The 66,233-nt window shown below is 34.1% G+C and overlaps 7 protein-coding genes across 10 annotated transcripts; 3 read left to right on the top strand and 4 right to left on the bottom strand.

Moving 5' to 3' along the window:
- The first annotated feature begins 8,806 nt into the window (after positions 1-8,806).
- On the top strand, positions 8,807-12,416 carry LOC132266362 (PAP-specific phosphatase HAL2-like). Its single transcript, XM_059767219.1, has 3 exons — positions 8,807-9,307; positions 10,975-11,662; positions 11,895-12,416. Exons 1-3 carry the CDS (start codon positions 8,911-8,913, stop codon positions 12,196-12,198), a joined length of 1,389 nt encoding a protein of 462 aa, XP_059623202.1. The 5' UTR covers positions 8,807-8,910; the 3' UTR covers positions 12,199-12,416.
- Positions 12,417-14,918: 2,502 nt separating this feature from the next.
- Positions 14,919-15,836, top strand: LOC132266357 (putative glycine-rich cell wall structural protein 1). Its single transcript, XM_059767213.1, has one exon. It carries the CDS (start codon positions 14,998-15,000, stop codon positions 15,547-15,549), a length of 552 nt encoding a protein of 183 aa, XP_059623196.1. The 5' UTR covers positions 14,919-14,997; the 3' UTR covers positions 15,550-15,836.
- Positions 15,837-16,646: 810 nt separating this feature from the next.
- On the bottom strand, positions 16,647-24,521 carry LOC132266372 (secretory carrier-associated membrane protein 2-like). Its single transcript, XM_059767226.1, has 12 exons — positions 24,204-24,521; positions 22,759-22,878; positions 22,608-22,670; positions 21,821-21,854; positions 21,195-21,317; positions 18,699-18,761; positions 18,491-18,584; positions 17,891-17,936; positions 17,737-17,804; positions 17,403-17,451; positions 17,120-17,185; positions 16,647-16,994 (listed from the first exon to the last, which is right to left on the bottom strand). Exons 1-12 carry the CDS (start codon positions 24,255-24,257, stop codon positions 16,908-16,910), a joined length of 867 nt encoding a protein of 288 aa, XP_059623209.1. The 5' UTR covers positions 24,258-24,521; the 3' UTR covers positions 16,647-16,907.
- A 1,972-nt stretch (positions 24,522-26,493) lies between these two features.
- LOC132266341 (uncharacterized) lies at positions 26,494-37,607 on the bottom strand. 3 transcript variants are annotated; one of them, XM_059767195.1, is made up of 16 exons: positions 37,323-37,607; positions 36,573-36,667; positions 36,356-36,472; positions 35,861-35,896; positions 35,492-35,599; positions 35,132-35,215; positions 34,909-35,027; positions 34,164-34,265; positions 33,549-33,665; positions 33,387-33,452; positions 33,017-33,083; positions 31,812-31,865; positions 29,165-29,254; positions 27,837-27,863; positions 27,653-27,679; positions 26,494-26,945 (listed from the first exon to the last, which is right to left on the bottom strand). In XM_059767195.1, the coding sequence occupies exons 2-16, from the start codon at positions 36,639-36,641 to the stop codon at positions 26,703-26,705; spliced, it is 1,326 nt and encodes a 441-aa protein (XP_059623178.1). In that variant the 5' UTR covers positions 36,642-36,667; positions 37,323-37,607; the 3' UTR covers positions 26,494-26,702. The 3 variants fall into 3 exon arrangements, with proteins under 3 accessions (XP_059623178.1, XP_059623181.1, XP_059623186.1); XM_059767198.1 differs by having other exon boundaries at positions 37,329-37,607; XM_059767203.1 differs by having other exon boundaries at positions 37,358-37,607.
- A 2,346-nt stretch (positions 37,608-39,953) lies between these two features.
- Positions 39,954-46,483, bottom strand: LOC132266329 (uncharacterized). Of its 2 annotated transcripts, none has more exons than XM_059767186.1 (5): positions 45,585-46,483; positions 42,857-42,906; positions 41,771-41,848; positions 40,682-41,303; positions 39,954-40,570 (listed from the first exon to the last, which is right to left on the bottom strand). In XM_059767186.1, exons 1-5 carry the CDS (start codon positions 45,744-45,746, stop codon positions 40,043-40,045), a joined length of 1,440 nt encoding a protein of 479 aa, XP_059623169.1. In that variant the 5' UTR covers positions 45,747-46,483; the 3' UTR covers positions 39,954-40,042. The 2 variants fall into 2 exon arrangements, with proteins under 2 accessions (XP_059623169.1, XP_059623175.1); XM_059767192.1 differs by having other exon boundaries at positions 40,682-41,288; positions 45,585-46,482.
- A 1,858-nt stretch (positions 46,484-48,341) lies between these two features.
- On the bottom strand, positions 48,342-56,335 carry LOC132266320 (protein STRUBBELIG-RECEPTOR FAMILY 3-like). Its single transcript, XM_059767178.1, has 17 exons — positions 56,241-56,335; positions 55,837-56,031; positions 55,490-55,619; positions 55,334-55,405; positions 54,993-55,058; positions 54,804-54,875; positions 54,628-54,699; positions 54,475-54,546; positions 54,337-54,402; positions 54,133-54,198; positions 52,557-52,948; positions 52,120-52,463; positions 51,342-51,613; positions 50,674-50,812; positions 49,644-49,765; positions 49,336-49,492; positions 48,342-48,814 (listed from the first exon to the last, which is right to left on the bottom strand). Exons 2-17 carry the CDS (start codon positions 55,934-55,936, stop codon positions 48,740-48,742), a joined length of 2,217 nt encoding a protein of 738 aa, XP_059623161.1. The 5' UTR covers positions 55,937-56,031; positions 56,241-56,335; the 3' UTR covers positions 48,342-48,739.
- Positions 56,336-62,999: 6,664 nt separating this feature from the next.
- LOC132266311 (uncharacterized) lies at positions 63,000-64,492 on the top strand. Its single transcript, XM_059767169.1, has one exon. The coding sequence runs from the start codon at positions 63,297-63,299 to the stop codon at positions 64,119-64,121; it is 825 nt and encodes a 274-aa protein (XP_059623152.1). The 5' UTR covers positions 63,000-63,296; the 3' UTR covers positions 64,122-64,492.
- The last annotated feature ends 1,741 nt before the right edge of the window (positions 64,493-66,233 follow it).

Raw genomic sequence — 66,233 nt, 5'->3', positions numbered from 1 at the left:
TTCATATAAAATTGCTAATCTATTGCTTATAGCTTGATTAATATATATATGTATGTATATAATCAGTTGCTTTATTTTATTTGGTAAAATTAATTCTTTTGATATTTTGGTGGGCTATGCAATTGATTATTGTAATTATGTCAATTTATTCCTTTGGTGAGATCAAATGCATAACTCCAAAGAATGAAGAAGTGTGTGTGTGTGTGTATATATATACATATATATATTATAAGTGTGTGTGAATTTGCATGATTAGAAAATGAAGTATACTGCTGCTTGATAGATATGTTAAATACTGCTATTGTGGGATTTTTTTGGCCTTGTTATCCTATGCTTTTGGTTTAGAGGGCTTGTTCTCCCTCTCAAGGATCAGGAATTAAAAATTGATTCATTGGGACAATGTCAGAAAAAGATAGGTAGTTCCTGGACAATAGTTAATTAAATTTAAGGGCAAAAATGTAAATTCATTAGTAAAAAAGTTTTGACAAATATTTTGCCAAATGCACACGAAAAAATTATTTGTCATGGAAAACTCTTCTAAAACATAATTACCAAACAATACGCTTAAGTTAAGTAGAAGTGACCTTTTTCGCTTTTTTTTTTTATATATATAAAAGTAAAAGTAAAAGTTATGCCAAACGAGGTTACAATCTGTCTTGATGGTGGCAGGACTGAAGTATTGTACCAACCAATATGTTTATTTTTCTCTCTTTGTTAACCCTCAACCATTCTTGGTTATTTCTCATGGCCACATTATTCCTCTGCCGGTCTCATCATTGTAATGAACTTGAGACTATTATGTGTATTTATAATGTACTTTAGGTACTTCATGATTTTAGAGCTTCCAACAAACAGCAGTTCAACCTCAAGGGTGGGGCACCTAATATGGCAATGAGAAATAAAGAACCACTACTCTAATTCCTTACTGTACGGTTAAACTAGAGTAGAGTTGTTACTTTCTCTGCAAACAAAACTAAAGAACAGTTTCATAACTCCTCCAATTTGATTTTTATAAAAAAGCTTGGATTCTTTCCCGTATCATTTGGTTCTTAAAGTTCGAAATACTTAACAATTGAATAAGTTATGAAAAAGGCTGTAATTTCAAATCTTTTAAGAATGGATTAACCAAGAGAGAGAAAGAAACAGACTGGTTGATATTAACCAAAAAAAGAAAAAAAGAGAACATGGAGAGAAGAAAGAGAAAAATGATTATTTGTTTCCTTATTACAAAAGATTCTTTCTTAATTAATTCACTCTCCTAAATCTCTAAAAAATGAATCATGTGACTTATAAGCAGGAGCTATTTAGACTTTTTGCGTGCTCTCGCAATAACAATACTCTTTCATATATTAACTAAAACTCAAATTTTATAATATTAGTTCAATTAAAACTCAATCAAAAAGGAAAGAAGAAAGGTTATTAGGTATAAAAAAGAGGAAATAATTTAAAAGGGTAATTTGGTCTTAAAGTTGAGTTTTATAATTCCAAAAAAAATAAGAAAGAGACATTCATTATAACTTCTATAATTGGGTTTTTCAACAATTAAATGTGCGACTGTATTCAATAATATTTGCATTCAATAATATTTGCGCGACTGTGAATATCCTCATTCAGTAATATTAGATTTACAAATTAAATATATAATTTTTGAAAAAGGGAAGTATTATTGGGCTCTCCATAACAAAGTTTTTTTTTATTATTATTATTTTTTTCATTTAAAGGCTCAAAGGTCAAGTCAAAGCTGTAGTACAGAGGCAAAAAACCAAGCTAGAAGAAACATACAAATCTTGAAACATAGATAAAAATAGAGAACATACTCTAAATTTGTAGAAGAAACATAGCCCAAACTCTGTAAACGGAATTACCACAGAAGAACGTAACAAATAAGAGAGATCCAAAGGTCTGACCATCGACAACCGGTCCAAAACTAAGTCACAAGAGGCTCCGACACACAAAACCCCAAACAAGAACAAATTAAGGAGATAAAGATCCAACAAAGTTTAATAACTAGTGTCCTTCCCCTTCGACGAACGTACAGTAATACCAGTGCACAACAGGAGAGAAAGAAACGTACAGTAATACCAGTGCACAACAGGAGAGAAAGAAGGTTATTTCACTCTCTGTGTCTATTTCTTTCTCCATTTTTTTTTTTTTTTTTCTCTTTTTTCTCTTCTCCTAGTTGATCGCTCTACGAACCTAATAATAGTAATCGAAAAAAATTGGATCTTTTGCGGCCTTCAAAACTCAACGTGGAAGCCGCTATGGAGGTACGGTAGTCAGCATCGGCGAACAGCCGGCGACTGTAGCGGCTCCTTCATTCTCTTCACAAAATCAAGATCTGCCTCTACAAATCACAATCCTTATCCCAAATATATATATATATATATATAATTGTCTTTATATTGAGAAAGTTCTGAATTTTCTAGATACATATACTCCGTATAATCCATCAATTGAAATCTCTTGAATCGTATTTTTTTTATTATTTTTTTTTAAAGTTTATGAATCATAGTGAATAATTCTAGGCACCAAATTAATCTGGTCTATTATTCAATTACAAAAATAACAAATTGTAAAAGTTATTGATTTCGATCTATACTTTCTGGGTATATATGCTCTTCTACTGCCTTCTCGGTATGTTCAAGGTTTCCAAGAAAATTTGCAATGATAGGAATCAGAAACTACAAAGGAAAAAAAAAAAAAAAAAACCAGAGCACAAAAATGATCAGATGGCTTGAATAGGGGGAAATTGTTCATATAATTAAGAGAGGGGAGCGTGGAGGTTAAAATTGGAGCGTCAATATCAGCTCTTTTAAAAGATTAATAAATATAAAAATCAATGTAGAAGTGTGTAACAATCAAATTCACAAAAGAAAACGAAAATTATAAAAGTGCACAAAAATTGAAGGGAATAAATACTACTGTATTGATTTATTTTTGTGGTGATTTTGAGGGAAAAAATAATGATTATGTGACTGGGCAAATGAACTTTAGTAAATATGGATATTAATGTAAGGTATGTTCCTAAGAGAAGGAACACATGGACATCTTAGAGCATCTTTAATACAAAATGTTTTTTTTGTTTTTTTATATCAAAATTATATTTTGAAAAGAGTTACATTGTCAAAATGCTAAATGTTATATTTTAATAATTTTGTTCTAATAGTGTGTTTTATTCAAAATCTTTTTTTGAGTGTATTATTTTCATTTACCTGTTATATTTCAAACCGCGGTTTTTTGAGAATCTATTTAGGATTAGTTTAGTATGGTGGAATGAAAAAAGAATGGAAGTGGGAATGGAATGAGAATGGAATGGTTATCCTTTTTGTTTAAAAGTGAAATAATTTTGATGAAATAATCATTTTTTTAATAATAATGGATAACTATAATTTTAATTTTAAAATTAACACTAAGTACGAGGATGAAAAAAAATTCATTCCATTTTATTTTTTTTATTTCATTTTACTATGTCAAACTAGCTTAAAGTGTATTATTTGCATTTGCATCACGTGATAATTTGGTTTCAGGACACATGATTTGACCCGAGCCTAAGTGGAGTGGAAGTGCCCCTCCTCATTTTTCTGGCCAGGTAGGGTAGGTTGGAGTGGACTTGGACTTGACGTTCCTTTTCTCTTTACGCGTCAGGGTCAATTTCTCATTCACCCCCTTTGAATTTTGAAAAATGTTTTTTTAGGAGTCCTACAAATTTACAATGTCTTCTTTATTTATTTCTTTCTTTTCTTATTTTCAAAGAATAATTAATATTAATAATTGCAATGGTTGGACCAGATGTATATTAATTAGTTCTTACTAAAGATTGTAAACCATAGTATATGATTCATAAATTAATTTTTAATAAAAAAATTATATTTTATAAATTAAATAGTATTGGAGAGACTCATGTAATTATTTTTGTAAAATTTAAAACAACTAAAAAAAATTGAATCAAAATTTTTAAACCATATAAGCGGCTTAGAGACCCTACTGCATGTTAAACCATTTTCTCCTCTAGCCCAAAAAAAAAAAACAAAAAAACAAAAAAGAAAAACAATGTCTTTCAAACATCAATTTCAGTTGAAAAGCATTTTAGATTCAAATAAGTCGTTATTCCACTAAATATATATATATAATTGGGTGTGACAATTGACAAATTAAAATTGAATCCAAGATTATGACACGATTGACATCCACCAACTAAAATCCTACCTTTTCAGTTGCTTCTGTTAATGGGACTATAACTTCATTGTATGGCTTATCTCTTATATTATGCTACATTTGCATAATTTTTTGTAGGAAATGATATCATACTTGACGTTTGTCTTATCTAATAACTCTTTTTCTTTTCTTTTCCTTTTTTTTTTTTCTATGAAGAAAAAGGGTTTTATTGAGTTTGCTTCTTCACGAGCTAAATATAAGAGTTGTTCTTTTTTCATAATTTTTTATTAAGAAAAATTGAAAGAAAAAAAAAAATCCTACAACAATCAATTTTTGCTTACTTGTAGTTATAATTTGGCAACAAATCTTTATGAATTAAGAGTATTTTCATTGCTTTAACCTGCAAATAATAAAGGTAAATCTTAAGAGGTGTGAAAGCATTTCACCCTACATAAAATTGAAGGAAGCTTCGCGGAACTTCTCCATTTTGTGTAATGTTTTTAGACTTAAAATTCATTATTCTTATCTTTAATGAAGAATAAATAGTTTATAATTTTAAAATTGTGGGCATAAATATTTGAATAAACTGATGATGAGAGGGGAATACATGGAAAACACCGAAGCAAGGCAAACTAAAATATCCCAAAACAAAAAAGGTGATCATTGATATTTGAAGGAGAACATGAGTTGCTGCAATTCTGAGAAGAGAATAAGTAGAATAAACGAAGCCTAAAAATGCCAAAGTTTCTAATTAATGATCAACATGTGTGAAATATATACAATGAATATTAATTTGGGCATAGCTTTGACCTACTTGTTGAATAGCCTTTGAATCTTAGATTTTTAATAACTAGTTGAATCATTTGAACCAACTTTACAAGTACAGATTTGTCTGATCTAGGTCATTTAGAATTGAATTTTTTTTACATCATGACAGCCCAACCTCAAGCCCATTACTTTTACAGGACTACATATAAGCCCATGGAGCAAAAACGCTCATAAAAAAAAAATAAAAATAAAAATAAAATAAAAATAAAAATAAAGGAATGAATATGTAAGAAAATTTACGTCCTTATATCTTGCCATGAAATTATTAAACGGGACTTGGATGTCATCTTCATTGCAAGAGACAATGTGTGATTAATTAATTAATTAATTAATAATAATAATAATAATAATAAGAGGGGGAGAGAGAAGGGAGAATCCATGATCATCACAAATATTATAAAGATTCTGGAGTATTTTATAATTCACACTCACTATTTCAATTTTTTTTTTCTTCCACCAAAGCAACATAAGCCATTCATTAAGTAAATCAATAATGAAGATTAAGTGAATGAGTTTCATCATTTTGTGGGAGATATTCCTCCCATTATTTTCAAAATCAATGATGAAACTTATCAGTTCTCTTTATTGAAAGTTGAATTGAGAAATTTTTTTAGAAGATTTATTTGACTTTTATTATTTACATCTATATCTATCTATTATAAATTGTTAATACAAATAGTTGACAACTTTGAAATTCCAACACCAGTAACACTTTGAAACTTATTGAAATTGATCTCAACGATAACAAGATGTTAAAAAATTGGTAGAAACATGTATCTTTATCTTTAAAGTATTTATAATATTTAAATAGCACGTATATAATATATAAATTTTTTAATTTTTATATAATTTTTCATCAAATAATATTATAAATTTTTAACACAATAGTACACAATCTTATAAATTTCCATTCGAATCATGTACTGATTGGTTTTACATTGCAGTACGTAGCTTTTGAATTTTTTTTGATAATCATAGTGATAGATACTCTGGAATTAATGTGTATTTATACTGGGTAAAAGATTTTCCCCAGTTTTTTCATAAAGAATAGCATGAGTTTTTACTAATTTTAAAAAATATCAAAAAAAAGGAAAATGCAAAAGAATTTTTATTGAATTTACAAATCAACTATTACCTATTTATAGGCATGCTATTTACCATCTACATAGCTATCTTAGATACAAATCCTAAAAAAAGTTTAGAATCATCTCTCCAATCTACAAATTTCTCCAACTCTCCCTGCAATATATTCCAATTCTCTTTACAATATTTGTTTGTATTTTGTACATAATAAATCAATATTAATCATTTACCTTTCCAAAAAAAATAAAAAAACCTTTCTACAATATTCCACACAAATATCCTTCTCAGCGTAACAAATAGGCATGTGATGGCATGACATTAAGCTCAATAATTTGAAGAAACAACTCCTTACTTAATTGTGATTAATTTACTACAACCTATAAATGAATTTGGGAATTCATGTAACTAAACATTTGCAAAATGATCTATTTCCCTATTCAAGGAAAAAAAAATTAAAAAAATCTATCAAGAGTGTTTTCTATGTTTGACATATATTCCATGCATATAGTTGGAGGTAATCAAAAGCTCACTATTTTTTTAAAAAAAATATTTTAAAAATTGTTTCAATTCAATGATTTAATAAATAGAGAGCACATGAAAAAATTCTCTTAATAGTATTAATTGTATTATATTATTTAGTTTTCAAATTTAGCTTCCCGTTTATTTAGAATTTAAATTCAAAAAACATGATTCCTGATGTTCAAGTGACGGAGGGTGATGACCCTTGGTAGATTGTGGATTAGATCAAAATCTTATTACCTTTTTCGGCTAAAAGATGAAGGACATAAAGAGTAAGTGGGAAGCCTTTGAAACACACCATAAAGCAAGACAGCGGAATTGCTTTATTTTACTATTTATTGTGATTGATTAAGTCAATCATTTAAATTTGAATTTACTTCAATGGGAGCGGCAAGGAAGATAATGACCGGATGAAATTAAGTAGTGACGAGATCATGACGGAAGAATTGCATCATGGAACATTTCTTTGCATTACTAGCATGTAAAAAGCAACAACGCGGGTACCAATAATTGCACGGCAGAATTGAGTCCTATTACATGCGGACCTATCATTTGGATTATTTTCAGGTTCGTTTCATCTTGTGTCAGTATCTTTATATCATTAATGAAATAATTCGATTATTTATTGATTTATTTTTTGGTAACGAGAAATGATTCAGATTGCTTATATAATAATTACATTGATTTATTATTTTCATCGTAAGGTTGTTGTATTAATAATACAGGACGTTGCACAACGTATCTCTACGTGAATGAATTTTATTATTTATGTACTTGATATATATACATATATGCACGTATGCCTGTGTATTTGTGGAATAAGATTGACTCTAATTTGTTAAGGGAAGAACATATCAAATTATGTGATCGACACTTACTTCATAGTGTTGCAATAATGCCAGAATTTGGCCACTGATGGATAATCGTGTAGTAGTAGAGAGCATAATAGCATCTAATGCTCGTAACTGCTTGCATAGAAAGCAGGCATGTGGCAGAGGCCAACATGGTGGGTTGTGTTGTGTCATGACCCATTTTTATCCATTAGTTTATTTTATATCCTATCAGATCCAAATAATCATTGATCTTGAATTTTCTCTTGTTGAAAATGAAAGGGCATACATACATAAAGACAATGAAATGAAGTTCATAACTTCATTCAGAAAAAAATGTAATCATTTAGCCCCACAGATAAACATGCGCATGTATAACAACAATGTGAATAGATGACTCCTGTATCCGCACTCCACTGCCTCTGCCCACTTAAGCGATTTATCGAGCGATGATGCAACACCATCGCAATATTAATGTAAACATTCATGCAATATATTTATTTTGAGCATATATCAGCATAAGCGCGGCAACAATTATTAAATTTAGAAAGCAACTATTTTGATAATCGAGACTATGTAAGAATTTATTGTTGCATTCTTAATTTAATTATATTATATTCTCAATTTAATAATGTTGCGTGTTATATTAGATTCTCGATTTATAAGTATAATAAAATATAGATCACAAATGTGAAATAGACAAAATCAAATCAGTACAGAAAATGAAATATAGATGGAGTTGGGGAAATGGATCCGATTTATATGACACTCTAGATTAAACTTACGTTGTGTTTTTCACTGTAGTTTCCATGGGCATCATCATGATGAAATCATGATGTCCACATTAGGAACTCATATTAAAAGGTTTCAACTACAAAAAAACATAAACAAATAATAATAATCATCATCATCACCAAGGAGAATCTTTAACCCTAGAGTGGGCGCAGTTCTTCCTCTTAAAAATTTAATAATAATAATACTAAGAATAATAATAATTTTTTTAAACTTGCTAAACTCCCTGTGTAAGTCAAATGAATTAGTAGACTAATCTAAAAAGATTTCTAATATATTTAAAATATTTTTTTTTGGTACACAGCAGACAACACATTCATCTATTTAGGCGTTAGAACATTAGAAATCTTTAAGTTCATACAATCACAGCTCATTTAGGTGGTATATATTTAAAAATGTAAAAGTACACTTCTTTTGAAATCAGTTGTTCACTTAATTACTTTCACATAATTATATATATATATACATATTATACTTTGGGTCTGCGCAGCGACTATTCAACATCGATGGCCCGAATTAAATAACATCGTGAATTTCCTGGGGCAGCTATAGGGCCAGCCCTAACAATTTCCCTTAAATAGTCTTTGTCACCCCTCCCATCTCCCAAATCAGGACAAGCCCACCAAGTCCAAATAAAAGACTTATAGAAGAACTCTGTTGGGGGAGACTAGAGAGAGAGAGATGCCTTTGTAGAGAGAGAGAGATGCCTTTAATTTGTGCTAGTCATGGAACAAAAGTCCCACATGCGTTGGTCCAGACCGGGAGAAGTAAATTCTTCACACCCAACCATGTAGGAAGCTTCTGCTGTTGCTTCTTTCACAGCAAAATTAGCCGCCAGTCCTCATTAAAACCTTCCATTGTTTCTCTCTCTAGGAGTAATCAAACCCATATTTCTTCTTCTTCAACAATGGAGAGCCAGAACAAGTTGGTGCTTACATCTTCAGAACCTGAACAAGAATACTATGGCAAAGAAATTGAGGTTGCTGTCAGGGCTGTACAGATGGCGTGTTTGCTTTGTCAGAAAGTGCAAGAAAGTCTGCTTTCTAAAACCAGCAACCATGTCCAATCCAAGGATGACAATTCTCCTGTCACAATTGCAGGTAATTCAAATTTTCTTTAGTTGGGTATTGTTTTATGGTTGAATTTGATTCTGATTTTAGAGTAACCTTAAGATATCTGAATACGTTGTTGTTTTTGGGTATAAAATGCCTATACGTTGCTAAAGAATTTACCTTTTTAATGTGTATTCGATTCTGTACAAGTTGCTAAAGAATTTACCTTTTTACTGTGGAGCGAGAATGTGGGGTTGAAAATGATTGTGAACTAGCAAAATATGCACTTTGTGGAGGAGTGACTTTAGGGTTAGGACTTAGGAGGTTAATGTTTCTTAGTTATGCAAGAAAAAGTATAAAAAGACAGTTCTGATTGCAGTGACCCTTAAATTTAAGAGTATATTATAATATTGAATCTTGCAAGATTTCGGGAAAAAAACAAAATTGAATCAATTCAGCTGGAAAATTTGTAATTATGAATTAATTCTGCAGACCGAAGTAAAATTTATCCACTTGTACATCAATCTATGATTTTTGTGACATGGGTAGCAGTTGTTGTGGAATTCTGGAATGGTAATTACATAGTACTATTTCTGTATTACACATCCACAATATATATTTATATATATCTATAGATATATATAAATATAAATATATTATACGATTACACCATGAGTGTTCCTTTAGAAAAGGAAAAGATTGTTCCTTTCCAAATTCATCTGGAAAATAGTTTGTTATGAATTGGAATATTAAAAGATAAGCGCAAGGATCTTTTAGCTTTATGAGTATTGAATAATTCATGTATGAAATGAATGGCTAAATCAAATAAAATATTATGTACTTATCTTTGGTGCAAGTATTTATTTGTTTTGTTCAAGAGGGATGTCATTTATTGTCGCGTATTTACTAGAGGCAAAATTTTTTAATCAAGCTGTATGATTGCAATCTTTTGCTATGGATACTATGTATATAGACTATGGATTTTTATGAAAGAACATTTACTTTTGGTTAACAAAGAAGTGCACTCATACTTAGTAGAGTCATAAAGAGCTTTGATGCCATTTAGACTTATGAAGAACCTTTGTTACTTATATAAAGTAAAGTCAGAGACTTTTTTAATTTGCATCTTTTAGGATTCGCACGTTATGATTTGATTCTGGACAAAAAAAGAAAAGAAAATTCTGGCTGCTTTTCTAGTATCTTCAAGACTTGAACATAATTAGTGCTGTCTAAGTTGGTGCATCTACATGGCTTTTTACTGCTTCAGGGCATGCTTAATTTATTTTCGTGGCTGAACTTGATCTTTGCTGTGTTGAAGTAATAATTTTAGTAGTAATAATTTCGTAATAGGCATCTTGGTTATCTTAACCTTCTTTTACCTCCAAAATTATGTTAGAAGTGTACTACTGGGGATCAATATGAGGTTTTGCAAGAAAAATAGGAAGAATTTATACACTCAACAAGGCTCTAATCGCCTCTCCTCTGGCCTAGGTTAGGTCTCGCTCCGCGTTAACGTGCTAGCCTTTTAGTGATCAGCTAACCATATCCCAACCTTCCAGAAGAAAGACCGAACTCAGTAGACAGTAGAGGATAGAATAAGCTTGTACAGTTGTACTGTCGTTCAGCAGATTCTGTTTGTTATGAGTGAATTTCTATTATATGGCCTATTTTCATGCTAGGTTTTGCTAATTCTCTTGATCATACCATGTAAACAGATTGGAGTGTCCAAGCAACTGTCAACTGGGTACTGTCTGAGACTTTTGGGAGTTCAAATGTATCAATTGTTGCTGAAGAAGATGTCCAAGCACTGTCCAAGGATGATGCAGCAGGTCTACTAGAAGCCGTGGTGGAAACAGTAAATGACTGCCTAGCTGAAGCACCTCGTTTCGGGCTTGAAGGTCCTGCAAAGGCTCTTGGAACTACAGAGGTTCTTGAGGCCATCAGTCGATGCAATTCAACCGGGGGTCCCACAGGAAGATTTTGGGTCCTGGATCCTGTTGATGGGACATTAGGATTTGTACGCGGGGATCAATATGCTATTGCTCTGGCATTAATAGATAATGGAGAACCTGTGCTTGGAGTTCTTGGGTGTCCAAATTACCCAATGAAGAAGGAATTGCTGAGTTATCATAATGGCTACCGTAGAATTATATCTAAGTTGACCCCGCCAACATCGGATTCTTGGAACCAGGGTTGTGTTATTTATGCAAGGAGAGGTAATGGCAAGGCCTGGATGCAGCCGTTGCTCCATGGAGAAAAGAAGTTTGTCTGGCCGAACTCTGCAAGGCAAATCCATGTTTCCACGATTGATGACCCTGCATTGGCAACATTTTGCGAACCAGTTGAGAAGGCAAATACAAGCCATTCCTTCACAGCTGGACTAGCTTACAGTGTTGGGCTCAGGTTAATATTATTTTCTCTCTTTTACAAGAACTAAAACTTTAGCCTATACATTTGTTAACTAACACATTCATTCCGCTTGTACAATCAAAACATATAGATGAAATTAAAACAGTAAGGGAAATTACAAAAGAAAAGAAATAGGAAAGTGAAGTGAAAAAATGATTGTGACAAGTATGCATTTGTTCAATAAAAAGGAGATATTTTCACTAAACATACTATGTTTCAACTGCAGGAACCAACCATTACGTGTATACAGCATGGTGAAGTATGCAGCCATAGCCTGCGGGGATGCTGAGATTTTCATGAAATTTGCTCGGGCTGGCTACAAGGAGAAGATATGGGATCATGCTGCCGGTGTTGTTATCATTCAAGAGGCCGGTGGTGTGGTAACTGATGCCGGAGGTCATCCACTCGACTTCTCAAAGGGTATGCACTTAGAAGGACTTGACCGGGGCATAATTGCTTGTGCTGGAGCAAAACTACATAACAGGATTATTAGAGCTGTTGATGCTAGCTGGAACTCTTCTAGTCTATGACATATTGTTGCATAAAATCAATGATCTCATATTGCAGAATTTTGGCAGGGTAAAGGAACCATAGCTCTCACTGCTTGTCAACATTGGTTTAGCCAACATCATAAATATGAGTATGGTTCAAGGATAACAAGGAATAAAACTCCTCTTACTGAAGCCAATGATTCTTGATGTTTGGACAATATAAGGAAATGAAATGATAATAATTATTTTTTCATTAATACAGCCCAAAGTTACTGTGCATTTGTGTCTTTAACATTCTTGTTTCCGATTTTATTTTCCCTGGTTCATGAGCATATCTTCATCAGCGGTTCTTGGTTCTTTAAAATAGGATGCGATTGTGTTGAAATTTCATTTGTAATAGAAAGCTCTTCAACTTTCAGAGCAATTGGTTGTTCACATTCCATTGGTGTCAAAAGCTCCTAGGTTTGGACCATGACAACTTCTAAGGCCCAGATGAGGGGGCTATGGGGATCTGAAGGTCATATCGGGGCAAGCGGATCATTTATGATGAAGAAGATGAGTTTCAAGAGAATGATTCGGAATTCTTACAGAGTGGAACCATGCAGTACAAACGAGATATCACTTAGAACTATCGGAATTTTTGAAGGTTTTTAGTTAGCTGGGCTTTGAATCATGGTTTTCTTGAGCCTATGGTATGGCCAAGTCTAACGGCTACAAAAAAATTGTGGCGGTCCAAGAGAAAATCCTACTGATTTGAGATTTAAGTAACTAAGGCCAAATTTGTGTGATTAACAAGAAAGTGACTATAGTTTTAGCACATTTATGCTTCACTTGTCACTCACTCAGTAAAGTGTTTTAATGAAGCTAATAAGGGTACTAATCTATAAACCCCCTATTCTCGTCAAAGCTAATGAGGGACAGCTCACATGTTTAGATAAAGTACAAACTGACTTCTTAACTTATTGTCGCTTGAAAAGATTGCATTTCCCTTTGTACCGAATAGCTGTATCAAAATCATGACCATAGTTTCATTAATGAAATAAGTGGTTGGACATGTAAATGACCCATGTTTATGATTGTCATAAAGATTTTGATGTCAATGGTCGACCCTTTCTTTAAATGCTTCAGATTCTCATCCATGAGTTTTTCTAGTGCCTACTCTGCCAGCCAAGCCATAATTCAAGTTTATTATCAACCCTGAAGTGATTTTTTTAACCATATGGTAAATTCTTATGATATCATATCATACTCGAATAATGATTGTAACATACTGGGATTGAGGATGATTAGAGTACTTGGCCGAGATTAAAAGATTTTGATTTAGATCACCATAATAGGAGATATGGTTGTAGAAATTCTTTCTTTGCAGTGATTTTAGCATAACCAATCTTTACATGAACGCTTTAATGTTTTATATATACACTACAACCTATTTAACATACCACAATATTGATCATTTTGTAATTTCTTTATTTACAAATTGTAGTCAGGATGATTTTTATTCCTTTAATATAGTGGATGGAATCCAGACTCAGTATATATATATATTATTAAAGGAATAGTTCGATTACACAAATCGACTAAAAAAATAGGTCCAAATAGAATTATTCTATTATTTATCAATAATCAAGAATAAAATAATAGTAACAATTAATTTCAAGGTTCAAGTTTTAGTATTCTAAAAATCAAAGGCAAAAGAAAAAGGTATTAAGTCAATTTTTATTCACATAATTTTTCCCCAAGTAAATAAAGTGCTATTGATAGATAATAAATTGTAACGGAACAAAAGAAAGCAGCCCAACCAAAAAGCAATGGGCCTACAAAAGATCCAACAAAAAGGCAAGCAGCCCAAGCAAAGCAACAAATAGGGGTCAAAACCAGCCCAACAATAATTTCCAAAACAAAGAGGAAACAAAATCCTAAACTAAGCACGCACTTCAAATTAAATAAGTGACAATAATTCTATATTTTTGTATAATTCAAAGTTCTCTACCATGCAGCATTTTCGTTTTTCTGATATAACTATAGTATCAAATGTTCCTTTATGTAATAATTTATGGGTATGGGAGGACTGTCTGCAACTATTTTATGTAGGAATTATTATTTTTTAATAATATTATGACATAAAATAGTAAACAATATAGCACATTATTATTGAAAGTAATGTGGGTCACATTATGTTGTTTAAGCTTTATTGACTTTAATTAATACCAACAATTGTATTGTAATCACTGCATGACGTATTTGTAAAGGAAAAAAAATTAAAAAAAAAAAATAATCACTGAATTAATGGCAGGAGCAGAGCTGGATTTTCAAAATCGTATTCATTTCACATGTGGCCCATCCCTGCCAAAAAATTTCAAAATTCTATGCATGGGGTTACCATCAATAGTTGTTAACAGTGAATTTGCAAAGAGTCGTGATAGGGCTTGGATCTCTCCTGGAGTGTCCTTTGAAAATTCAATTAAATTAACCTTGAACCACTCAAGTCGATCTGGCCTGTTCATTACCTTTTTCCACAATATTGTGGGTGGTCATCACTCTATAACTTTCCTGTATATCCATGTGTGTAAAAATATATGGAAACTCATAATTAAATTCTACAATGTGCAATAATTACGTCCAACCTACTTGCATGCCTTGTGGATGAGTCCTTATGGAGGTCACCTCAACTGCCATCCACCTTCTCTATCTCTTAAAGTCGCTCCCCCTCTCTCTCTCTCTCTCTTAAATGCTTTTGTCACTCTCCTCACCCACACTATTTAATTGTCCGCAACCTCTCTAAGTCTTCCTTCTCACTTATCACAATCTTCACCTGTCTTTTCAAAATCAAACATCATGAACTTCATAAACATTTTTCTCATAGCCTTCTTGCTCGCCACAGCCTCCCTCTCCTTTGCCACCCGACCCGACCCATCTGGATCCGCCAAAGCTCCGGCCAAGGCCAAAGAGAAAGCCCACAACAACACCAACAACAAAGGTAGTGCCGGAGGAAATGGTGGGAACAGCAACAACAACAAAGGTGGTGATGGCGGAGGAAATGATGGGAACAACAACAAAGGTGGTGGCGGTGGCAGCAGCGGAGGAAATAGTGGTGGGATGGGCGGATTCCCCTTCGGTCCCGGAGGAGGGTTTAACATTCCCGGGTTTGGAAACGTAGGCGGCGGGTACGGATATGGATATGGAGGTCCGAGTGGAGGGCACTCCAAGGGTGGGGTGATTAGGCCCACCGTGGTCTGCAAAGAGAAGGGTCCGTGTAAAGGGAAGAAGCTGACGTGTCCGGCCAAGTGCTTCAGCTCTTACAGCCGATCCGGGAAGAACTACGGTTCCGGCGGAGGTGGTGGTGGTTGCACCATGGACTGCAAGAAGAAATGCGTTGCTTACTGTTGAGAAGAAGAGCAGCAAGTAGAAGGTTCAACCTTCTCTCATATATATAATATTATATATATATATATATAGTAGTATCAACTATATATGCATGTGATGCTGTTGTAGTTTTGGTACTTGCTATTTAGTAAGCGATCTAAACTTAATCAGTACTATTATATGTATATTGGGCGTGATTTTGGTGAATGTTCTTCATTTGGGTGTTTCTCTTCAGTTTTTTTCTTTAATATCATATATATCTATATATATAACTATAATTTTGAATAAGATGAGAGAAGATTTTATGAAAATTAAGTGTGGTATAATTAAGGATGTGGACCGTGTACCTGGTGGTCGTTGTGATGTATTAACTCGTGGGAATAGGAGAATCGTAATTAAAGCCATTAGAAAAAAATTTATTATTTATTTATTTATTAATCATGGCAATAAAGGCACACACCCACTTACTTTTATAGGCAGCTACAGCGCACAGACACCTTTTTTTTTTTACGAAAGTTCTTACATGGTAATAGCTTATAGCTTATTTCGCATAGTTTTTCATAAAACTATTTTTGTTTAAAAAATAAAAATAGATGAAACCACATGTTTTATCACATGACCACATCTCATAGCATGTTATAGAGTCATTATTGAGAGTCTGATGGTTCACAACTCCACTATTGTTTTAGTGAAAGAAGAGTTTATCGTCTCTACTCATATCGAGTTAATTAATGTCATATTCAAAGCATTTCTTGTTACATATTTAACTAACATTTTTTGCAATTTCTAATCATTTTGTGTTTATTGGAAATCGAACACCATAAAAAATGATTTGCTTTTTTTTTTTTTTGTCTTTTAAATTTTCAAACTTTTCATACTCAAATGTACGAAAAAAAAAAAAAAAAAAAAAAAAAATTGGTAAACCCATAGCAAAGATGAAAATGAAAGTAACAACGCGTACTTGCCTCGGTGAATTATTGATAGTCTGCTTTGGTCTGCCTAGCCAGATTGACATTCTGCACCAAACCATTCGCTTAAATGGAACCATAAGTCCTTTTCAAAGAATTTCATGCATATAAAGTTATGCAATAAACTTTTTTCAGACAAAAAACCAAATCAAATGCGCACACAAATCAAAGTGCCAAGGATCAGATTTACAAAGGCAAACATCTCTAGTTCACAGCAGGTATGCTTCTATCTCGTTTTTACATGATAGAATTGCCTCAAAAGTCTTCTAATAAACCCTAATAAAAAGAAATTAAACAACGAAATAATACATAAATGCCCCGTATGAAACAGAAGTAACAAATAGCCAGCTGAAGCAACCACATCCACATGCAAGATGGTTATCTAGCTTCATTCATGTAGCTCAGTGTCAAGTGTCATACAGCTGCTCTCAAAGCTCCTCTAGCCGCCTCACGCTTCATCTCTGCAGCTTTTCCACTTCCTCGGAAATACATGTATACTTGCTGCATTATGAGATATAACACACAATGAACAAACCAGGAGAAATGAGTACTGCAAAGAGCATGCAACAAATTTGCCTCGAGTTTCTTAGAAGGTATTTGACGGAATTGAAAGTAAATAACTAGACCTGAAGAACCCAAACGCTGATCACTGTTTCAACGCAGAACAGTCCAAATCCAATGAAGTAGAATATCTGGCAAAATAAATTCATGAATAAGGTTACAAGCTCAGTACTTCATTTGTGCATCTCATTCGGAGGCACATCTTCTGCCATTCAAGGGCACACCAGGGGAAGAAATGTAAAAAGAACATGGACTCAACTTATCTCAACCAAATAGATAGTAATTGGAACAACCCATGGAATAATAATTATGCCAAACATTAAATGGTGTAGCAGGGATCAAACTTACCCCGACCAAAGCGTGGTTGCTTACGACATCTATAGCAGGCAGGATACCTCTGCTCCAAAAAAAGCATGAAAAACATTAGCAAAGCATGAAAAAACTAATCACTCGTACATGACATGCCATTTCAAGGGAAACATATCACCTCAAAGAACATTAAACACTAATAACCTAATTAACCCCTTAGAAAAATTTACCGTACAGGAAATTACCAATTTAATAAATGAGAACTAACAAAGTAACTAAACGTGTGTGCGCGCGCGTTTGTTTTACCATTCCCCTGCCCCCAAATAAAAAAAGAAAAACTTCAGACTAAAAGGGTTGAAAAGTATGAACTTACGTGAGAGATTTCCCTTTGAAAAATATAGGAGGAGCAACAGCAGCAAAGATGCAGAAGCCAATGTGAATCTGTTGGCAAAGGGCAAAAATGAAGCATCCTCCACGACAAGTCAGAGTAGACAACAGATCCACAACAAAAATACGGGAAGGCTTACCATATAAAAAAGGAAAAACCATCCGAACTTCATTGCACTTTCAGTCCTGCAACAAGGATTTTGATGTTAAAATATATATAGTCAAAGACTCAAACATGTCAACTAAACTAACGGCATTAGCAAAGGTGGTCAGAGAAACTGAATAGGTCTCATTAAGAAGATCTATGAAATGACAGTTACCACCAAGGATTGGCTTGAGTGGTATCTCCTCCACCTCCCAAAGAAGAGGTAAAGGGTTCGAGTCCCAGTTGGGAAGTGGATTTGTTTCTTATCTATCCCAAAAAAATAAAATAAAAAGAAAAAAATCCATGAAACATATAGATCCAATCTAGTAATAATGATAATAAGATTTTTCTACTAAAATTTATCCAAAGATTATCCTGGCAACAAAAAAAAAAAATTTCAGCCATCTTAGAAAACTAATCTGCAGCCAAGATACCAATATAATGGTGCAGTTTCACCCTTACTAGTCCATTACTTGACATTTTTGCCACTTATTGGATCTCCTCATCTCCCACATGGACTACAAAATACAGATAGAAAAAAACTGGTAGCCATACAAGGACAAATTAAATTTGCAAAATATTTAAACACTAGTACCTAAACGCACGATAAAGTGGCCGATACCACAACACATAGGCTCCTGGAACCCCTGCTATGAAGTAGATAACAGCCAGGAACCAAATTTTCACGCCTGCAACAACACAAGTAAAAATATCAAGTGAAAATGAATTAGGAAATCAGATCAATAGTTAAAGAGCAAAAATAATGGAAGTACAGACGAGATCAGAAATCTTTCCATACTAACCTTCCCCTTTAATCCATGCCGTAGTAGTGGCAATAATATTCCACAGAAGACATGATGCCAATCCTGCAAACCATCAGCACTTATACATTGTGAGCGTGGACCATTATCAGTGGCTTTTTAAAGTAGCTTAAGGTATACAAAGGCAAAGATGTTCACGGCATGGATAATACTATTGACTTCAATTTTTAGCGACTATGATACAGTGAGCACAATTTTTGTCCCCTTTTCCAAAAACATTCACTATACCAACACAAAAACAGGAATTCAGAATGTCATGCCACTACCCAGTCATCAAAGATGGGCTTATCCTGGTCATCAGCAGCAGAGATTTTTCATAGTGCTTTGTTGTTCGCAGAACACAACATTAGGTCAAAATTACTACTACAGTGGCAGAATACAGAGCTTTGAGAGATGTAACTGTACAAGCTTGGCAAACATCAGCAAAATTCAAATTGAGGCTGATTATAAAGCCATCATTGACTGTTTATAACAAAGACTATAGATGTTTTGGAAGACTTGGGAGTTTTATCAATGATATTAAGAATATTTTGGTTGAAATTTAAGAAGATTTATCATGTGCATCAGGAAGCCAACAGATTCACTGATTTTTTAGCAAATATGACATTCTATAGATGATTATTAATGTTAGGAGAGGTGGATTCCAGAGCCATGTGGGCAGAATTGTCTATACTGGTAATGCAAGTCCATAAGAGATTGAGATAAGTTTTGGGCTCTTATTATACTTGCTTTCACACATTTCAAACAGAGCAATTGTACCCTATAATGAAAAGTGGTCAATGATGGTGGTGGGATTATGCAAACTCAAGTGGTGGTTAGAGAGGAGGTGAAGGGGATAAAAGGGATGCAAGTTTCTGATAGTGTATATTACATAATGATAGATAGATCGGGGAAAGAAAGTGCATAACAGAAATAGGATACCTCATAGGTTCATACGGTATCTTATAAAGGAGTCCAGCATGTAAAAGAAAACCACGGTTTCTCTCTCATTTCCTTTGTCTTCCACATGTTTTCTTGTTGAGGAGAAATAATTGGAAAGAGAGAGAAATTCTCGTCTACGGTTTATTTCTTATTCAATTATATCCAAAAATAGTTTATTCTCTAATTCAGTTTCTTAGACCAGAACACGATAGAAGTTCACAAATTAACCCAATTTAAGCCTAAAAAAATCTGTTTTCTTACCATATAATTTTGGTTTTAAGCATAAAGTTATTCCTATTTACTTATAAAAAAAAAAAAAAGTTATTCCATCAAGTGGCAGCTGAGAATTCACCGTGGGAAACCTTGTAAAAGTTTGGCATGTTTGATATGATGCATCAAAATGCATAAAAAGTGAAAGTTGCACGCAAAAGGTTTCTTTTGGATTGTGTATTCAATATAAGGACCTAGAAGGAAGTGAACAAATTCTACTCAAACTTTAGATCAAAAAATTCAATGCATCAATCACATATTTTCATAAAGTTTTTATGTGTAACTGCTAACTATACGCTAAGCCAAGAAAACAAAAATTACTTGTGTTCTCTCTTTTCTCTCAAAGCCGCCTTTATATTCACATGCTGCTTCAATGTGATCTCTTCTTAAAACAACCTAGATTCTTGTATTTATGTTTCTGAAGTGTTTTAAACTTTAAATATGTTTTTGACAAGTCCTAAATTGAGTTGGAATAAGAAAACTGTTTTTCACGGGCTCTAGACAAGTAGGATTGATCCAAGCATTTAGAGGATCGATCTCGCCATTTTGGATGAGAGCAATCGATCCCACTTCTGGAGGGCTTGGTCCCTCTATAATGTTTTGTAGGGATCAGCTCCTCAAACTACAGGTACAAATCCTACTTTGTTCCAATCGAATCGATTGACATTTATAATTCCAAATAGTCAAAAACTCACTAATTTAAGTCCACTTAAATATCACTTAAGTTTAGGGTAATCCAATTGTCTAATGAATTACACAGCCTAGACGTCCATCAAGGTTACACTTGCTTTATTCTAATGTAATTCAAACCATATGAGAGAAAATGCTTCCTCTGGTAAGATGACGACTTAGGAGCAAAAGGGACATTTTGTTTAACTCTTTTGTTACAGAATTTGGCAAAACACAAATACAACCTCTAAACAAAGTTTTCAGTAATACAAATATTCATTTAAGATGTTTATGATGTCTTCAACAAGAATAATATAAGACTATATATATATAAATAAAAGAACAGATGCTAGTGAACAAATCAATCAACTACATTCAACCGCCTAAAAGATAAAATAAATAAATAGAAGTTGCAGACGCCATGAGGTAAGAGACGATGGGATAGAAAAGAATCTTCACTCATGACCTAAAAACATGGTATTGCAACATAATTTTCCATTAAAACATATCTTAGCATGTCCGGTAACTTAAATGTATACAACATTCTGCATGCAAGTAGAATTCTAACACTTCATAAAAAAATAAAAAACCTGTACAACCAAGCAGAAGTAGACATACCCAACAATGTTGTAAATGCAACATATTGCAACCTTTGTAGATGAATTGGTATTTCATTTGCAATATCGTGATGTATAATTGGGAAAAATGGCGGCCAATTTTTCTCCTCAAGTACAATTCCAGCTGCAAAGCAAAAGGATGATGTCAACTTGTCAATCACAAGGCAGAATTAATGCGACATTTTGAATGTCAAAGAACCTTAGTATATAAGTAGGCATATTTGTGATTAAAACATAAATAAGAGAGTAAGTGCAGAAATTGAAATCCTGAAAAGCCTTCATATTTCTTTAAATGCTACAGAAAGACAATGGACTCTTCACATGCCACGAAGAATGCAATGGAAAACTAGGGCCCGTTTAGTTCACCCTTGTGTTTTTAGAAAATTGAAAATCAGAAAATAGTACAAAAGTTTCTTTGGTAGACAGTTTCCTAAAAACAGTTTTCTTAAAAAAAGTTCTATTTTCAGAGAATGCAAATAGTCTTCTGTTCTAAATTCTGAGAACTGGTTCAAGAAAACTGAACCATATAGGCCCTAGACTAGTGGTCTAAAAAGCCACAACTACTTAACCATAATATGCGAAGGACAAAAATTAAAAAGAAATAAATATAATAAGAGAGCCAAGCACCTCTTGCTGCAGCATCTTCTCTCCGTTTCACTTCCTGCATAGCATCAAGAATACAAATAAAAAACAACAATAAGGATGTATCTCTCTAATAAGTAAAGTTGCCACAAACATAAATGGTTTTCAAAATAAAAGCCACCCACTGAATTTCTTTTTGATATATTTTTGGTCCCCAACACCCATTTCACGTTTCAATTTATTTTGTTGTGATTTTTGGCCACCTGAGGTCAGTGCCAGGCAACTGCATTAATGTCTACTTTTACATAACAAAAGAACACACAAATTGGTTGGCTGCAAAATATTATTTTATGCAAAAGAGAGAGAGAGGGAGGGAGATGTTTCTAATCATGATATATTGCAAATGAGAATTCCACATCTTTACAGAGAAAAAGGACGTCTTCCATGTAAGATATCCTATAATGCCAAACATTTACATATATTATAAACATCACATGACAGTTAAGATTCTCAATGGGGAAAAAACAAAAAAGAAAAAATGAAATTTCTCGGAAATATATAAAATGATTGCTCATTATTAATGGTTTTCCCACTCTCAAGCGTAATAACTTCATGTATATTTAATCTTTACAGATTCACACCAACAACAAAATACCATCCTTGTAGTGCTAGAAATAGTTATAAACAACAGTCAGGTAAGATGCATGAAACTAAAATTTACTTGCAAGCAAAGTGAGGAAAGGGATGAAAAATAACAATTCAACAAGGTACAACCATACCCCAAAATAAATGTGAACCAATTCATAAAGTTCAGATATCTGTCAGTAAGTACCTGTTCCCTCTTTCTCAATTCAGCCTCCTTAGCTTGCAGGTCCTTCTCTTTCCTTCTTAAATCCTAAATTTGAAAACAGATCTCAATTAGAGAAACTGAGATTTATACATATAGATTAGTCATTTTCGCAATCTCAAAATTTTGCGCAAACCTTGGATGAATTTGTATCAAGAGGAATATCATATGGGGCACCACGGTCATAGTTGAAATCTGCAGGTTCAGGAGGAAGAGGTGAAAGCCTCGAGTTTGTGGCAGAAGGAACGCTCCCAGGCTTCAAGTAATCCCCAAAAATAATAATACAAATAAGTGTTTAGAGAAAGGGGGAGATACGAAAATTGAAATATATAAATATATGATAACATACTGAAGGATGAAAAAATGTATGAAATATCACAATGTATGCAGACGCAACATTGATATAGCATTGAAAAGAATTATGTCAATCAGAAATTTAAAAGATCACATCCAAATAAAACCACCAGCTGTTAGCTCAAGTGGTATCTCCTCCCACCCAGAAGAGGGAGATACAGAGTTTAAATCCCTGACAGACAAATGAAAAAAGAAACTATCCTACTGGACAGATTTCATTTGTTTACCAATATGTATCGACTCGTAACTGCATCCACTATCTCGACATTCCTAGTGAACCATGAATATGTTCCTTTGATCCATTGTTAAACACTCTTATTACGAATGTGTTTGAGGGGTGTCTTGAACATATATCCCCTAACCACACCCGTGTTGTCTTGTATTCAGAACAGTACCTATACTTTTTTAAGTAGTAATGGCACATGAACATAAGCATATTAATTTCGAAACAAAAATCCACAACATGGAGAACCGCCAGCAGAAATGGCATATACTACCCACCTATTTAAAGCAACTTATTTGCAATTATACCCTATAATTCTTATATAATTGAAAGAATTTGAAATCCTTCTCTATATAGTAAATCCCTCATTCTAAATTTATACTCTAATATTATAAATAATTGAGCATAAATCTTTAATTTCACATCCTTCAAGCCAAATGGAGCCTAGAACAATTTCAAATCCTTCTCTACATATCATACAAATAAGAGAATAAGATCCAATTGACTGTAAAAACAATATACTACAAAAGAAGATTCAGTTTCAGTAATAACAGTGAATAAGTAAATTCACTTCATAACCTAACCAACAAGAGAGAGCCAGAACTGCATAGTTAACCCAACAAAAAAGGGAAAAACAATATAATTTGCGAAGAAAAGCAAGACTTACGTTTTCATCATCTACACGGATAAAAATATATATATTAATTAAAAAAAAAAAAAAACACACACACACACACACAAGCCGTCAGATATATCAATTCGAACAACTAAAAAGAATCCACTTGAAAAGCTACATCGATTGTATAATCAAACAAATCAGCTAACTATCCACAAAAAAAAAATTTTACAATTTGAAAATTTTCAGAACCGCGACTATTTATTTTAAATTATTCCGTATATACAGACTCTCATACTACCAATATACATATAAATATATATTTGTGTCTGTGTAGAGAGAGACACACAGAGGAAGAGAGAGTGTGGATGATAGCTAAGGCACTTACAGCAAAGGGATTAACTTCTTCTTCAGCGAAGGGATTGTCATATCGCCCGGCCATGAGTAAGGTTCAGTGTAGGCACCAATTTCACCGGAAAAAACAGAATTCTGAGATCTGAATGTAACTTCTGTGTAAAGATTGAACCTTTGAATGAAAAGATCAGATTTTAGAGAGAGATTTTTTTTTTTCACCAAATTTAGAGAGAGATTGAAGGAGGAGAAATTCAAAAATTTAGGCCGACCTCTAAGGCTCTAACATGTGATGATGTGAAGAAGGAAAAGTAGAAGGTCCAGAGAGAGAAAGTGGACTTGTCTACGGTCAACTAATTATCTTTGAAATGGATGGCTTTTTGTCCGAGAGAGAATATGAGAGGGAGATTGCATTACATGTGACCCCACTGGATCAAAACTCAACAATTTTAATTTTGTAGAATTTCTTTTATTCTATTTCCTGAATTAATTTTAATCTTTTGTCGAATTTCTTTTATTCTATCTATTTTCCTGAATTCTTTGTCAATTTAATTATGGGGAAAAATACTCCCAAGTTATTAATTTTTGACGACTTATTTTCCTTGAAAATGGCAACACACCAATTTTGAGGTATTTTTTTTATTTATTATTATTTTTTACCTCTTATTTTTATTCAAAAATCACTTAGCAGAATACTCTTTTTATGTTTTTTCTATTTAATTCATTTAAATTCTCTTCAATTATTATTTTTTAAAAGTTCCAGTATTTTTAATATTCTAACTTTTTTAAATATGTGGGTAAAGTTTTTCTACAAAAATTTTTTTTTTAGTAATTTTTTTTTTTCGGTATTTAGCAAAATCTTAAGTCAAGATCGAGTACATCGAGTGGGACATATAAAATAATTTATTAAAAATTACTAACTAAGTTATATTTGTTATGTTTTATTTATTTATTTTTTTTTGTAAATATTTATTACAATCAGATAACAAAAAATAAAAATAAAATATTTTACATTCAAACAAACAAAACGGTGAAAAAAAATAATTTATTTTATAATATCTAATAAAGTAGCGTGAATAATATGATTAGAATAATATGATTAGAGTTTAGTTTAGTTTTTTTTTTTTTTTTTTTGGCATTTTGCCCATTTAATTGTACTAATAAATCTTTCGTTACATGTTAAGAACTTGTCATACTCAATTAAGTTTTTATATGAAAATTTCTTTCTTTACATAATAAGAAGTACCTTGAATCACATTCTCAATTAAGTTTTTATATTAAAATTTTATTTTTATATTTCATCAACAAAAATGTAAGAAGTAAAAAAAATATTAAATTAAACAGTAACCCTTTTGATATAGTATTATAGGAGGATATCGTAACTTGTAAAGTGTGTGTACCATCTTATTATGAATAAAATTTAAAATTTAAAATACAAATGACGTACGGACTTGCTTGGTAAGTTTTGTCTTATCTCTTGTCGAAGAATTTTTTTTTACAACTTTTGGATGATTGACTTGTTTAGTTTTGATGTCACTAGTGATTGCACAGAGGGATACTAATAACCATTGGTGAAGCAAGCCAAAGTTCAATTTTCTCTAATGAAATGTAATAATAATATAATAAAAACAACAATAAAGTAATCGGAAATGTAATAAAATACTCGTAATAAAAATAACAATATTTCTTTATTTTATTTTATTTTAATTATTTATTTTGCACGACAATATGTCATTTGTGTCGATTATATGGATTCGACTACCAACCAAGATTGACCTTCTAGACCAATTCGCTGTGGGCAGTTGTATTGAAATTTCTTATAGTGGCGTAGGTATAGCATTGAAATTTATTATACCAGACATTCAAAATGAATTTTTTTAAGTTGAGCCATCATCCGTCATAACTCAAAACACGTAGATCTGTGTCCCACCAATTGATTTTTTTATTGTTTTATTATTTTGAAGTCTCAGCATGTTAATCTCGCGTTTGTATGCGGTTTTGTTTTTGTTTCTGGAATCAAAATATTTCTTTTTGTCTTCATCATATTGGACTTTGTACTTCTTCATATAGAATTTGAGAAATGCCCTTTTCATATTTTGATCGACTGGTTTAGAACTTTGACGAAACAATTTTGAAAGTTTTTGTTAAATTTTGCAGGAGACCAAACTAGCTAATTGGTAACATAACCCCAAAAACAACAAAAAAAAAAAAAGGCTTATGTTGCGTTCGTGAGCAATTAATCGGAATTTTATAATTGAATTAGGAGTAAATTTAGTTCACACTATGAATTAATTTACTTCAATTCCAATGTCAATTTCAAAGCGCCAATTCCATCTCCCAAACAAAGAAATCATGTTGAAGGAGGGAGCGAGGGAGGGGTTGGAAATAGAAAGGAAAAAAAGAACAGCTGAAATTAAAAACTTTCTATACCAAATATGACATATCTGTCTCTGTTCAAATAATGAAATAATGATAATATAATGGGCCTAAACAAATTAAATTACAATGCAATGATGACTTCAGGCCCATAATATTATCAAACCACTTGTGCCAATTGACGTCTTTGGATTAATTTGTTCTTGCGCCTTCTGTTATTTTGTTGCTTGCGTTTTCGGTTAATTTGTTGGTTAATTTGTTGCTTGAGTCTTCGGTTAGTTTCCCAGTTCTTGTCATGCTTCACAGCTAGTTCCCAGCGATCAACCCACTCCTCGTCTTCCTTCACAGCTCGTTCCCACCGCTGTTTAAATTTTCGAAGCTCTGACAATGATTGCCTCCGAATCTGCCCAGTCCGATTTGAACGCAAGATCAAGAAGTTCCGTTATTACTTATTAGTGAAGATGATAAATGGTTCTATATGCATATAGTGTCTTGAGCATTTCACCATCTTAAACAATGTCACATGCAAAACCTACAAACCTGGGACCAAGATCAAACTTAAACAAAACCTAACTCCGCAACCAAAAACATAGATATATCTGGGTCAACGTGCAAGAAAGCAGCACGCATTCGAAGCAGTCATTTAAAAAAAATACTTCCATAGCTTAAATTAACTGTTCTGAACATCCTACTTAAGGTTTCAAGATAAATGATCCTCATGCACTATGTCCAAAACCAAGTCTTCGCCAATTCTTCAATCCAAGAGTAAGATGCTTGCCCGAAAAATCATCTACAAGAATCCAAGCTTTTGGCTTCTTTTTTTTTTTTTTTTTCCTCATTGATTCTAAGCTGCTATGTAGGGAAATGGTAGATATTTAGTCGCACTTATGAATAGATTCCTGATCTATGGCATGCCCTAAGTTCAGCTGAAGATAACTACTTAAGACTGTCACCTGAGTTGCAAACCAGGACTATGATTATTTTAGGTATGGGCAAGTTATGCCCAATTTAATAAAAGGATATTCAAGATGGGAAAAAAAGGAGGATATTCAAGAGAAAATGGACTAAAAATGACAATTACAACACATTACAGTTCTAGTTGTCTCTTACCTCCAATCGCACATCAACAGCATGGCTCTGAAAAAAAACAAAAAACAACTTAAGAATAAGTAGTGCAGTAGCAATATTTGAGTTAAGGAAGAAATCATGGTAAAATATACCTTCATTTTCTTAAAAGAATATGAGAAAGAGGGAAGACAGAAATAAAAGCTTGAAGAAGTAAAAGGAATTATACCTTCACTGACTCTTTAGGAACAGAATCCTACACCAAGAAGAGGTTAATTAGTACCAGGTGGAGAATAAATGACGCAACAACAACAAAAGTTAGAAACAGTAATAATTCTGAGGAAACTCTTGCTTCTGCCACTGAAAAGAGATGCATATGTGGGAGGAGATGCAATTAAGAGACTTAATCTGAACAGAATTTGGCTTCAGTAATTCCCTTACCTGCTGTTTATACAAGTATAAGCCTTATTTATTTTCTTTTTTCAACACCATAGTTCCAATTATTCCTAAGATAAGAACATTGGCTAAAGCAAAAATTTGCATGGTTCTAAGCATGAGTATATGTATTTAGTTCATCTAATAGTGAAACAGCTGTCAGCACTAAGCACTGGATCCAGCGAACCAACCTGCTCAACGACCAAGCATCATCAGATAAGCTGGAAGTGCAAGGCAAACTCCATAACATTTGACATTATCGAACCACAACTGGAGATACCTTGAGCTAAATTTTGCAGATACTGATACTCTTTATTTTAGTTAAGACCAAATATTCAATTATTGCACTTCAAATATCCAATCCATACATGCACATTTCATATATATATATATATTGTTTTATGTATATGTATATATAGGGTCTGACTGGAAAATAAAAAATTGGGATATCTGTTGACATTTTGAAGAAGTAAAAAAGGATGCAGCTTGGGAACTTCTTAATAGAGCATGTGATAGATAAATGCATAGACAAAAAGAAAGAACCCCACATGTCAATTATCTACTCAAAAAAAGCAAAAGTCCTAGGGAGGCAACATGGTAAACGTTGAAAAAAGAACCAATACCAATTAGATATACCAATGATATTATGAATATATCAGATATAAAGTAATTAACAACAGAACAGGTGGACATGAGACAAATAGCTTCCAATCACAATAGTGTATGTCATTTGCGAATATAGCTTCTACTGATAAAACTAGAGTAGTTATAAAGCAGAACTATGGGGATGCACTTACAGAAGAAAACTTTAATGAAGGCAACTGAAGATGTGAAAATAGAGAAAACTTATTGCATATCAATATTACTCTTAAAACCATGACACATAAATATTAAGTAATATAATTCGCTTCACAACTTCTAAATATTCAAAACAAAATCTTAGTCATCATTTTCCCTACAATCAGTACAGCCTTAAAAATCTATTTATTACCAGTTAACAAGAGTAATTTGGACAAAAAACATGTAGTAATGCCATTTGATGATAGAACACAGAATTGATGAGGAAATGATGAATACAGGAAAAAGTCGAACAAAAATAAAAGGATTAATTAGGGAAATGACCTTTCTTGCAGGTGTTCCGCCCAAAGTTTGTATGCCCTGATGAACTATAAATTCACTATCAACAACTCCCACCTTCTTCGTTCGGTCCCCCTGCAAAGACAGTTTTATCTGAAACTATAAGAACATTTGACATATATAAACAGTATTCAAACCTGGCACAACGAAAAAGGCATATAAAAAACCCAGAGCCAAATGCTTTGAATTGAAGGGTTCAAACGATGATACTTTTCACACCCAAATGCCTCGAGAACATAATATGATGTGTATTTAGGTGATACATAATGAAACCTAAAAGTTGTATCTTTGGATTTATGTATTTAAGAAAATCACTCTCACTACAAGAGAATCCAAAGCAAGCAATTGGATTACCATTTTAGCTCTGTATCTTCTTGGTGCAAACTGAAAGTAACGGAGGCAGGTTATGATACTCAAAAGAATATTACAACAAAGCAGAAAGCAAAAATTAGCATGGGGTTTATGCTGATGGAAAAAATTATGGTGTTAGAAGCCATGATGATTGTAACACCCCAAAATACACGACATAAATTATTAGTTGCACGTGTTCCAAGGTATACGCAAGGATTCATTCAACCTACGATCCTGTAATTTTGTTTGCACATCCACACACTACAGATTTCATTTCACCTAATAGAATCCTTATATATATACAAATGAAATAAAATAATGTAAAACAGATCCAGTTGAAATCATAAAAGGAATGCCAATATCATCAGTTCTTACGAATGGAATGAGCTAAACAACCCTGTATATATACTGGCCCTTAAACTAGAATTATTAATTTATCTCTTGTATACTAACATTTGTATAAATTCTCACATCCGGGTGTCAAGTTAAATCCACACGTGCGTGCAGAGAGATATATAGATATATATAATATAATAATTGGATTTATTGAACATTAAATTTACTCAGTCCTTCAATTTCATGGCTAAATGTTATGAAAAGTACAATAAATCACAGGCAGTAAATGATCATGAAAATGATGCACAGAAATCAAAAAGTGATGCACAAGCACATATAATTAGAGCAGCACACATAAAACAATTGGTATGCTAATGCGAGTAATTAATTGAATAATGGGGTAGTATGCGTGAATGTACTGTGGATTGACAACGTAAGTAAATTAATTTCCAAATATTCCATATTTTTGTAAAGATGGCATGGCACAGGCAGGATATGGATTAACCTCTCTTGCTGTCAAACCCAACCCGAAACTGTCACTGGGTGCATTGACACTAGTATAATATGGCTCAAGCTGATGTCAATATTTCTTTATAAAATTATATATTTATTTGAGTCCTTTTTTTTTCATTTTTTAATCCATTTAATGACTCCCATATCTCTAGCAAGGGCTAGCGGCTACTACTCCTATCATTACATCTTTGTTTCTACTCAACGGACGACCATTCACTACCGACTAAGGTTATTCAACCCAATTGAAACTATCCTCACAGTATCAGTATCATTATTCAAGTCAGTCATGAATGTACAGTGCATGTAAACTCAATCTATTGTTACCAAGCATTTGAACCCACCCATCAAATCATTTCCGCCAAGAGTATATTAATTATATATTTATATATACTAAAAATAACTTCAATTACTGGTTCTACATTTATGGTTTGCTAGAATGTTCAAAGTCGATGCATGTGTTCAAAAGATTTACTAACTAAATCAACTGATACTATGATCTACTATATACTAACAACAAATCAAATCTTAATCTAAAGTTGGGAATTCCCTTCACAAAATTGAACTCTAGATTAAAAATAAAGTATATCTATTTACACAAAATTATTGCACTGATCGAAATTCTAAAAGAATGTACAGGAACATTTACATAAAATTAAACCTTTGGTTAAGAATAAGTTTACCTACTTACCTCATATTTCTATTAGGAATTCTACATCTTCTTCCTTCTCTCTCTCTCTCTCTCACAACTAGGGGAGCTGATTGTGGACAATAAATTTATGTCCACGCGGGAAAGTATTGGGCAGAGGTGGTGTTGGATCTATCGGTAATGACGACCTATATCTTGCACCATTAGTAGGGGAGCTTAATGCTGACCCTTGAGGGTAATACTAGGGGAAGAAAAGACCAAAGTTAACGTGGATAGACTGAGGCCATGACCTTAGATAGAGTATAATGAAAAAATAGGATTCATGTAGCCGACTCCATGTAAATTTGGTTGTTGTTGTTGTTTTTTTTTTTCTTAGTTGGTACTCACACACCCATATATGCCTCCACTGAGGCTTGAACCCCTTACCTTCCTTTGAAAATAGGGGCTTGATACCGCTGGGCCACTGACTTTGGTTGTTGTTGTTGTATATAATTCATTATTGTTTTACATGAATATAAGAAATGTAAATGAAGATGTCTGTATAACACAAAAACCAGGAAAAAATTGTCTCCCATGCAACCTATTCTAACTACCAAGAATATGAACTAACAGAAGCAGTGAAAGACAAACTGAAGCAAACTGCACTGAAATTGTGTGTTCAACTGGACTAGCCAAGCAAAAAGATTTATATTGCAACAGAGCCTAATAAAGAAACATATTTATAGAATGTCCGAAATCATTCAGCAGTGCTGGACCTACATCCAGAAAAGAACAAGTGAATCTCACCTGTGCACAATACCCAAGTTTCATGTCCATTCCCCATCCATGAACAAGATCGTTCTGAAAAAAGGAAAGCAACTCCGTAAAAATTCATCGAATTGAAAAATAAAATGATAAAGAGAGAGCGTCAAGAGAGCAGAAATTTCTTCAAAGTTATATTACAGAGCCGAAATCAATCCAAAGTAGCACAAATATTACATAGATCAAAACAGCATCACTGATTAACTAAATTACTGAACTAAAGCTGATGCAACCTCATACAATATTACCTAGATTTTTTGCATTCCCTCCTTACATAACATTTTATCCATTAAGGATCCAAAATACTCTGGTTGGGCAAGGCCCTTCAGTAGGTGGTTGGGTGAAACTACATGCAAAGAAAACTACTGAACTATAGACTCCCAAATAACATATTGCGTGTAAAGACACACATCGTCATATTAAATGCAACTTTGTTAGTATATTCTTATAAGAACTAACACATTATGTATGACTAGTGCATTAATCCTGTAATTATTATGTCAAGGGACCAATATTTAGCATCCAGAAGCAACAGCAGGTGCAGAAATAGTTTCAAGGGAACTAACTACTTCTTCTTTTCTTTTTCTTTTTCTTTTTCTTTTTCTTTCTTTCTTTTTTTTTTTTCAACATTCAGGGAAACTAAAATACCGTGCATTACAGCATTAGACACATATAAAAAAACATTCCTCACAGAGAGTAAAAGTCTCTTTAATGAACAATAAGCAGATCAGCACTCATATTCAAGTTTAAAAATACCAAATGTGGAGAATTGAACTTCATGACAACTGGAACTTGTCACAGGCTGATACCAGATCAGGCTTTACCCAATGTAGAAGATTCCAGCAATAAAGCACATACAGTATTCATTTTCTAACATCAATATACTTTTAAATTTCTGAGCAAGGTGTGCTAATTTACCTTCATACAAAACCAATAAATTGGCATAAAATCCTGACATTTATTTATGGGCAAATGTAACCCTAGAAAAGTAAAAAGTTACAGCATTTTCTAATAAAACTGGTATTAGAAAGTTCAGGTAAGATATTTCATCAATAATAAGGTTCATATAACAAACTATAAGATTTTTAACAAAAATGTCACTGTACAAAAGTCACATACTCTTTAATAATATCATAAATATGTTAGCTGAAGTAATATGAGTTATGAAGAGTAGAAAGATCTAAATTCACCTGTATTAGATGCCAAGCACAACGCCAAGCAGATCTTGAAAAGACTGGAGCCATTCCTTCCACAAATCTGTAAATATAATGTTTTTAGTGATATTTGTAAACAATGATAAGTAACTACATTTTCAATTGAATTTCATAAATAATAAACTTGGAAACCATATTCCTCCTCCTTAACACTAGAGAGGTTCTCTATAACTACAAGATGAAGTATTAAAATGAGAAATGATGATGCTTTAGGGACAAGCTTTGTAGCTTGTGACAGATGGAAATGAGAAGAAATGAGAGAATAACATGATAACTGATCAACTTCATATACACAAAAAGATTGAAGAACTGGAAGAAAATTATTTCCACAAGATAGTTATGTTACCCAGTGCACGGTGGCTGCTCACTGGCATCTGAACATTTTACACTGCCTCTGGTATCATAAACTCTTCTGCATAAAGTTAACTATGTTAGTGTTAGTATTAGTATGAGAATAGTCCAAAATAGATAATTTTATCAGAAAAATCACAAAAACCACACCATTCACCTATGGAACTTATCTGTTCTCCTCCGTATTGTAATCCTGTGATGTATACCAGTCGAATTTGGGTCTAAAGCTGGCTGAGATATCTCCAGTCCTTCTGATTTCACAATGTTCAAATATCTGAAAACAGAAAAGCTTCAAATCAATCAATATACAAGTGGGGAGAATTACAAACCCAGCATGAAAAATAAAATTTTGACAACAACTAGAAATATAGAGAAGATGTTCAAAAAACAAAATTTTCACAGTCTATTTGAGTTTGAATGCTTCATTAGACAAAGAAACTGAATTTCTAAACTGTGTAATGGATCATATCCTGAATGTGCATAGATTAAAATCGGATTGCCTTCAGGTGCTAAAACTCTGTAATAATGACATAGAGATCATCAGACCAAAAGAAGTTCGCTTAAAATTCCAAGTATATAGGGAGAACCGTTTCAGCTATTTTTTACCTCATGTGCTAATTTCTCTGACAACGAAACAGACTTTAACCCTTAAATTTACAATGTCCAGTGCATTTACACAACCAAAAAAAAAATTTGTATCAACATATATTCCTGAGGAGAAAATATTACAATAAAACATAAGGAGAATGTCCTGCAAGCAAATAAACGCTACCTTCCTGGATGAAAATTCTTCACTCCCAGATCTTCATCCCAGAGAAATATATAGTCATAAATGGACACAACAGCTGGATGTAGAAAGCGTTTGGCAAACCACCTGAAATAAAATAATAATAATAATAATAATAATAACAGTTGACATGCCATTTAAGGATTAAAATGGTTGTTACATATCAAGTTGGATCAACCAGAGAAAAAAATAAATAAATAAATAAAAACGAAAAGAACTTGTCAACAAAGGCAGTGGAAGGAGCTGCCATTTGATGAGCTCACCAAATAGATCTCATAGTAAGAGCAATTTGTCTACACTAGTTAATTTCTACTTTTTAGCCAGTTCAAACTTCAGGACTCATTGTACATTATATCCCAGCTTAAACTCCCAGGAAAAAAAAAAAAAAAGGAAAAAGAAAAAGTATAAAGAAATATCAATACCAACAGTCACCAATTAATTGTTTAGGGTCTCATCTACACTTGCAAAGCTAGTTCCGAGAACATAAATAAAGTGGAAATTTTATTATCCAAATCTTAAGTCATAACTTTGAAATTGCTCCCTGGCCTGATTAAATCAACTTTAGTACTAGAGATATCATAAGCTGAATTTATCAATTCAGCTTATGATCCAAATCGTGCGTTTGGATCCTCTCCAAAAGGTCACATAAACCTCTTATTCTATTTAACCATTAATTTCAAACTCACAAATATCCAGGACAAAAACCTCAATTACTAGTGGTTAACCTTACCATTTTGTTTGATTCTGAGCAACTATATGTATGGCCTTGTTACTCCACTCAAGATCCCACCATGCATCGACATTGCCATCATAATGGAATAAAATAATTGTAAAATTCTCTGAAAGAAACTGAATACACAGAAATTAGACAGAGAATGTTCAGCTTGATGGTATGTGAAACGTTATTGAAATATTATAGCTCTTAAATGTACAACATTAATAAACCGTGATACCTTTTGAACAGTAGCATTGACATTATGCTTCTGTTTGATACCAACTGGCATTGCCAGCAAGTTGTGAAGGCTAGAAACATTGACCTGAAAATTGAAAGAAACCCCATGTTGCTAAAACATAGGCACACACGTATATATTTGATAGATAAGATTTTGCTAATTTAAATAACTCAATTGAACAGCTTTAGCAGAGTGTACAGAGCATATAAAATAAAAATAAAAATAAAAATAAAAATAAAAATGAAAACCCACTGATAGAGTGTAATGCAAATATCAAAATTCAATATTCCACCAACTGCAAATGCTTTTTGATAAGAGGATAAGTACTTGAACCAGAGGACAACAGGAACGGAATCTAACCTTTGACCTACTATTCTTCGACCATAGAGGCTTTAACTCCAAATCTGATCTAGCTTGAATGATACCACGAGGCAAAGCATTCACTCTCATGGAAGCCGCGTCGGGATTCTAGACCAGAGTATTAGAAGCAACTTAAGACTAACAATTAATAAGGAACATTCGGATTGAATTATCAACCTCATTCAAGAAGTGTAATCAATCAGCTACACATTCCAAATACTTGTACATTAATTATCATACATTGATCACAACAAGTGACATTGCTAGGTTCATATTAAAAATATAAAAAAAAAAGGTTAAAATAAACAATAAAACTGAATATCTTAAATAAAAAATTATGTGACATCCAGATAGTACTGAGATTGTTACCTTTAGTGTGTAAAAGGGAAGCAATTTTGACTCCATCTGATGATGAAAAAAATTGAAGAATAAGCAGATGCACCAAGAAAGGGAAAGATAAAAGTACAAAAAAAAAAAAAAAGCCAAACTTTATAAGTACTCTGAAGTACAAACTAGAGGCACGAGGATGATCTGTTACCAGGAAATTCGTTTGCACAACAAACTTGCAGGTGATAAGAACTCTAACCCAATCAAGGTCCAAAATGAAGATTTATTTAAGAAAAGCATAAAAATCATATATATGGCCTCAACCATAAATAAAATTGAAAATTGAAAATTGTTCTTATCAACTGAAGAATGCCATCATTGAAGAAATTCTGGAATTAATTGGGAAAATAGCATCAGAAAATCCTCAAATTGACCCCTAGAATGCGCTATATCATTAATACAGCAAGCAGTCTACCCAGTTTTGTACATGATCACACAAATGTGGTAATATCTCACTACTGAAAAGCATCGCCATACCTCAGTTTGTTGATACTGATAGTTCGTGGTTCTATATACAATGAACAACATTACCATACAAACAATTCCCATAAATGGCAGCTGTTTCATCTTAACTCCACATAACCCCTGCACAGGCTGCACTCCCAACTTTATATATGATTAGGAACTCCAAAACAGTTTCAACCAAACCTCTCGAATATGGAACAAGGTACAAAATTAAACTATCACAACATACCTCATCATATAAGACATGTTTTTTTCTCAACAGCCACCTCCATGACATAAATGCACTCATTGAGAACATCGAGTTCTTTATGTTCTCATAACAAACTGCAGTGAACATATATGAAGAGAGGATACTAATATCAATAACAATTCAGAGTGAAATGCTGCATAGAAGATAATATGTTCAACCAAGGGAGTTGAAGGAGGTGATTTGACAGGTACATTGCGAAAAGAGAAGAAAATAATAATAAATCTTATAATTATTTAGGGAAAAAATATATATATATATAACCAAACATGGAATACGGAAAAAAAATTTAAGAGTTTGAGGCTTAATTTTGTAATAACCTTATCTACATATATACACACACACACACACAAGTATTATGCGGAAACAGGAAAGGAATTTTTTTTTTTTTTTTTAATAGATTTTCATCTAATCCAAATTAACTGAAAATCTTGATTTCGAAATTTGAAATGAAAAAAAAAGACAACAATTAAGCATTTATAATGCAATTTATAATAATGCTTCACATTAAACAAACAGAATTGGATACAAAATCACAGCTTATTAACCAGAAATTATGAAGTTGTTCACGATGAATCTTGGACCGACTGACTCGGTCATTTCACAAACAAACCGAAAATCAAAACAGCCGTACAGAGATTTCTAATCCCAAAAGGCAATCAAATCAGCGGAAAGCAGAGATTGAAGAACAAATTAAAAATTGTGACTATTAATTAGCAGCGACATACATACATTAACCTTGTAAGATGAGTAGTAAGTGATTGCACCTAAAACAACGTCCACCTAATCGGAATCCAAGTCCGGCGAGTACGGCGATATATGTCTATATATATCTGTATATACAAACGGATTTTCAGGTGTATAGAAGCAAGTTTTTGACTGAACTACTGGAGAGGAATACGACGAAATAACCAAGAGAGAGAAATAGGAAGAGAGAAGAAAGAGTCGACACACGGAGGTGTCGGAGGCGCCACGTTTTGTGGAGAGAGAAAGAGCAAGTTGTTTTGCATGCGTTCCTCGCCAACTGGTATCGCTCACACAGTTCCACACACACATATATATATATTCACACACCACAACAGCAGTAGTTTTTTTTTAAACATCGTCTCCCTATTTCTGAAAAATATTTAGCCGTGTCTTTATAAATCAATATTAAACTCAGCTTAAATGAATTTATTATATAATACGAAACTTTTTATGAAATTTTTTAATAACAATAATTTTCTTTTAATTTCAAAAAATTATATGTTGTGAAAATCCCATTTTGAAAAAAAATTAATAAAATGTATTCTTTTTTTCGGTAAATAAAAATAAAATAAATTCTCTAAAAGTAAAATCGAGTATGAACTAAAAGGTTAATTTAAGCATTTCAACCAGCTTTTTTTTTTTTTTTTTTTTTCTCATTTGAAAAGGCTTTTAATTAAATATGGGAAGGGCCTTGCCAACGTTTGAAAAGGCTCTTAACTATTCTTGAAAACCACATTGTAATATTTGTTGCCTTTTTACCTACGGTGTCCTGCAAATTCATTTACTTTTATCTTCTCAATGCATTCCTTGTGTTATCATGGTTTTCATGTGTGTATGTTCGTGCATATCTATATATATATATATATATATATATATATATATATATTTACATACACATGAAGTCTAGAGAAAGTTTAACATAAAAGATCTAGTTTTTACTTATCAATTAAAAAAAATAACCACATTGTTAAAACCATTAAATAAGCCGACTGTTAATAAAATATCATTTGATGCTTGTTTTGGTACAGATTGAGGATTTTATTGGTGCAGGTGGCAAACAAACCAATCTACGGAGCATACCTTACAATTGACTTTTTTTTAAAAAAATAATGTCTGAACATATGTTATTAATATCAAAATTAGTCCCTTGAAGCCTTCAAACTTTTCAGAAGTACTTTGCAAACACGATGTAGATTAGTTATATTTTGTTGCTTCTAAAGCAAACTTAGAATAGCTATAATGTTTTAGCGCTATTTTGTCTACCTAAATGACGTAGGTAAGTTTTAAATAAATTTAGAAGCTAGACTTATCAAATCCGACATTGAAAAAGGAAAACCTTACCCACCACATCCAACCACTTGTCAATAATGGATTACTCAAACCTAACCTCCCTGCAAATTAGGGTTTCATACCCTTGAATGTGTTACATCGGATGGTGAGTATGCCTAAGACAAGAATAGTCTAGGTTATTCTAAACTAGTATTGTCTTAAGTCACGTACAGCGGGAGCGGGAGCGAGAGCGAGAGTAAATTCGAGAGAGGGAGCATGAAAATGGCAGAATTAAGTCATAAATAGTGATACTTTGAGGCAGAGTATGAGAGCGACACCTGTTGAGAAGACTTTGCGTGACTTTAGTATTCTCTTCATTTTGCTGTACTAGGCTAATGGGCTTCATTTTGCTATGCTAGGCTAATGGGCTTTGTTTATCTGTGGGTTCTATCATTATCTTGTGATTGGGCTGTCCACGGTTCGTGGGCCAGCCATCCGAAAGGTCTGTCCTTTGTAAAAACTGCATTTTCGTGTATAAAATCATCTTACCCTCCCAAAAAAAAAGAAAAGAAAAAAAAAGAGGTGCTAGATCATCTCTTCTAAATTTTGGTGATGTAGTGGTGCTGGCAGGATATTTACATTTATTTTCATGTTATGTTTGGCAGTACTAAATTGACACCTTAAATTTAGAATTAGAAGAATTTTAGTACAAATTTTATACTAAACCTCCTCCAATTCCAAATACAGTGCAGAAAACTTCGAACCAAAAAAAAAATATGGGCCTACTGAACTGGATCAGAGAGTCAGAATTGTCAATCTGCACTATCATCTTAATAACTTTTTCCATGTTTCTCTTTCCCAAGAACAAACCCACACACGTGGCTTACTAGTTTTCAAGTTTCCTTGGAAGAATTCAGACCCCTTCCTGTGCCTTGGTCAGTCCTTTAAGGCTAGTACAACACATAACATTGTAGACTGTAGTACAACATACTCATGACAAAGGGTATCGCCATAAATAACGTTGTAATGTAGTTGTTGGACAAGGCAATGTAAAGGCAGAACGACATAGCATAAGAGAGAATCCGAGTTCTCCTCTGAATAGCAATTGTTACAATTTTGTTATTAGACCAACAACGGTAAGGCAACACAGAATTGGAGGGAACAGACAGTTTGTACTCTCATTTTTCAAGAACTAGAATCCAGGAATGTGGCATACTAATCTTACGATCTTAATGACGCACAGCCTCATTAATCTGTACAAGTATTTCTTTTCCTGATCTCTTTTTGTACCTAAACAAAGCCTAACTGATTTGGAAAAAAAATAATAAAAGACTTCTTACACCAAAAGATCATGCAAACGACTCAAATTACCGAAAGAAGAGCCTGGGAATTTCACAAGAAAAAGAAAAATAGAAAGATTAAAAACTACAACAATTTCACCTCCGCCAACGTCTCTTTCTTTCCTTCATTGGAATTTTAGGTCGTCGATTAGATGTTGTAAGTGCAACCTTCGCTGCCCGACTGAAGCCTTTGTTTGCCATCATCAAAGACACCATTAAAGGAGTGGAATCAGCAACACTTGGTTTCTTACATCCTTGTTGAGTTCCAGCAGTGACATTCTCAGCAATGAGAACATGTGCTGACAATTTGCGTTTATAAGGGCGAATGCTCCGAGGTTTCACAGGAAGGTTACACATTGATGATATAGAGAAGATGACAGAGGCTGCTTTGTTGCCAGAATCCTTGTAATGCTGCTGATATTCTTTTGTGACATGATCTCTCAGTAATAATGCGGACTTGTATTCACGTGTTCTTCTGGAATAAAAGACCAGTGCATTGTTTGCAAGCAAAAGCAGATCTCGGAAGAGTTCTTTGACTGACACGATGGAGCAGTTGGCAATTCTTGATCTTATGGTGTCAAAATCCAAGTGCTGCCGGATTATTTTCTTGTACCTTGCTCTCTTCTGTTATAGAACATTGTTTATGAGATTTTTTCCACAAATAACTACTATGGTTGCCTAACTGCAATATAGAGATGATAAAATGGCGAAGCATCTTATATTGTCAATCATTACCTGGCTATCAAGCCGACGTCGAAAGACCAAGGCGTATTCATTCTTTGCAATAGAATCAAATATCAACATCAAATCAACATTTCCAACCCCACTTGAACCTTTATTGTGATCATTTACACCAGAAGACCTGACCGTCTGACCACAGTCACTGATAGAATTTTCCTTGCATTGAGAGTCAATTAAAACATTGGTTGAACCCAAATTCTCACTGTCTCCAATGCTCCCTTCTTTGGACTCCCTATTACAATCCTTCCTTTTTCTCTTCCCTCTCCTCTTCCGAAAAGTCCCTTCTTGTTCATTGCTAATCTGTACCAGTTTATCAACGCTTGAAAGTTTTTCTTGCTCCATAGGCTCTGAAGCATCGGGCGTTGCATCCATCTCTGCAGCTGATGCTGTTGCAGGAAAAGGATATTCAGAGGACCAGTTCCTGGTATCCTGCGTGAAACTGCCAGCAGATAGTCCATCCTTAGATGTCTCTTTACCAAAAGATTCTGCTCCTGCTGATTTTAGTGAAGGTGCAGGAAATTCAGTCTGGCTAAAGCCACAATCAACCCGACTATAATATCCTTTCTCAGACTTAAGACTTCCAAGCTTTGACTCAAGAGACCTGAAACAGTACGAACTAAGTAAAACAATTCATCAATGAAATAGTGAATCCTGCAAGGCTAAAAAAGATGCATGGTTCAATACAGGAACATTAGCAAATCAATAGGACTTCCATGCCATGGGTCAAATAATTAAAGATTGAGCATGTGGCAATTATGGGAATCTGCACATCAGATACATCCTCTTTTTTAAACGGTAACCTCATGATTCCTATAATTGTTCTGCTGTAAAACTAGAAGCTACAATCTGCTTATTTTAGTGGCTTCATTGAGCTCTCTCCCAAATTCAAGGAAGAGTTAGAATGCATCAAAATCACCATAATTGTTCTTAGAAAACAGAGGCGGATGCAGACTGGTCATAAAATAATAATTGTTCTTAGAAAACAGAGGCGGATACAGATTGGTCATAAAATAATAACTAAACGATCAATGGGGTTCTACATTGCAATAACAACGTGAACGAAAAGATAAAATATAGACTCACCCAATCAAATCTTCAGATTTTTCCAATTCTTGCCTCAATTCAGCCACTCGTTGTTTTCGTAGCTCTTCAAACCAAGCTCTAAGGAGTGAAACATTAAGGTATATGAATGAGAGATTTGTCAGTCAAAGGTTCATTTCTGAACATAGTTGTCCGAAAAACACTAAACCCGAAGCTGATTATGCTTAATCTTCATTAAACAAAACAAACCAAAAATAATAACTTGTAGTAGTAGCAATGAAATTTTCCAAACCCCGAGTTTTCAAAATCTATTCTAAAAAAGGATGATGTGTGAAACAGAAATCAACATACATAAAGAGATTCTTTTTTCATAAGCATGCACAGAAACGCTTCTGAATTGAGACTTGAACCGTGCCCTTTCAAATGTGAGAGGAGACACCAGTCAAGCTAACAGCTGCTGGTATAAATAACAAAAAATAAATAAATAAATCTTCAAAATCCATCCTAATCTTTCAAGAGCACATATATACTCATAGCTAGCTGAAATGCAAAAGATTCGGGAAGAAAGGGGGAAAAGTGAGAAGAAAAATAAGATACTGTTGTGAATAAAATGGGCTAAAATCTCAATATAGTTTTGATAAACAAGGAGGATAGTGCTTTTGGCAAAATTAGATGCTCCACTAATTGTGTTGATGAAAATAAAAAAGAATGAATCCTGGTTACAACTGGCCACAGCATGTGTTTGGTACATGGTTCAGCAAACTTTGAAATTAATCTTGATAAGGCAAAAACCTCAAGCACATTTGGCACTTGATTTTAAAACAAAACAGTAAGTGGACTTTTAGGCAAGCCCACCATTTCGACTTTGGAGCAAAATACCCCTTCCGCATATCATACTTCCAACAAAATAAGTCAGTCTTACAACACCTTATTTAAAGCCTATACTGTTGAGGCAGTGTTGTACTACATACTAGTGTAGACATTGAACTAAAACCCCACATTAGCACTACATATGTATCTTTAGGATACTAAGAGTCATTTAAGAAAAAAGAGAGTAAGAGTAAAGCCCATAAAATAAGTTTTCCATTCACATTAATTAACTTACAAAAAATAAACAGTTCTACTCACGTGCACCCAGCATATCGTTGTTGCAAGTCCTCGTACTTGGATTTACAAGCCTGGGATCATATAAAACTTTGTCACTTCTAATGTAAAATATCATGTAACCACCAAAATTTAATCAAATAACACCTTTGATTAACACACGTCAATGCAAGAAAAACTACAATGTGACTTTTATAAAGAATGCATAAATATACAGGCAGTGCAACTGACCATAATAAGCTACTGGCTAACAGAGTTGAGTGATTGGTGATTCGCTAATGGATAAAACCAAGGTTAAATATAGACCAAACAAATATTTGTTTAATGTCTTTATCCTTACATAGTTAAGCCCTAAAAGGGAGGAGCATTGCATTAAGTTATTTGACAGGCAGCATAAAACCTCCGTCAAACCCCTGTAAAAATTAACTACTGAGAAAATTCAAGTGAACACCAAGATGGTTGTGTTCTCATACATAATTAGATATATAGTGTGTGAAACTGAAATTATGACCCTAGAAGTATAGCAGGATTCATGCAGATAACCTCATAAAAGTTGGAACGAGACTGAATTAATAATCACAATTCAGAATTATGGGTAATGTTTGGGACTCGCCTTTGTGAATTAAGAATTACAATACGCATTAAGAGAGATGCATAAACTAAATATTAAGAGATACTCAAAAACTAAAGTTTGCTTGTTTTATCATAAACTCAGGAATATATTAGAGATCCCAAAATCATTTGAAATATTGCGAATATGGTAATAGCGGTGTTTTTTCAAACAATTGTGTGTTTAAACACCCATCAAAGTCCCTACATTTCAGTAAGATGAAACATGCAAGTCAGGAGACTAAGGCATTGTTTGTTAACCTCAATAAATTGCTGAAACTTGTGATGCACGTTGGTGAGCAGTAGATAATGCATTAGTCTTCACTTTAAAAGGAGCATTTTGGTGCTATTTGATGGCAAATTTAAGAAAATTGGTACTTTCTATTTTCTATATCCAGAAGCCATTCCATTGATCAAATGTCCTGGTTAATTGTGCAAATAAATATTAATTAAAAAATTACAGAAAAGAGTCTGAATTCTAAGTCAAAGAGACCTCACTTTTTAGTGAAATTTACATCTGCAAAATGAGATGTGCTTTAAAGTTTGCTTTTTAAATATCATTTCTTAAATTACTAGCAGGATTGGAGTAAGATTGACAAAATGGAGACCGGCTAGTGGAAAACTATGTGATTTAAAAAAAATAACCAATAAGTTCAAAGGGAAATTTTATAGAAGGGTCATTAGGCCAGCTATCTTGTGTGGGGCAGAGTGCTAGGCTCTAAGAATGAAACAAGAGCAATGCATTCAGGTATCTGAATTAAGAATCTTGAGCTGATGATAGGGGTGACTAGAAGATATAGGCTTATTAATCACAATGTGAGAGACATACTAGGAATAGCCCCACTAGTGTGATAAAACAAAAGAAAGTAGGTTACCTGATTTGGACACATACAAAAAAAATTCACCTTATCACTAAGGTACACCATTAACCAAAGTGGACACTAGATTGCAATGGTGTGCAGGTAATTGGAAATAATAATTTTTATAGAACGAGCAATAAAGTGATCCATGCCGTCCACTTTTGAATAAATGCACTCCAATTCTAAATAAAATGACATATTGTCTTTAACTTCATAATAAAAAGAAGGAAAATGGTAAAGTCCCAATCGATTTTTAAACACCACTGATGTGGCAATCGTTGAACCAAACACTTTAAAATGAGACTATCATTATTGTGCCTCCGGTGTAATAAAGTTGTGGCCAGTGCTATACCCATTTGGCGAGTGAAGGATGTCCGTATGGGACTCGCCGCATCGCGGGCCGCACGTCCTGGCAATTTTAAAACCCTCGCCATAGGTAGTGAGTGAATAGCCATCCAATGGGCTCCACTTCTCATGAATCCATCACCCTCCCGTGTGTGCGTGTCTATATCTATATTATCAAAATCCCTCTCTCCCTCGCCATAGGTAGCCAGTGAATAGCCATCCAATGGGCTCCACTTCTCATGAATCCATCACCCTCCCGTGTGTGCGTGTCTATATCTATATTATCAAAATCCCTCTCTCTGACTAATAAAAAATAATAATAAAAGTGGCCAGCCCATACCGTGGCCAGCAACATTGGAGACTATTCCTTTGGGTTCTCATTGGAGTAGTCAAAATCACCGATTCCAACCTTTTGAAAGAAAAAAAAAATTAGTGGTGCAAAACATTCTAAAGTTACCAAATAGGTAATAATCCAACAGGCACGTACCCACCTCTCCAAAGGAAAGATGTGTGAGTTTGCTTATCCTTCCAAAAACGAAAAAACAAAAAACAAAATTATTGCCTATCAACTATCAAAAGACATGTTAGTAACTACCCCACTCATGTTTGTCATGGTTAATAGATATTTGTCATGAAAAATACATCACACGTGTCTGCGAGTTACACGAGAATGGCATAAATATATCCTAACGGCATTTACTCATTCCCTAGACCCCACAAAATCTATATCAATAACCAAACATAATACAATTATTTCCTAACAAAATCAAATTAACATAAACAAAAGTCAACATAACAAAATGTAAAAAATGTAAAAACATAGAAACATTAGATAAGAAGAATAAAGCAACAATACCATGGGCTTGTGTCTCAATCGATATATCCCAGTAATAGAAACAAACATACATGCTTATATATATCAATATATGTATATATACCTCGGGAGTGAATCTGCACTGGTGGAGGGTTCGGGCTCGGAGCTCCGAAGCCACGGCCGACCAGTCTTGGTTACCGTGCCTGAGAACAGCGCCCCCGAGGATAAGCTCTTCCCACGTGCCCCACCTGCCCCTCGCCACCACCATCCTCGTCTCCGCCCCCATCACAACCCTCCACGTGTACGTCGACGATTCGACCAACACCTACTTTTTCTATTATTATGCGCACCCGGATTAGAACGAACAAACACACCCACCTTTTCTATATCGTATCCTTCACCTTCTTTTCTTGCGCACCCGGCTCACGTTAGCGAACACCATTCCTCTCAAGGAAAAACCAATTGGAGAAGAACCACCCTGTTTGCTTGCGAAGAAAATTACAAGAAGATAAGAAATATACCAATACCACCTTCTGAGAAAGTAAAACCGAGTTTGGGAGTAGTATCGGTGGTATTATGGACGCGAGTAAGACAGAGAAACGTAGTTTTTGAATAAGAAGCGGTGGTTTTGAGGGAGAAAATGGTGGTTTTGGAATTAAAATGTGGTTTGGATGGTGGTTTTGGCGTATTTTCCTTTTCTTTTTCTTTTTTTTGGTATTAATTTTGGGGTATGTTTTGATGTACAAGTATGCGTGAGAAAAGGGGTTGACGGGTTCTATTACTATTCAGGTCGAAATAAAATCAATTAATTAAGAAGAAGAAGACGATTAGGTATGTACAGAGAGAGACAAACGTGGACGATGATGAAAGACAAAACACATATATATGTGTGTGTGTGTGTGTGTTTGATTTTCCTGGAAAATCTCTATTGTCCTCCCTCTTTCTCTCTCCACTTTCTCGTTCTCTATGCTGTTGGACAGCGGTATTGCTTGCCCTTTTGTTCCATCCTAGCAATAATCGCGTATATATCCCTTGTAAATTCGTGAAATGACAAATGTGCCCCCATGACTTTTTGTATTCCCTTGTCTCACATATTCAACTTATATGGGACAACTTGATGCAATGGGACATTTCACGGGTCTCTGAATCATTTTGTTTTCTAAATTTGGACCAGGTTAAAATTTCATTCAAGTCTTGTAGGCTTGAATTGCACAATCAAATTCCTAATCTTATAGTCACCATCTTGTTAACATGAAATAACACTTGACCGCCATCACATCTAATAAATTATGCATGAGGGTCCAAATAAAATTTGAAACTTATTTTTATTTTATTTTTTTAATTATTAACAAAAATATTTGTACATACACTACTCACATCCATTTTGTTCTTTTAAAAATTAGAATCTTTAACATTCATTTAGAAAAGCAAAAAAAGATATCACCGACCACAAAATTTTTGAATCTTATAAACTTTATAATATATTACATTTAAAAAATATTTCTAAACAATAAATGTAACGTGTTAAAAATTGTAGACCACAGTAAATAGTTAGACTTTTAACTTAGACAGACTCTTGCAATTCCTCATACCATTTAAATGGTGGGATCCCCAAGAGTGGGGTATACTTAACTTTTCATTTGATGTATTATGTATTTGAAGTATTGGACAGAAATTTTTAGTCAACCTTAACAAGCACGGCGTTGGGCTATGCAATTAGAATGGACCGAAATGAGAGAAAGTTCTTGCCACATTCTTAACGGTTAAGTTTTAAGAAATTAACCCGTTCATCCTCACAAGTTAAGTCACATCGAGTAAAAATAAAAATGAGCGCGAAAGCATACGATGATTTGAGAGCATCATGATTAAGTAATAAATAATAAGAATTTGAACAAAAATGTGCACGAAGCGTGAAAACAAGAACACGCTCGTAAAAGTGACATTTATTGAAAAGGATTGTGTGACTTATGTCACTATTCTCACGACACCTGTTGAGAATGATTGTGTAACTTAAGTAACAATTTGTGTTATTCTCATTTAAAAGATGTGAAATACACAAAAGTTAGTCAGTGGCCCAACCATGTTATGTTAGTATAAATGAAAGTGTAGGTGTATGAATACTGAATACTAACTATAAATAAACAAAAGTTAAGACAGCTACAAATTATTTAACATAAAATAAACTAGTATTTAAAGATTATAGCAAAAATAAAAATAAAAATAAAATTAGGATTGTTATAATTGCTTTATGAATTATTGCAGTTTTAGTAACATTACTATGTTTTAGCTCAACTCAGCTAAGCATTTATCTGGTAAATCTTTATTTGCGAAGATTATCAAAAGTTACCTATTTATTAGTTGTATCACACTCTCACAAATACAACAGTTCGAACTTTTATCACCACATCAAGCAATGAAATGGAATCAAACCATATTTCTTTGAAACAGGTAATATAAAGGAGAGCTTTAAAACAAGTACTTGGCTGATGAAATTCAACATATTTCATACTCAAATTCAAACAATAAATAATCAAAATACACATATGTTATGTTTGGTAGTACTGAATCCGCTGCTTAGATATTTAATTAAAAAAAATTTAATCCCAAATCTAAGACGCCAATTTGAACCGCCAAACACAACAATGATATATTTGATCACAAGCTACTGCTGTTTAAATCTGCTTAAATTTTGTTCATCCTTAGTTTAACACTAAGCTTTACCAAGATTCTGGGAACAATTTTGGTTAGTTGAGAAAAATCAAGTTAGTTCTGCAACTGCCACATACAAATGTTGTAGAACATTTGCTGTGCAATATAAAAACAAAAGAGAAGAAGTACACGACAAGAGAACACACAACACTAGTCCATAACATGAGTCACATTTGCAAAACCACATTTGGTTATTACATTTATAAGAAATAATCATACATCGCAACAATTACACAATTTGATTAAGATATATAAAATAATGAAAACCCATCATAGTTCAAGTAAAGCTGTTAAAAAACGAACCCTATTCGAACAGGTTTAGGGAGCAGGCGACGCCAATAATATTTTGTTGCAGGTTGATTTCAAATCTAAACTAATGTTCACCAAAAAAAAAAAATTTAATTAATTTATAATAATAAATAAATAATCAGTATATTCATGCACCTATTTTGTACAAAATATTTTCTCAAGGACCTAGGAGAACAAACTTTGAACCATTGCACCCTCAACCATATTTAACATCTCCAATGCTCATTTTCTTGATTAAGTTAATCCCCATCCACCTCTTTCTCAGGGATCTCTCTGAATCGTGTGCAAGAGGTTCTGGACAATTTCAGACATCGGCGGCCTGAATTCTGGCTCAGCCTGCCAAAGGAAAAAGAAAGGATTGACATGAGGTATATGGTTTTCTCCAGGTAAAGCAATGAAATAAAGAAAAGAAAAAAAGTGTCATGCACATCTCTTTTCATTAACTTGCGACTGGACTAATATACAAGAATACATTAAACTCTACTGGGGCTAAATCTTAATTATTCTCTCTCATGAGTCATGACTTGCATTTTGTCTAGTTATGTGTCAAAACATGTCCTTTCACAGTTAATTTACCAAAAAAATAATTTAAAAAAAAAAAAAAATCCCCCCATAGTCAGTAGAATACCAAATATTCCCATAATGGTTTTCGATGAAATGGACACAGTATTCCTAAAAGTAGGGTTATATGTTGAAATGACCACTTTTGCAAGGGCGAAAAAAACTTTGACTAGCGAAACCATGCCATCGATGTTAGTTATTCAGAGGTCCACAAAATGTCTGTCTCATATAGAACTTCCTAAACGGGTACTTACAAAACATGGGAAAAGAAAAAAACTTCGCAAAAGAAGACTCACCTGGACACACAGAGAAATTATATCGGCAAAACGAGATAAAGACTTAGATGGATACATCCCATTTAGAGAAGGGTCAACCATCCTTGATAATGCATTTATGTCGTGAAGCTGAGGAATTGCCCATCTAACCAGAAATTGCTCTCCTCGAGGTCGTGAGCTGGACATTAGATTTTACATTAGTTCTGCAGTTTTATCCACAACAGACGGTTGATTTTGGCATAATTTGGATTCAGTTCGTTGAGAAATGGCAGCTGTGAACAGAACTACGCTGATTGCTAAAACATGTTCCCCTGGAAGAGATAACTAACCTGTCATAGGATTTTCGCCCTGTGAGAAGTTCCAACATAACAACTCCAAAGCTGTAGGTATCACTCTGATAATTGTAGTTTCCACACTCGAGTTCTGGGGCACCATAACCATGACCTTGCAACTAATAATGAACAGGTATCAGCAAAAACTATGAGGAACTAAAATTCAATTCAAACTGGCAGTTCAATATGGACATTTTGTAGCACGCCTATAATTCAAATAGTATCCTATTACCGTTCCACATAAAATTTGTTTCTCTTACCATTAAATTCAGTGTTTTTCTGAGTATAGTGAGTGAAAGTTTATAAACTACTAAATTAATAGATTAATGCATTACTAAACATAATTGGTCTTTAACATTAACATCTTTTAACTGAAAGTCAGCAACAAAACTGACTCATATGAGCAAAAACAAGAACACTTTTCAAAATAAGTTCCAACAATACTGCGTCGAAAAGGAAAACTCAACTACTGAGTCGTCAGTTTTAAGTCAGTGTATGAAAGCATGAAGAACGAGTTCCGAGCATATAGAAAGAGAATCTATAAATTATTTCTTCTTTAAAAAAAAAAAAAAAAGGGACATGCATGATGCAGTTGATATGCAAAACAACTATGGATGCAGAAGAACGCTACCCCACTTTCTATTCCATGCAAGAGACAAAGATGAAGGAATAACCAACATTTGATGAATGCCAACAAAGATCACCAGTAACAAAAATTAGATTAGAAATTTATGCAAGATTTTGATCATTTTTTCATGCAACATAACAAAGATCAACCTCAAAAATAAGGAATTGCAAAGATCATCAATCCTCAAAAATAAAAAAATTAGATGAACAATCCCGAAAGAGAGACCTAAAAATTAGATATATAAGCTGACAGAAAAAAAAAAACTATGGCCTATCATTTAAACTCATCAAAGCGGCTAAATCAAGGAAAAAATAATTATTTTTAAGTTACAAGCTCAAGCAATTATCTTTAAAACAATTAATAGCCAATAGGATTTGAAGATCTCATGACAATGGTCACCTGACTTGCAGAGTTGGATGTTATTAGAGGAGCCAAACCACAATCTGAGACATGTACTGCAAGCTCATCATCAAGGAGAATATTGGCAGACTTGAAGTTCCGGTGCACAATGGGTGGTTGACAAACCTCATGCAGATACCTTTGCCAAAAAGCAAAAAGCAAAAAGCAAAATCCTCAGCTTCCAAAAAGATTATTGATTACAATAAAGAAGCATAAGATCTTTTGTTTGGCATGCTTTGCACAAGTATACAAACAACCAAAATAAGCATTAGGGTCTGAGATTCCATTCCATCCACAATGAGGGTTATACTAGGGGAACAGGAAGACCAAAGTTAACGTAAGTAGAGTTAGTATAAAAAGATATGATAGCATGTGGACTGACTGAGACTATGGCCTTAAATAGAGCCGAATGGAAACATGGGATTCATATAGCCAACCCCAAGTAATTGTTAAAATGCTTGGTGGTGGTATGTCTGAGTTTCCATTCCGCCAGGTCCAAATAGAGGATCAGAAATGCTATCATATGCAAAACAAAGCAGCGTTAATGATATCTAAACCTCCCAATCCAGAAAGAATGTTCTTTTAATTTAGTATCCAATTCCATCAGAGATACTGAATAAATGGGTGGTAAGATTTGGTGAGTCAGGGGAGTTGGCTGCTCTACTTACTCTAGGGCCTTTGCAGCTCCAAGTGCCAAGCGGATACGAGTATTCCATGAAAGTTTTTTGTGGACTTCATCATCCATATGCAGTGCTTCGTGAAGTGTCCCATTGTTGCAATACGAATAGACAAGTAACCGTTGCCCATGCTCAGCACAGTAACCCATGAGCTCAACAACATTAGCATGTCGAAGTTTAGAGATACCAGAGACTAGTTCAAGAAAATCTTCATCACTCAGCTGCCTGGAAGCTGCAGTATCCAGTTTCTTAACGGCCAGTAGCTAAAGATTGAAAAACAAAATAGATAAATAAGTCAAAAGAAACAATGCAACATAGAGGCAATATATGGGACCACTTATTATAAGAAAGTAATGTGTTATGGTATGTACATTGTCAAGTGTTAAAAATGTCATGTTACATAAACATACCCATATTTACCATTAGACAACTATTTAAAGAGACTTGGAGAAAATTTAGACCAAGTGTACAGACTTCTTCCAATACATAATTCTGAATTTGTCTTATTTATTACATCAAACGTCTCAAACCAGGAGGTAGGATCATATAGAGAAACAATTAAATAATTGCAGGATCAAAGAGGTGGGATTATATTTTAAGCTAATCTTTGTGACAGAGGCAAGTTTATGAGGAATCGCAGTAAGAAGAGCATTCAATTAGCAAGAAATAAAAATCATTATTTACAAAAAGAGACACTAATAGACATGAGGAATCACTCTATCGAAGTTGTCCCAAAAAATCAGTCCATTTGAATCCAGAAGAACCTTACCTTCCCACCTGGAAGCTCAGCCCTATAAACAGTGCCAATCATGCCTCCTCCAACAAGATTTTCCTGAGAAAAGCTGTTTGTATACTGTTGAAGAAATGCAATGGTGAAGGACTTTACAGAATTTAAACTCTTAGTTGAATGTCTTTTCAACGTTATAGGGGGAGATGGGGATGGAGGCGGCAGAACATTTGCATTATTTCCCATCATATCTATCACATGATCCTCCTTACGTATTGAACTTGTAGCCACTCCTTTAAGATCTATATCCCATTCATCATCTGGCTTTAATCTTAAACTGCTTTTTCCATATCCAGCTGGTGGCCTTAAAACTGCCTCTTTTGAAACTGTTCAGAAATCTCAAGAGGCCATTTGTCAAAGAAACCAACAACAAACTGGAAAAACTGCAAGTCTTAATAATCAAGACAAAAATGACGTACCTTCCCCTGTATGGTTGTAGGGTTTTAGCGAAGATTCATTACGCCTAGGCTTCTCCTTTGGGGCATTATATGCACCCATTTCATGCCTTTTGTCAATTTTATTGGATGCTTGGCTTCCTTTACAGCATCCTGACATAAAAAGGCATGCTCCTAATGCAATTACCATAAATAGTAGAGACCCTGCAATAGCAATCCATGTGACCCTTTTAGCTGTAAAGAACTTTCCTCCTCTTGTAGAATTTGATATTTTGGGAGCAGATGGTCCTTTTGCTGATGTTCCCGGAGTAAATCCCGAAGTTAATACAGGGGGGAGAGCTTCAGAAGGGGATGGTGAAGGTGCTGAAGCAGGAGGTGATGGGATAATTGTAGTGTTGAAGGGGTTTCCACTTCTTCTGTAGAACATATGTTAATGTTAGTAAAAGGAACAAGAATAATTAACAGACAATACAAGCTTACCTCCATGCCATGACATATATTTCAATTAACAATAGCATTATACCAAGCTGACCGCTGTTTCATATCTAGAGTTTATGATACTAAAACTATTAATGTTATCCTTCTTGTTCTTCTTCGAAGAAACAATGTATGTGCAATGTATTAAGCCTGCCACGAAATTTGAAAATTAAGCACCAGAGCTTCCATTCTAACATGGTTTTATTAATAAAAATTAGTAAGGAAAAAAATCACAAGGTAGCAAGTTAGCAACTGTGTATGGAAAATTCAATCTTGATAAAATTTCTAATAATGCAAAGAAGGTTTTGAGTGATTAACAGGGCAACTCGGACAACATAAGACATAACCATGAACATCAAATTAAGCAGAAAGAGAGAGGAGTTGACATTCTCAACATCCCTCGGTGATATATCATTTATCAAGTTCAAAAGTTCTATGAATCTCAACTGCTCTCAAATTATTTGTTAAGATATAGAAAATGGATGAAGAATTTAATTAAGATAAAGAAAAATTAAAAAAAAACAATTGCAGTTTACTTATAACTGTTGTCTATCCACAAAGTGCCCATACCCTAGCAAATAAACAGCACGGTACAGATGAGCAATTAAAAATGTCAAATTTTGGTGAGCTAAATGGTAAAATACATACCAAAGACAGAGGAAGGTAAATAAATTGAGAGTCAAATCATGACTTCCTCCAGCACGGCCAAGGTCTTAAAATTTGATCATCAATTGAAACTTCTATATATGACTCTTTCCAGGTTTTTGTGTCCTATACCCGATATTTTCAGTAGATGAACCACTATTCGTAAAAAAGCATCATGCCAGTGTAAAACATAGAAATTCAAATATTTTGTCATCAATTTCTTATGCTCTAATTATGAGACCTTGATCTCATTCCGCTCAACTCATTAGAAAGATGACTTTATTTTCCTGCACAATAATATTCATTTCCCAATAAAATTCTAAACATGTTCAAAGAACAAAGGGATCAAGGAAAGCATTTAACATATCAAGTTTCTTGGCCTGGCAAAATAATTTTAAGTATTCATGTAGAAAATCCATGCCATGAAAATTCCACATAGAAACATTCTTCTAAACTATAAAATTATCGATGTCTTCACCTGAAATTCGGAATACCGAGCAACTTCTCGGGTATAGGTCCAGAAAATAGGTTATTCTCTATGTTCCTATGCAACAAGTTGTAAAACATAACAATTAGTACTTTTAAACTCGGAATTTAAATTAAAACTTTCAGACACTATTTTAAATTAAGAATGATAAATTTTGATGGAAGCTTGAGGTCAAAATGCAAGAAAGAAGAGTACAAATCTCTTAGGGGAAGATCTTGTAAAACATCAAGGGTCCCAACAAATTGATTGTTCTGCAAGTGCCTGCATCCAACGAACAGATGTAATTCATGAAGACAAGTAATGTGTAACATTAAGATTCTTTATTATACTCACAATAAATAGAGAGATGACAAATTCTCCATCGATGGTGGCAGTTGACCACTCAAATTGTTACCAGACAGATCCCTGCGATATGATAAACAATCAAAACCAAACTAATCTAAGTAAACATTAAAAAATCCATCCAAATTGACAGGGAATGCCTACAAATTTGTCAAACCCGTAAGCTGTTGGAAGGCGTCTGGTAATTCTCCACTTAAATGGTTATCATTAAGCGACCTAATGGAAATAACAGCCATGATTTAAATTAAGAAACAAATAGAGAATGTGATAATATCTCAGCAACTTAAAATTGAGATGACCACAAGTTTACTAGGACTTACAGGTCTGACAACTGACCCAATGAAGACAACATAGCCGGGATACTTCCTGTGAACTGGTTGTCTGAAAGAAAACTATGATCGACAAAAAGAACATACATGACTTAAATAAGGTAATGAGCATAATACGAATGTACAAAAATAAGGTAATACCTAACTAAATCATGGATTAAAAACAAAGAACAAACATACAAGCTCCTGATAGTAACGGGCAAATTGGATGGAACACTACCAGCAATGTGGTTGTTGCTGAGATCTCTGCTTCCAAATACCACAAAAACTAATTAGACTTCAGTACAGAAACACAGAAAGCTTAATATATGTAGAGAGATATGTGGATATATAACTCAAGATATTCATGATGATCAGCATATGAAAATTAATACTCCCACTTCTATAGACTCGTATACATGACACCTATTATTAGACTAGCTTAGCATTGGGGCTTTCTCATAAACCACATTTAATTTACAACCTCAGTCCATATGAAGGTAAATTCAATTATATGTATATATTTGCAAAATGACACTTACATTTGTATGATAGAAGCAAAGTCTCCCAAGTTGTCACTCAGTACACCCCCTATATTTGCGCCAGGGAGAACTCTGCCAACCCAAATAGCTCAGATAATCAGACTATAGAATTAGAACTCAAAAGTGAATATCACATCTCAAAAGGGGTTACCGTACATTCCGGTTATGTTGGCATTTACACAAAGTATCCCTTGCCAACCTTCTGCGCATGGGTCTCCCCCCAGGGGAACCCACCCAGGAAGAGGTGGGAAGCCCAGAGAAGCATATAAACTATTTGCTGCAGAAACTGTAAAATCAAATTAAGGCAGTTACTATAAACTTCATATACATTAGTCCAGAGTGCAACTAAAGACACCCAAATAAAGAGTGGACAAATTTAAATTCTACCAAAAAAAATTAATAGATACATACATATATCAAAATGAACATTAATCGATACATATATAAAAACATATATCAAAATGGAAACAAAAACTATAAGAATTGGAGTATTTATGCTTTACCATCACGAGGGTCGGTAAGTCCATGGCAAAATGGCGCAACAAAAATTGCCATCAGCCCAATGAAAGTCCTCACATATATCTCCCAATTCACACAACCCATCTCCAAACTCCAACGGTAGCCAACCCAGTACTTTTAACTTTCTTCGCTTTACTTCTATAAACTTCTTTTTTTCTCAAACAATCTACAACAAAGTCCTACAAGATCCAATTTTGAAAGCCAAAAAGAGAGAAAATATTGAATGAAATCAAAACCCACATAGAAACAAAGAAGAACGTAGCAACGCACAAACAAACAGAACTCGGGACACTTCAGCGCAAAATCAACTAAAGCAGCAACAAGAAACGGAGATATATAAGTAAAAGGAGAGTTGCTGAATGGAACTGAGAGAAAAGAAAACCCTAACCTTCGACGGAATTACAGTGATGAAAGAATCGCAAAGCGTCGTTACGCAGACACTTTATGGAAAGTTGGTACTGTGTATTTCCATTCCATCTTTCCTTTTCAAAAGAAATATATAGGGTCATTAAATTCTTAAATCGGAATCATATTATATATTTAATCATGCACATTAAGTAACAAATGTATAAAACAATCTATTTATTCAAATTCACAAATTGTACCGTTGGCCGTCTCTTCAGTCCTTGGATTGGACTTTTCCACTTTTGGTCTGTTGCTGGGCCCATGAGTTGGATGATGACCCAGTGGCCTGTGCCACAATTATTGTAGCTCTCCTTTTCTTCTTTGTCCATTTCAAATAGGGATTCGCGGGCCATACATACATCCAATGGTATAATTTCTCCTCTTTTATACATGGGATGGGTCGAGATGATGAGTCGTCCGAATCTTATATTAAATAATTTGTAAAATATTTGTGAGTACTTTTCAAAAATAAAATTCCCGTCCCATATGCACTAATTAACATACTTGATATGAATATACAAAGTGTATCATTGTTCTAGATTTAGATTAAAGTGTAATTGAATGATATACCCTTTTTAATCATTTTCAGTATCTTCATCTCACTAGTTGATTAGGACTGCCTACTGTCACTAAACAAAAACTATCAAGTGTGTGTGTTGGGGAAATAAAGAAACTTAAGCTTCAAGTGATGATTTAGATGACACAATCGGTCATGCACATTTCAGTATTGACCAATGCGCGTCCTTTTTGACGTAATTATCACCAAACAAACCAATCAATAGCAACATTTGCAGTTAAAAAGCAATGGACTATAGACATGAATGTGCAATTGTGCACCTCCCAACGCCACGTGGCATGATCTCATTTTCTCATTAGTCAGCTTTTTTTTTTTCTTTTTTTTTTTTTGGTCAAAATCACTAGTCAGCTTTAAGAAGTGTGCAATTAACGGAAGAAAGACCTTGAACAAGGTTGGAAATATAAATTAACAGATATGATGGGAGGTTGGTTACTCAATTATTGGTTAAGAGCTGTTAGAGAGGTAAAGAGTAGACACTTTATTTCTTTTGGATTAAGCCAATAGATAGTCTATAAGAAAAGCCAACCATGACAAATGATTGACTTAGTGTATTTAAACCCAAAAAAAATTTTGTCCAAGTGAAAAAAGCAATTTTGGGAATAAAAATTATATGGGAAATAGCCCAGCATTGTACAAGCCTCCCCAAAGGAAAGATGAGTGTTGGAGGTAGAAATGTCCATACTTGCTTAACTTTCCAAAAATAAAATGCTAAATAGTTTTATATAAATTAATACTCCCTCTGTTCCAATTTAAGTGTCGCTTTTGGGGAGTATAATTTTTAAGGATATGCATTGTTTCCTAGAAAGTTACAAACTTACCCTTTTAAATTTTGAATATTCAAATTTTAAATTCCAAAAACATATATGAAAATATGTAAAACATATTGTTTGAAAAAAAAAAAATGAACAATTATTTTGGGACAATTCAAAAAGAAAAGATAGACACTTTTGTGGAACTGGGCCAAACAGTTATCAAGTCCAATTGTCCTAAATCCTACCTCACACCAACCCAAACAACCTAAAGTCCAGTTGATGGGGCTGGGTTAATCTGGGTTTGGATCAGACTTGGTCCAATGATACTGACTCTGAGCCCAAATTTAGCCAAAAGCCCTAACACATCAACCATTCACCGGGCCAAATCCCAATTTCCCAACCCAGCCAATCTCTTTTTTGTTCATTGCTAATGTTCTCTTTACGAAGCAAGAAATACACTTAATATTTATTTATTTTTATCTGTTAAAAAAATAGAATTTCCTAATTTTTCCTTAAATTAAATACTCAATACAATATTTAATAAAATAAATAGGAGACTGACTATTGTTGAATATTCCAGATAAAAGTCAGAATATAGTTCTTATGGTGGGTTAACAAAACGTACTTGAAATCACTAATGATTCAATTCGAAATGAAACATAAGTTAATCCAAATTTTACAAAAACATGTTTGAAATCATTGATGATTCAATTCAAAATAAAACAGAATTTAATCCAAATTTTACAATGCAATGGTTGTTATTCATATACTAACTGGACTTATCATTTCTTTTTTTTGGGGTCAAAATCAACGGAAGCAATATAATTCGTCACTTTTATGAGAAATGATAATAGCAACGTTAATTTTTTTAAAAATAAAATAAAAAGAATTTTATTGTAAATTTAAATTAGATGTACTAATTACGTAGACAACTTTTAAAATTTATGAATATGATAAATGTGCAAAGCAAATAAAACATTTTTAGAATTAGAAAGATTGTGACATCGAATTTGAAGGATATAAAGTGGTTGCATCGAATTGGATGCATGTATTATACTATAAAACATTTATGCTTATAGGAGAAAATAATAGTACTACGTATACGTTTGTGTATGTCTGCATGCATACATCCAAAATTGACATCCATCTTGGACTGTGTGAATGCAGAGTTTTTGTTTTGTGCCTTCTGGTCCCATGGTAGATATGATAGCTGAAGCCTGAAATTTGCGACAAGTCCATAGCCTTGTGTTCGTCATTATTTAAAGGGTTAATTATAATGACACCTACTGAGATTTGTTATAATAACATTCATACGTAAGTTAAACGTTTTTTTGAACAATAACATCCTCTAACAAAATATGGAGCCAAACGGACCCTTAAAAGGTTTGAAAAAACAAAATTGCCTATCAATATTTAACTAATTTTAATTATAAAATATTATATTTTTAAAATGACACTTTTGCCTTTCTACCAATCTCTTCTAAACCCATCGATCCGGCCCCCTCTCTCTTCACCCACCGCCATCATCTCCTTAACCACAGCCACCACCACTTACCCTCAACCACATCCTGCAGCCACCATCTCCTCAACCACATCCCGCCGTCACTTTTCTTCAACCACAACCACCGCCACTGTCTCTCTCCTCGCATCGGTGACTGCACAATATCACATCTCTTATCATCACCACCATGCTTGATCTATGCAAAACAAACAGAGGAGCAACCCACAGATCAATCCAGATCCATGATTAATTCGGATCCATTTGCATCATGAGACCGTGGTCGGAGGTTACGACGGAGGTGGTGGTGGTATCACCAGAATCAACTGAATCAAATTCATTTGATTCCTTTGTGCGATTTGAAATCTCGCTTGAATCTACTTCGGGAAGCAAAAGGCTCAGAGCACTTTGTTCTGGCCACATCAATATATGTGAGTCGATATATTTATATCGTCTGTAACTTCTATATATATATATATAATATCTTCATATTGGCAGAGACCCAGCCCAGATCACGTAACTTCTATATATATATATATATATATATATTGGCAGAGCAAATGGCGTAACCTCTCTCTCTATAAATATATATATATAATATCTCCATACAGATCGTGCAAAATGAGTTCTATAGTATATATATATATATATGTCAGGTTATGTATTGTTCATGTTAAATCGCACAATCTGCAACTTGAAATCAGGATTTTACATGCGTACTTCTCGTTGCTCCAGAAATGGATTTGCTTTAAAAGATAAACCTATATGTGTGTGTGTGTGTGTGTGTGTGTGAATTTCAACTCTCAATATTTTCTTCTTGAATGCAATTACAACTTTTCATAGTTTTCTTCTTAAATGCAATTATTAATGGAATTCCATGAAAGTTAGAATCATGTTCTAATCAGTGAAGCTTATACATAAATGACTTAGATGTTTGGTAAAGGAAAAGACATATGCAACCAAACCAGAACGCCTAATTAGTGTTAGAGAGTAGACAAAATGATTCTAATCTTGGCAATCAAAAAAACTAATAAATAAAACATCTGATTTGTAAGCCATATGTGATAGTATTTTCCTTTATAATTTTTCTCAGCTTTCTCGGCAACCATGCAAGGGTTTTAGAATAGAGAACACACGAAATTCACCTTGAGAAAACCTTCCGCTATCTTGCGAACGAGATCTTTGGGGAATCCATCTATATATATACATATGTCAGGTTATATATTGTTCATATTTATATATAAAGAGATGTGAGAGAGGTTATTTTGGACATTTCAAGTTTATTAGAATAGGTAATTTAGTAATTTTGCTATTCAAAAGTGTCATTTCATAAGTCAAAGGGCACTTGGGTCATTTTATCACATGTCAACCCCTCAATGAGTGTCTTTGTCAAAGGCAGCAAAGCTTAAAGGATGTCATTGTTCAAAAGTGGACTAATTTGTATATGACTGTCAATAAGATAAACTTTAAGGAGTGTCATTGTAATTAACCCTTCATTAAAACTCTGCACCCAACATTGCAAACATTTATTGGTGGTTGTTTTCTTTCTCTTTTTATGTTTTATTATTATTATTAAATTAAATTTTAGTCTGACTATAATTTATTTTTCTGTTTTTTCCTTCTACTTTAATGTGCATTGTACGTGTAGTATTAAAGATTTAATTGTGTGTCTCTGTTTCACACTTTTGACACTCCATTTCATAGGCAGTATTGTTATAATAATTATAGAATCTAAATGCAAATCAAGGGTACAACTATGTTTAAACCACTTCAACAATTTAATAAATAAGCTGACCAACCTCACTGATGATGACACCATACCACCATGGTCCAAGGGAATTCCCGCTCATTGGACTCACAACTCACAGCTGTTACACCATGTGACTCTTACCTTAATCTTAACAATGCCCACTTAATTGCAAATCAACTATTAAAATGTTTATCAGTACATCAAGGGATACATCAGTTATATCGAATGTCATCACATAAACATTAGTGAATAGTCATATCTGAATGAATGAAGATTCAGTTCCGTTCTATGAAAGTTTAATAATATTATGTTGTATTCTATCATCCACACATTTAAAAGTCTAATAATATTATGTTATGCAATACTGAATGACTCAATCATTCACGTAAAAGTTTAATAATATTATGTTATGCAATATTCAATAATTGCGATCATTCACACATATAAGTGATCGTAATTATCAATTATGTTTTTTTTACACTTACGAGTAATCAAGACACTTCACTTTGCAATAATAGGAGAGAATCCATCCGAACACTCCACTCTTTTAAATCCCATCCAATTTCATGGTTTTATATTATTGGGTAAACGAATGCAATTTCATGGTTGGAAGAGTGTAACAGACAAATTAGGGATATGATGACGTGAGGTTGATATTGAAGATAGAATCGTACGAATACCAGATCATTTGAATGATCAATCAGTACTCTCTACCACAAGTCTACGTCCTTTATGGAGTACAGTAATTATTGAATCACAGTCTGCACAAGGTTGTGTTAACGTCCACGAAAAACAAAATTAAATTCTGCAACAAAATGATAGGACACATGTCACAAGACGTTTAAAAAGTACAATTAAACCAAACTCACTGGGGATAAAAGGAAATATATATATATATACAGCCCCTCTTTTTTGCACGAACCAAATGGATCATAAATAATTAGACAAATTGCATAAACCACCCTTCAGGTTTTTAATTTATACATCAAAATAAAATATGGACCAATATTTTGGTCAACAACCCTTGTAATTTCATTGACTCATCACACGTCCTTCAATCCTCCTTCAATCCAAAGTGATGCGTCAAAGCAGTGGGGATTCAAACAAAAATAAACTTTTGTTCATTATGCAAATTGAAATTACATAATTAACCAGACAAAAGTACCCTTTGCCTAATTGAATCACGTGACCCCACTTTTCTTCTTTCATGGACATCACATTTCGTCTCTCTAGTTTCTCTCTCTAACAACAATGGAGTCCGAGTTCTCTCCCGCACCAACACAATCTCTCTCCATCGATTTCTCTCTCCTCTGCAATGCCTCCACCAATCGCCGCCACCACTATTTTACACAGACCTCCCCTGAGGTATTCAATCATTCCACTCAACTCTCAAATTCATCTATATCTACAAACACGTGTGTGTGTATATGTGGTTCAACTTATTCTTTCAGTTTTCGTATTTTTATCTTGTGGCTCTGCTTGCTAGTGGGGATGTGTTGGCTTTAGTTTTGTTCTCTGCAATCGGAAGTTTCAGTCATGGTGGTAGACTGAATATATATCTCTCTCACTCTCTATATAATACAGCAGTGGACTGGGTGTGGTGGACCCGAGACGACGGTGGTGGGTGGTGGTTCCCTTGAGACTTGTCTGCTAATATAGAAATCAACTTCAATTTTGTTGTCTATGGTTTCAAATCTGGTTTTTTTTTTTTTTTTTTTTTTTGCAACAATGCATTAATTTGGGTCCATCATTGTCTTCAAAAATTACTTATATATGTGTGTATATGTATATATTAGATGTATATGCACAGATCTTCATCCTATGGGTGACAAGAGTAAGAAAAAAGAATGAGACAGCCTTTTCCCACCAACCAAAATGAGTTGCAAGTACAAGGGGAAATGGCTTTATGTACTAGGAAGGGCAAAAATGTAACTTAACAATACCAAATTAACTCATTCTCAATTTTTCTCTGACTTAGCCTAAGGTCATACAGGTAAATTTATGTTGATTCACTAAGGTCAATTGCTTAATTAGAACCTTCTTGTGATATCGGCTACTTCTATGTTGATATATGAATTGAAGACCTGAAGGGTGGTTTATGTAATTTGTCCTAAATAATTAGACTAAAAATTGAGGACTCAGATGAAAAATAAATAGTATACTTTTTGAGGGGCAGTACCGCGAAACATGTTCATTTTAATTCATTTTCTCCCTCTCACCTCCCCAAACTCTCTCTCTCTCTCTCTCTCACACACACTGTTTATAAGACTGTTTCAGATACCTCCCAATATTTTATTCTACCTCCATTGACCTCGAAAGCATTCTCAAGTCTTTGCATTTTTCACTGCTCTTTCCTTATTCTCAGTCACTCACTCAATTCCACCATAAAGCAATGTAACATTGAAAACTCAATTTCTGAATCACTAATATACATATATATCTGTAGTACATGTAGAACTGAAATGGGTTGTTGTGCCAGCACCACCAACAAAGCAGCTTCAGTTTCTCGCAACAATCGGCGTTCGCTGGCGGCGAGATCTCACAGCTCCCATTACAGCAGAGCACCACCACTTCCGTTTTTGGAGGAAGAGACCGTGAAGGAAGTGCTCTCCGAGACTCCAACTCCAAAACCTTCCCTCCCAAAGAAGATCGAAGACGAAGAGAAGAAGATCAACGAACCTAAACTTGCTCTGCACAAAGTCCAAGAAGAGGACGATTACAACAATGTCGACAAGAAACCTTTAAGGGTTAATGCAGAAGAGATCTCTGAGATCTGTAGCTTAAGCGAAAGCGTGTCGACGACGACAGTTACGGAGAAGAGAGAAGACGATGACGGCGAGGTTCGGCAGAGGGTGAACAGGTCGCCGGCGAAGTTCAGAAACCGGTCCTTTTCCGGTGTTTTGTCGGGGAAGGGAGATGGGGCAGTGGGAAAGTCACCGGTGAGAAGGTCCGAGCCAGCACCGGGCCGGGTCAGGCCCAGGCCCAGGCCCACCAAAGAAGGGCGCGTTTTGAAGACAGACCGACAGAGGATGGACTCGGGAGACAGTTTCCACCGGAGGCCAAGGTCACCGGCTACTTGTTCAGACACCGGCGGGAAACGGCCCGGTTTGGGTCGTACCCCATCGGGTAGGAGATCATCGGGTAACTCTCCAGCTCGGGTTAGATCCAACATTCCTGAGAGGACCCGGAAAATGGAGGAGACGAAGGCGGAGAGTAAGTCGCCACCGACGACGAACGAGTTACTTGAAAACCCACTTGTGTCCTTGGAATGCTTCATCTTCCTCTAGAGGTATAATATGGTTGGTGTCGTAATTGTAGGTCAATTGTAGGTCAATTTAGTGCTAGGCACGTCCTTTTGTCTTCATCTCATGTAGATAAAAGTCAAAAGGTAAATTTTGGGGAAGACAAGTTGTCTGCTCCTCAAATTCCAAGTTTACCCTTCTAGATAGTACAGTATGTATTTCTAGCATGTTGTGTCCCACTGCATATTTGGATTCGCAATCGGCAATGGCATCAGTGGACCTCTGTTTACTCGATTGCTTCCGCATGGTGACTTTTAATTGTACCTTTAAATCTGTAACTATATTAGACCTATTTATGTATCTATCTGTATACATACATATATGTATGTGTATATATGTGTGTGTTTTGTTTGCCTTGTTCATGAGACAGCAACTTTGAATCTGCATTTGGTTAGATAAGATCTAGAACTCACGGAAGGTGCAGGAAAAAGAATTTGGAACGCAAAAAAGGAGATTCTTCGCCAAAGTGCACTGTTTTATTGTATTTTAAAACTTTCTACAAATATTATTAGGATGCCAATTAAGAAACCATCACGAAACAGGACAAAAATATCACACAAAAGATGAAAACAAGATTGTGATCCCGAACCAAATTCGAGTCACATCATCACATAAATGTGTATTCTAAAATTATTTTTGTAAGTTATTCATCTTAATCAAATAAATGCATGAAAATTTATTTTCTTTTTATGAACTTCATTTTCTATTATTTTTACTTTTCAATATGAACAGAATTTAAGGAAAAAAAAAAATAGTCAGACGAAGGAAGGTTTATACTTATCAAAATTAGTATGAGATCTCAATAATAATATGAAAATAATAGTTTGTTGGTGTGACGTTCAATCAATGAATTTGATGACTCATAAGAATGCGTTATGGAGCATTGTTGAAACAGTGAAAGCCTCCTAGAAGGGAAAGGGAAATATGGATGGATGTCACATTTATGTTGAGCCAGCTGGTTTTGATAATGAAGGGGTATGTATTGTCTTGACAAAGTTCCATCCATTTCTTTTGATAAGTGACAGGAAAGGGGGTCACACGAGTAATGCTTATACCTACTACCATCTCAATCTTTCAACAAAAAAAAAAAAAAAAGCCCCAAAATTGATGATGAAAAGTGATGGAAACGTTTGAAATTTGAGCGCAAGTACTTCTATCACACAAATAGTTTCAAGCCACTGCCTCAAATACAAATGCAGTATAAGCGTGTGTGATTTTTGAGCTCATCGGCTCGGGCAAGTTGCTTAAACACGTGGAGTGTTCATAAAAACAGGCTTGTGTAGGTTTGTATGAATTTATGAATATAAACTTGTTTGATTAAGCGAGTCAAGTTGAACCAAATTCAAAGTTTTTTAAAATAATGATGAGTCCAACCCGAACTCAGCGTTTTGAACTAGCCAAAATTCCGACCTAAACCCACAAACGAACAGATTGAACTAAAAACAAACCTAAAGCTCGACTTGGTTAGACTCATTTGCAGTGCGAATGTCTTTACAAAGAGGGGAATTGTGGGCAATTATGTATCCTGTTGTGCAATTGAATTTTGGGCACGGGGAGAGAGCCGGGAAATCCTGTTTGTAGCCGTTGGGACTAGTGGACAGAATTCTGCAGTGGTCCAGTTTCTATACATACAGCAGTTCGTTTAGTCGTTTGGACTGATTATTCCCCGTTTCCAAACAAACTGTTCGCACAGTTTTTGTTCCCTACGCCGGTCGATGGACTCTTCGCGGGCGTGCCAGAGTATTTGTACAAAATACCCAAAATATGTAATTGAACACCAGCCTATCCCTTTTTCCGATAGCTGACTCTCAGGCGATTGTGTGGGAGAGAGACTAGTAAGAACTCCCAGCAAGGTTCTTTTATGCCTTGTTTGTAGCAAGGACTTTTTAGAGTGTCTAAAGAAATGTAACGGCTGATGAATGTTTGAATGGATGGAATGGCCGAGTGAAGACAGGCGGCAAGAACTTAATCGATCGCCGGCCGAACGTGATGGCGAGAACTTAATCAATCGCCATCAGCCAAACACAATGGCAAGAATTTAATCGATCGCCATTGAAACGTGATAGACAACCATTCTTCTTCATTACAGGAACAACA

Source organism: Cornus florida, unplaced genomic scaffold (genome assembly GCF_030987335.1).
Source record: "Cornus florida cultivar Cherokee Brave unplaced genomic scaffold, ASM3098733v1 CherokeeBrave_3.0.0_Hap2_Chr01, whole genome shotgun sequence".
Lineage (NCBI taxonomy): Eukaryota > Viridiplantae > Streptophyta > Magnoliopsida > Cornales > Cornaceae > Cornus > Cornus florida.
Note: the sequence above shows the minus strand (reverse complement) of the source record. Positions and strands in the feature narration are given on the sequence as shown.

Bases quoted from the DNA above. Each gene is read 5' to 3' on its own strand.
- LOC132266362 (XM_059767219.1), top strand. From the start codon at position 8,911: ATGCCTTTAATTTGTGCTAGTCATGGAACAAAAGTCCCACATGCGTTG. The intron at 9,308-10,974 runs GTAATTCAAATT...CCATGTAAACAG, and splicing joins TTCTCCTGTCACAATTGCAG to ATTGGAGTGTCCAAGCAACT. The intron at 11,663-11,894 runs GTTAATATTATT...TTTCAACTGCAG, and splicing joins GCTTACAGTGTTGGGCTCAG to GAACCAACCATTACGTGTAT.
- LOC132266357 (XM_059767213.1), top strand. From the start codon at position 14,998: ATGAACTTCATAAACATTTTTCTCATAGCCTTCTTGCTCGCCACAGCC.
- LOC132266372 (XM_059767226.1), bottom strand. From the start codon at position 24,257: ATGGCCGGGCGATATGACAATCCCTTCGCTGAAGAAGAAGTTAATCCC. The intron at 18,585-18,698 runs GTTAGTATGGAA...GTGTTGTTGCAG, and splicing joins GGCATGGATTAAAGGGGAAG to GCGTGAAAATTTGGTTCCTG. The intron at 17,452-17,736 runs GTAAGTTCATAC...TTTTTGGAGCAG, and splicing joins TTCAAAGGGAAATCTCTCAC to AGGTATCCTGCCTGCTATAG.
- LOC132266341 (XM_059767195.1), bottom strand. From the start codon at position 36,641: ATGTTCTCAATGAGTGCATTTATGTCATGGAGGTGGCTGTTGAGAAAA. The intron at 35,897-36,355 runs GTATGGCGATGC...TTTCATCATCAG, and splicing joins ATCAGTATCAACAAACTGAG to ATGGAGTCAAAATTGCTTCC. The intron at 31,866-33,016 runs GTGAATTTAGAT...TCCTTTTTTCAG, and splicing joins GTGCTTGGCATCTAATACAG to AACGATCTTGTTCATGGATG.
- LOC132266329 (XM_059767186.1), bottom strand. From the start codon at position 45,746: ATGGGGGCGGAGACGAGGATGGTGGTGGCGAGGGGCAGGTGGGGCACG. The intron at 42,907-45,584 runs GTATATATACAT...ATATGATCCCAG, and splicing joins AGTGCAGATTCACTCCCGAG to GCTTGTAAATCCAAGTACGA. The intron at 41,849-42,856 runs GTGAGTAGAACT...TTCACTCCTTAG, and splicing joins CAACGATATGCTGGGTGCAC to AGCTTGGTTTGAAGAGCTAC.
- LOC132266320 (XM_059767178.1), bottom strand. From the start codon at position 55,936: ATGGGTTGTGTGAATTGGGAGATATATGTGAGGACTTTCATTGGGCTG. The intron at 55,406-55,489 runs GTACGGTAACCC...TTGGGTTGGCAG, and splicing joins AATGCCAACATAACCGGAAT to AGTTCTCCCTGGCGCAAATA. The intron at 54,700-54,803 runs GTAAGTCCTAGT...TATTTCCATTAG, and splicing joins TTGGGTCAGTTGTCAGACCT to GTCGCTTAATGATAACCATT.
- LOC132266311 (XM_059767169.1), top strand. From the start codon at position 63,297: ATGGGTTGTTGTGCCAGCACCACCAACAAAGCAGCTTCAGTTTCTCGC.